At 47.2% G+C, this 71078-nt stretch overlaps 1 protein-coding gene across 5 annotated transcripts; it reads left to right on the top strand.

Moving 5' to 3' along the window:
- Positions 1-6253: 6253 nt before the first annotated feature.
- Positions 6254-38638, top strand: ANKRD10 (ankyrin repeat domain 10). Of its 5 annotated transcripts, none has more exons than XM_057706982.1 (7): positions 6478-6601; positions 7920-8015; positions 10071-10223; positions 13930-14021; positions 25454-25689; positions 33687-33776; positions 37001-38638. In XM_057706982.1, exons 3-7 carry the CDS (start codon positions 10083-10085, stop codon positions 37474-37476), a joined length of 1035 nt encoding a protein of 344 aa, XP_057562965.1. In that variant the 5' UTR covers positions 6478-6601; positions 7920-8015; positions 10071-10082; the 3' UTR covers positions 37477-38638. The 5 variants fall into 5 exon arrangements, with proteins under 5 accessions (XP_057562962.1, XP_057562965.1, XP_057562963.1 ...); XM_057706980.1 differs by having other exon boundaries at positions 6491-6601; positions 7916-8015; XM_057706981.1 differs by lacking the exon at positions 6478-6601 and adding an exon at positions 6982-6992.
- The last annotated feature ends 32440 nt before the right edge of the window (positions 38639-71078 follow it).

Genomic DNA, 71078 nt, shown 5'->3' on the forward strand with positions numbered 1-71078 from the left:
ACGCCTAGCAGAAATCTAAATGCAGATGGGAACTTAATTTATAAGTGGGGGCCGCAGGAGAGATCAGGGCTGGAGACGTGAATTCAGGGATCCTCAGCACATAAACAGTATAGGAAGGCTCGGGACGGGATGACGTTGCCCAGCAAGAAAGTACAGAGAGGAACAGAAAGTCCAGGACCCAGGCCTGGGGTCCTTGAACATCTGGAGGTGGAACAGGAGAGCTGGAGGGTCACTGAAGACAGGAGATCAAGGCAATCGGGAAAGGCGCCGAGGGCCAACCTGCTGAGCGCCCGTGTGGGTAGGATGAGGATGGAGGACTGATCAAAGGCTTGGCCAAGATGAAGGTCTGTGCTGAGCTTGACCGGAGCTATTCCAGGGGGTCCTGCGGGCTGACGCCCAGCTGGAATGGGCTGAGGAGGGAACAGGAGGCAATAGCTATGCAAATCCCTCGAAGTTAGGCCAGGAAAGGGACGGGTAGCAGCTGCAAAGGTACGTGTGGGAAAGAGAGGTGTTGTCCCAAGACAGGGCATCGCGCTGGTGATACTGAGCCAACCTACCTGTTGCTGGGGTTGGTCCACGCAGCAGGGCGGGAGAAATCCCCGAGTCCCTGCTCATCAGACATTCACACCTCCCTGCAGTGAACTGCCTGTTCACGTCCTTTGCCTCCTTTCTTTTGCTGTTCAGCTTTTCTTGTTAATTCGTAGAGTCTGTATATGCTGAATACGGATGCTTTATTTGTTGAATGACTTGCAAACTACTTCCTTCAGTCTGCCACTTATCTTTCACTTTGTTTCTGGTGCCTTTTGTCAAAATGAAGTTATCGATTATAATAGAGTCATAGCTGCCCCTTTTTTTATGGGCTACTTCATGAGTCTCGTTAAGAACTCCGCTACTCTAACGCCGTAAAGATGGTCTGCTGTTTCCTTCTGAACCATTTTCACTTTTGCTTTCACATTTCTGTCTAATCCACAGGGACTAGATTTTTGAGTGTGGTACGAGCTCTCTTCTTGCCCCACGTCCACAGAGGCAGGCAGGGAGCAGAGCGGGGTCAAACCCACGACAGTGACAACAGCCCTTGGTCTACAGCTATTCTCAGGAGGGCAGCAAGCCCTCGCCCGTGTTCCCGAGGCTTCGTCAAGGGCTGCTCACCGTGACAGCCTGCTCTCTGCTGTGCTTTGGGGAACTAAGAGAAAGGAGCCACCCTACATTTGGGATGAAGGGGCCAGGGAAGGGCAGTGTCTCCCGGCCACAGGTCAGCATGCTGTCACACCAGCAGCCCCGAGGACAGCAGGGCCCGGGAGGGGCCATCTCCCGAGGCCATCGGTCCCAGGAGCCAGGCCAGCTCCACGGGGACACTCAGGGCAGCTGGCACGCGTTCTGAATGGTGCCAGCTTCTGACAACAAGACCCCCGGGGACCTCAACACTGTAATTTAGTGTTCAAGAGAAACAAAACATCTAGTGGCAATACCTCATACCAGGAAGACTTCGTAACCGAAATGTTTATAAATAGCTGGTGGTGGGGAGAAAAATAAAGGTACTTTGGAGAACAGTTCTTAACCTAGACCTTCTCAATCTAAACACCCTTCACACCCACAACCTCGTCTGACCCTGCCCTTTTGCAGGGCCAGGGCAACAGCGCTTATCTTCTTTAATGAACATTTAAGCCAACAGGCTGAGAAACACTCCCCCAGCAAGGAGACCCGTTAACGTACTTTCTTTAAACGTCATCCCCTGCAGACACGGAGAAAAGGGGCAGGGCTGGAGTCCCGGCCCCAGCGCCCTGGGCCGCCGCTGCGGGGGCCTTCCTCCCCGTTTCTGGCTGCTCCCCCCACCCCCAGCCCCAGGCTCCCAGGAGGCGGGTGCAGGGCTCCAGCAGAGTGGGAAGAAAGAGGCGCCCACACGTCGGACTTCCAGGTAGAGACCACCTTGGCACCAAGTGACCGGAGGCAAGAGTACTTTTTTTTATTTAACAGTTCAAGACCAGCGTTTATCTGGGGGTGGGGTGGGGAGGAAGTCATATATGTCCTGATAGATTGTGCTTTTCTTTTTCTACAATAAAATTTTTATTAGTTACCTATTTTAGACCTATTAGCGTATATATGTCAACTCCGACCTCCCAGTTCATCCCATCACTGCTCCGCCAAAGAGTACTTTTAATTTGACAGCCTGACTCTTGCTATATCAGGTGGCTGGGACGATACTCTCCTCCGTAACAGAGATTCCTGTCTGGCGACAGCCCTTGTTTCTGGAACAGTCTTCAAGAATAAATTCAACGGTGGGAGTGTCAGGATGGGTGAGGAAGCCGTGACAAACAACCATCGCTCCAGACGCCTGGGTCTGGTCCAGGAGCAGCTGCCGGCAGCCTCCGCCCAAAGAGCGCGGCTCCGCCTGGAGGGCCGGCCTCAGGGTGGCCCAGCAGGGACTTCCCGGCCTGCTCCACGGAGGGCCACCCACCCCGCCCACGGGCACGGCCGGGCACATTTAATAACAGCCATGACTCGCTGGGGCTCTTCTCTCCAGTGACAGCACTGGGAAAGTAAGGAATCGTGGCTAAAACATTTTAACAGATTGTGCGGTTGCCAAGTTAAAGGTCAAGGGGTCAGGAGGCGAGCGCGGCCATCCTCAGCGGCCAGCAGGACTCTGCTCAGGAGCAGCCAGGCCCGGCTGCCCCCGCCTCTGGGCGCCAGCCGGCCAGCCCCCTGTTTCCTTTTCCTGCTGCAAACCTTCACCCTCCGTCCCCACGGTTCTGCTTTCACAGTCTGCTTCTAGGGGAGCACAGACCTTCTGTTTCTGTTTCATTTTAAGGGCATTCATGCTAATAACTTTTCTAACAAGATACAAGTAAGACAGGACAATCAGTACGGTTCCAGAACCTTCACGCTGTTTACAGCCAGCATCCCTGGCCCACGGTGTGTCTCGCTTTCTGAAAAGCAGTGGCCAAAGGATCTGAGTCTCAGCCTGCAACTCACGTCATCACTCAGCAAATTTGTACTGAGGGCTTAACACGGATGGGGCCTCCTGTCCCCCAGACAGCTGCACCCCCACCTGGTTCTCTCTCCACACCCTACTCCTCCCTTACCTGGCCCAGCAAAGCCCTCGCTGGCTGGCACTTCAGGAATTACAGAAGCTCGGGGCGGGGGCAGACAGCACAGGCCCGCCTTGCTCTCCACCCTCTTCTCCCAGTTCCTACAGTGACAGCGGCGCTCAGAAGAGGCCCACCGCTGCCTACCAAGTGTGTGGACCCCTCTGTGCATTTCTCACGGGCCTGAGCCCTGCCCGTGTGAGCAATTGCTCACACACACCATCCTTTTTTGGAAAACACAATGCCAATCCTAAAGGCAGGGTTGGGTTGGGTTTTGTTTCTAATACATATGAGTTTTGAGTCTTCCTCTTTTCCATCAAGTATTCCAATCATATCTTCAAATACCCAAGTCTGCTTCTGTTAAAGAAAAAAATTGTTTCAAACTGTTAAAGAAGACATTATTCAAAGACATGTGTTAAAGCATGGAAAGACAGATTTGATTCAAGGGGGGCCTTCAAATGGGTGTAGGGACCACTGCAATGGCACTGGGGAGACCCCGTTTCTTTTCTTGCCGTCAAGGAGACAGCTCAGACTGGACTCTGAATGCCACGTGGGCAACTGGGGACGCAAAGAGCAGGGTGGGTATCGTCGGATGGAGAATTCCTAAGGGGGTACTAGGGTCAACTAGACATCTGGGCTTCTGGCTACACCCAGCTAACAGGATTCTTGCTGAAGGCAGGACGGTGAGCAGACATCACCGGGGGTGGTGGAAGGATGAAGGGCCCGATGAGACACGGGGGTTATCAGAGATGGCGGACGGGGGGGTTCGAGCCAAACCAACCTGCAGGACTCTTGCTAAAACGGGCCAATGCAGAGATGCACCCTTGAATCCAAAAGTTGAGGCCTCACTGAAATTCAGGGGAGCCTAAGGAGAGTTCGGTCAAGGAGAGAATCTTTGTCATTTTTTTACGATTGTTTTGTCAAAGAAAAGACAAAGGATGTGAGTTGTGAATACACTCTTTTTCCCTAGAGCTTTTTATTTATTTTTTATTTTTTTACTTTTATTTTTGTAATTAATTTTTATTTATTGGCTGCGTTGGGTCTTCGTTGCTGTACACGGGCTTTCTGTAGTTGCGGAGAGCGAGGGCTACTCTTTGTTGCAGTGCGCAGGCTTCTTATTGTGGTGGCTTCTTTTGTTGCGGCGCACAGACTCTAGGTGCACGGGCTTCAGTAGTTGCGGAGCAAGGGCTCATTAGTTTTGGCTTGCAGGCTCTAGAGCGCAGGCTCAGTAGTTGTGCCACACAGGCTTAGTTGCTCAGTGGCTTGTGGGATCTTCCTGGACCAGGGTTTAAACCTGTGTCCCCTGCATTGGCAGACAGATTCCTAACCGCTGGGCTACCAGGGAAGCCCCCCTAGAGCCTTTTAAAAAGAACAGTCCTAAAGAAAATCTATAATTAGTAACAATTATAAGAGTTGGGCAAAACCTGGGACCAAGCAATTGGACTGCTAGATTTAGGGGTACTCCCTAGACCACCCCTTATCATTCTCAGACCCACAATTTCATGCAGCATATCTTTGGGGTCCATCATCATATGGGTCTATTTCTGAACAGCTACTTAAATATGTATATGGTCCAAGTAGCCCCAAGAAACCGGAAAGTCATCTTAGCTGAGGAAGGATGCACTCTAAGCACCCTATCACTGCAACCCACTTTGTTTTCCAAGGTCTTAAGACTATGCAAAATAAATACCAAGGTAAAAAAAAAAATCTAACCGTGGGTTGGAAACTAGGTCTGCATGTTATTCTAAGCTCCACCACAGGCACGCAGCTTGTCCCTGGGCAAGGTCCTTGGCCTGTCTCTGCCTCAGCTTCATCATTCACAGAAGGCAGAAGGAAGAGTACTCCCCTCTCACGATTACGGATAACAAGGCATGCTTATGTCCTTCTGCAAAATGGGATGCCTCTTTCCTAGGAAGGGTAGAAATCACCACCAGGATATATATCTTAAAGAGATCATTAGATTAAAAGCAGCATGGTGTATACAAAGAAAAATAACTGAACTCTGCAGTGGACCAAGCCTGAAATGGGTTTACGGCATATTTCTACCTTTTTGATCCAAAGAAAAAAGTATTGCTCGAATTACTGAAATTTTCTTTCTTGCCTCATCTAAGAGATGAGAGACAGATTCTCAGTCTCATTCACATTTCCCACCCATTAGTAATCGCTCACTACACTGAGATACTGGCTACGTTTCCTCCTTTAGGGTGCCTAGAGCACTTCCCAGTGTTTCGTTTACTGCTGTACTCAACACACCTGCTGTGAGTGGGGGACCGTGTTGCGTATTACACCGTAACCTAACGACCTCCCTTTGCAGGGTGTTAGGTTTCTAGTGTCTCGTGTTATTAACCAAGGCTGCAGTGGGCTTCCTTAGGCACCAGTCACTCACAGACACCCGGTTACCTACTAAAAGCCGAATTCCTGTGATTTAGGATTTCAGAGACGGAAAAAGGAAAGAACGTACACAAGGAGAAAGAATATCTACCAGTGAAACAGGCCACAGGGTCACAAAAGGACTAGAGCCACATAGAAACGTTAATGGTGGTTATTCCGTGAGAGTGAAATCACTGATGTTCACGTATCCCTCCTAATCAGAAAAAAAATCTATAAAAACCTGTTCTCCTCGATCCCTGAGCGAGCATCTAGTATTTCCCGGCGCGCTGCCACGCTTCTCCGGGTCTCCGACCCGGGTTCCCGGAAAACGCGCGCGCGTCTCGCCAGACCACAGGACAGAGCGCGCGGGGCCGGCCCGCGGGTCCCCGCAGACGCCCCGGCCGGACGGACCGAGCGAATCGGCGCGGCGCGTCCGGAGCCTCGGGGGCCGGGCCGCAGCCCCGAGCCGCGCCTCCGGGAGCTTCTCCTCCGGGGCGTCCGGACGCGGGGCGCGGCCCGGAGGCCAGGCCGGCAGCGGGGCCCGGCCCCGCCCCGCCCCGCCCCGCCCCGCCCCAGGCCCCGGCCACGCCCGCCCCCGGCCCCGGCCACGCCCGCCCCCGGCCCCGGCCACGCCCGCCCCCAGGCCCCGCCCTCCGCGCACGCCGCTCCAGGCGTAGGCCCCGCCCGTGTCTCCGCCCCCTACGCTCCGAGCCCCGCCTCTAGACCCAGCGACTCCGGCGCCCGCGCCAATCCTGGCGCCGCAGGCCCCGCCCCGCCCCGCCCCTGTGCGCGCTCGGCTCGGCTGCCGGCGGGACGCGGCGGCGGCGGCGGCGGCGGCGCTGCTGTGGTTCCTTTGTGCTTGGGCGGCGGCGGCGGCCTCTCGGGTCCTCCCGGCACGGCCTCTCTGTTCGCCCGCTCGCGGCCTCCGGTGACGGACCATGTTGGCGGCGGGAGCGGGCGCGGGCGTGGAGGCGGGCTTCTCCAGCGAGGAGCTGCTGTCGCTCCGCTTCCCGCTGCACCGCGCCTGCCGCGACGGGGACCTGGCCGCGCTCTGCTCGCTGCTGCAGCAGGCGCCGCGTGCCCACCTGGCCGCCGAGGACTCCTTCTACGGCTGGACGCCCGTGCACTGGGCCGCGCACTTCGGCAAGGTGGGCGCGGGCGCTTTAAGGCGCCATCTTCCGCGGCTCCGCTGTGGGGGTCGAGGAAGGCGGGGGCCGCGGCGCGGGGGGCGCGGGGCGCGTCGGGAACGCGGGGCGGAAGCGGGGTCGGCCGCGGCGGCGCCCGGACGCGTCGGGGCGCATGTGCGGCGGCTCGGGGGCTCGGGGCCCGGAGGGCGCGCGGGGCGTGCCGGGAGCGCGGGCGGAAGCGGGCCCGGCGGCGGCGGCGCCCGGAGGGCCAGCGGCGCATGTGCGGGGGCGCGTGTGTGGAACGCGGGCGGCGTCCCGGAGGCGCCGCCGGGGCGGGTGAGGGCCGGAGACGCGGGGCGGCGCGCGGGAGTCCGGAGGCTCTGTGAGGAGAGGTCCTGTGAGGGGAACCTCTGTGAGGAGAGGTCCTGTGAGGGGAGCTTCTGTGAGGAGAGGTCCTGTGAGGGGAGACTCTCCGAGGAAGGCCGGGGGCCTCCGGGCCTCCTGGCGCCGCTCGGACGGGGACGCCCGGGGGTGGGGGCGGGGGCGCGGCCGAAGGTCGTGTGAGGGCGTCTCCGCGGCCGCGCCGTGAGGACCCTCCGGCGTGCGGGGCGAAGGTGACGCCGGCGGGCGCCGCGGGGCTCGCGCGTGGACGGCGGCCCGGGCGCCTCTGAGCCTCGGCGCGCTCGGCGCGGCCCGGAGCGGGGAGAGCCCGCGCGGAGCCGCGGCCGAGAGGGGATCCACGCTGCGCGTCCCGAGGGGCGTCGATGGCTCGGGGCGGCGGACCCCCGCTCGGGGACCGTCAGGCATGCGTTTCCCCCGACGTGGCGGGGCGGCTGGAGATGGAGCGACGCTTGCGCGGAAGCACGTGCGGGGGGGAGGGGGGCGGCCCTGGAGACCGGGAGGCTCAGTGACGGTGACCGGCCGCCGGCGTGGCTGCGGTTTGCTCGAGGTGCTGCCTTCGCGGCGCGCTTGCGGCTTCCGGGAAGCCGTGTCCGGGCCGCCTGGGGAGGTGGACGCGGGGTCAGGGCAGGGAGGGAAGCGCAGCCGAGTGCGTTCGTCCGCCCGCGGCCGTGAGATCCCGGGACGCGGCCCGCAGTGGGGGCGCCCGCGGCGGGAAGGAGCGCCCTGGCGAGATCAGTCTCCGCGAACGGGAGCGAAGGAACCCTCTTTCCCGCCCTTCTCCCTCCAGCCTCGCGTGTAGATTTTTCCCAAGGCAGTTAGCTGTGGGAGGGTCTCCCTGCCGAGTGCTCGCTTTATGTTTACGTTAAGTTGTAGGTAACTCTCAAAGCTTTGGTTCTCAGCATCTTTTTTTGTGCCTTTGTGTTTTGGGGAAAGACAGCCTTGTAACAGGCGAGGACGGCTTTTTTGGAAAAGGCTCCCCAGTTGATTCTGATCCTCCCTACCCTGATTGAGAAGGACACACCATGACAATCCGGTACATTCTGCAAAATGCTTAAAGCCTCATTACCAGTGATTACTTAAAGTATTTACCAATCCAAGGGTACTTCCTGGTATCTCTAGGGATTGAAAATAGCCATTAAGGCTTCACAATGCTTAAAGTGGTCCATTTCATGCGTGTTATTGTATGATAAAAATAAAACCAACTGAATTCATTGTTTGAGTCTCTACTTTTATAGAACATGAGTAGTAAATAAACATTGGACATGAGTAGTTCATGAACATTGGAGACCAATGTGGTAGGTGAACCTCAGAGACCAAAAGTTGTCACTAGAGGCACTGACTGTAGTGTTTTCAGGTGTCCTTAATCACGACCGTAGTCTTAGATGCAGAAGGGGCCGTAGAAAGTATCACTCGGTCTGTGAGAAAAAGCTGTTAGGGCAGAAGTTAGGCCAGGACTCCTGACTAAAGGTTCCCAGTCCCGTCTGCCTGTACCCTGCGGGCGGCTTCCCTCTTGTCTACATGTAAAGCCTTCACTGTTCTCAACCTGTGCAGGAGCCAGTCAAGCATTTAGCATGTTGTGAACTAGTCCCAACTGTCAAGTTGTGTTCCTAGAAATGTGCCGACTGTGCACAAGTTACCTAACTTTTTTTATGAGGCTCGTTTGCTCCCAGAGGACTAAACATTATTTTAAAACTCTAATTACACCTTGCTTTTACAAGGTATCATATTGAACAATATCTTTACAAAATTCCAAACCTGGTTTCCGACATCAGACCCATAGATAATAAATTTAAGTCCTGGGAGCGCTCAGTTGAAGTTAAGATTAACTGCTTTTGGCATACTGAGTGATTTTCATCCTTGTCTCATTTTTGTTGGATTTGAGACCTGCTTATCTTATCACTAGGATTGGCCTTCATTTTTCACTCAGTACATTAACGAAGACAATGTATAAAAATATACCAAAGTAGCACCTCTTTATCAACTATTACTCTCAGAGTCAAGTTCTTTGAAGACAGATCGTTTTAAATCAGTATACCACCAACTGTGAGAGTTCATCTCACAAAAATGTTGATGGCAGTGATCTGTCCTTTGCAAGGAAAGGCTTAAATTGTTGGAAGAGGATAAGAGATGTGGGGTGAGACCCAAGTGTGGCTGTTTGTTCTTCACTTGAGGTCTGTTCTCTGGAGAATTGTTGGCAGTTAGAGTTAGAGCTTTTTCACTAACTGCATTGTGCTTCGGGAGGGGAAACGGGATCTGAGGACACCCTGGGTGGAACAGTGTAAATCTTTGAGGACAGCAGGCCTTGTGCTTGGCACACGGTAGGCACTGGCTAAATATTTGTTGAGTGTGATGGTTCTTTTTCCAGAAGCTAGTATCATACTGGTGCCTGGCTGCAGAGTCTCGTCCTGACGCCTTTTTGTTATAGTCAGCTGCTAGGGGCAGAGCTCAGCTGTGCTCTAGCCTTTTTGTCTTTGATGGGGGGCGTGGTTCTATACAAACTGTATGGAAAGCTGAAGTGCTGCCGTCTCACTGCTCTGCCCATGTTTTCCCTCGCAGATAGTCAGGGTCTCAGTCGCGTGTTCAGTGGGTGCAGTCATGCAGGCTGCGGAAAATTGTCTTTGACTGTAAACGTTTACTGACCAATCACTAACAGTTTTATTCTTTAGAACAGTGTGTGAAAGTCGCAAAGCTTAGTTCTGATAAAAGTCTGCGTATGCAATCTAGTTTTTTCTGATTTTGGCTTTTTAAAAACTTGATGTATAGTTGATTTACAATATTATACTGATTTTGGCTTTTTTAAAAGTTGTAGGAAAAACAGAATATTTAAATTTGTATAGTGTCAATTGTTTTGACTTTCTATTCTTGTGTACCAACTTTTTTACAAGGACAAGGAAAAATGTTCTTTTAGATAAGCCTTTTAAAATTTGTATGTTATTGGGAAGGAATGACTTACTTTGTTTTCCTGAACAGAAGAAAGTTTAACAGCAAATGCCACTCACCTCCATGATAGAGTTTAGATTGTTTGTGTAATGTTCAGTAGTGTACTGACGTTTCTACCTGTTTCATCCCCCTCCTGCTGTTCTCCAAGTTGGAGTGCTTAATGCAGCTGGTGAGAGCTGGAGCCACCCTGGATGTCTCCACCACCCGTTACGCGCAGACCCCGGCCCACATCGCTGCTTTTGGGGGACATCCTCAGTGTCTTGTCTGGCTGATCCAAGCAGGAGCCAGCATTAACAAACCGGTAAGGGACTGCCCAGTGATGTGGTTTGTTTTCTTCCAGTTATAATTGCGTGGTGTTGAGTTTTAAATTGAGGCATGAATTAGAGTTTGATATCTTTACCTGTGGGCTGACTGGAACTTGTGTTTATTAAGTTACTTGTGGATAATTGGCCCTTCGCGTAGCAGTGCTTTGTGTTCAGAGTGCTTTCACCTGTTATGTGACTTACTGTGATCCACAGTGAGTTGCCCAAGGTCACAGCTGGTGACTGAGGAGTCTGGCCTTGAGCCCAGGTTTCCTGGCTCCCCTGCTCACAGCTGCCTTAGCTTCATTTCCACAGATAATTGTGAGAACACAGCTGTTCCAGCAAGAGAATGGCTGTACAGTCATCTACAGTCATCTGTGTTTAAGTTAGCATTAGCAGGTTGACCAACACGAGTTGATGTCGCTTCAGGTGTGAGTTGGAGATGATGGCCAGAAGCAGAGAAGCAGCCAGGTGTCATGTAGGAAGGGACTCCTGGACACCAAATAGAGGGAGGGTGTTTTAACAGTGGTTTAAAACAAGAGTCAATGAAAAGGGGGTGTGAGGGATAAGAGGGCAGTTTGTTCTCTTTAAGAGACGTAGGAAGGGTGCATAGGAGAACCCTGGATTTTAGGCGTGTTTCGGCTACTAAGCTGGAAGCCGGAAGTGGTTTCGGCCCACCTGCTGCCCTCTACGCTTCATTCTGTCACACGTGTTCCTCTGCTGCGTTTGTTGCTTTGGTCCATGAGTTCAGGGGTTCTGTGTGGTGACCGTGGACCATTGTGGTGCTAAGTGTTGCCTGCCCCCACTGGTCTCCTTCCTGCTTGTGGGACCCCCCCCACACACACACACAGAAAGGGCATGCCATGCCTCCTCATCTCTGGACTTGGGCAGGTTGTTTACTGGGTTGTAACTCAGTCTCCTTATTAATAAATACAGATAGCCCATGAATAGCAGTAATTAGTGTTTAGCATTAATATGGAGTTTTAAGTATAAATATTCTATATCATGGTTTTCATTAAATTGTTATGTAACATTTAATTTAGAGATATCTAAAGAAATTGTGTAATGTTGCTCTTCAAATGTTTTTAAACGCAGAGCCCCCTTTTCATATAATGATTTATAGCAGCTCAGTATTTCCCACAGATAAAAGGTTTGAGACTCTAAGCTGCTCTAGATAGAGCTGTGTGCAAGTGCCTCCTCAACTCTGCTCCCAGGGCAGCAGTCCCCAGATCCATTTCTCCTTACAGCTCTCTCTCCTCTTGTGTTTAAACAGCCCACCTGGCTCAGCATCCCCAGGTCCTCTCATGTACGAGGGTATCGTTTGGGTTTCTTAAGTATCTCGGCATTGCTCCTGGAAGGGCCTTGGCTGGCTGTGGCCTCTTGAGCGGAGCTTCAGCCCGTCTGAGTCTCAGCCCTCAGTTTGGACTGCTGCGACAGGCACCCAGTGCCCCTGAAGCCCCAGGGGGCTTTCTGTTGGCTCATCTCGAGGTAGACAGTTTTCCTCATTTCCCACATAAACTTATACAGTTAGATCCAGGGTTTTTAAATTCTTTGTGTGCATGTAATTTTTTGAACCTAGCATACCTTTTCTTAATAAATTTTGTTGTAGCCCATCCTCTAGTCAATCTTTTGGCATGTTGGTTACTAACCATTTGAAGTTCATTTTCCTCAAGTTTAATAGAGACTTTCTCTGCCATCTCTAAGGTTGGCATGAGTGTTTACTGAAGCTCAGATATGCTGTCTGGAGTCTCAGTGTTCTGAGTTTCCCCAAAGAGGAAGTGGTTAGTTTTTAAGGAGTTTATAAGTCCATAGTGACTACCCATGGGTATCACTTTTTTGTAAGTCATCTCTTTAATACCCCTTCTAGAATGGTGCTGGTATTTGATATTGCCTTTAGTTTCTTGTAACTGGATTAGAAATACGATTTTTTTTTTAATTAAAATTCAAGGTGACTTGTCTGTCTTCAGATTTCTGGTGCCTCTCCCACTGTCCTTTATGACTCAGAGTTTGCCAGCAATAGTTCTAGGATCGTATTACAAACTATTTGGTATTTTTAAAATATGACTGGTCTAAACTTGAGATGTGAGTAACCTTAAAATGGCTCTTTACTCTCATTCCCTTGGTTGCAGTTTTCTTTAAATAGTGTTTGTTTTTGCCCTTCCCAGCTTCTTAGATGGTCTCCTCGTATAACACAAAACAGGAGCAGGGTAGTTTTGCTGTTTTCTCTGGCATCTGTTGCTATCCCACCATCTTGAAATAGTATAGAAAACCTTTTTTCTTCTTGTACCAAAGGTAGCTTTTAAAATACTTTTTTGTTTTCTTGAGTTTTTGTGGTGTTTGGCAAAATCTCATCTGAGTCTTAGTTCTGTCTGCCTGACAACACATGCATGCAATTTTTAGTCATCCTTATTACATGCCTCCTCTCTCCACTCCCTTCCCTTTTCAGAGAGTAGGGGTAGGGTGGGTTTTTGTTTTCGTTTTTAAGTCTGACTTGACTAGATAGTTCCCTGTACAGCCTCAGGATTTTCTTTTTCTTTCTTCAAAAATGGGACTATTCTGTTTGGAAGTTTACATCACTTTTGAGCCTGAATATTACATTTCTTTCCACTAAGTAGTTGAGTCTTTCACATTATCTTTTCCTGTGAAATACAATACCACTCTTTCTACTTTGGCCCTCACCTTGGTTCCCCCTGTGAGTTAACATTTCTGAGGGCTGTACCTTGTACACGGTTGCGCCACCCCTGCCCTATGTCTTTATCCCTTAACTATGTATAGTCTTCGACTGCCAAGTTCACATTCAGTGACGGAGAGATGTGAGTGATTCAGGAACTGTTGCTGCTGTGTCAGTTGGCATTTCTCAGGCAGAAAGTCCTAAATCAGTTTTTCTAATGGAAACAACTTCCTTCTCTTAATTGTATCTTTTTTTACCTTTTATTTACCTGAGAGCCTATGAATGAAATTGTATATCAGATTTTTTTGTCCATTCATACAGTGTAATTTTTTTTCTTTCTTTTTTTTTTTTTTTGATGACTGTATTAGTCTTCATTTCCCTGGGTGCTCACTTCCTCTGCCTCCTTCAGCATTGTTTCCTGAAGGGTCAGTCAGGTTCTAATGCAGCCTTTCTAAAAGTCCTTGAACAAAGTCTCCCATCACAAACAGCCCGAGTTGTATGTGAAGCCACCTGTGTTTGACCCTATGTTCTCCCTTCCCATTTTTCTCTTGACCCTTTAACCTCAGTTGTTTTGTCTAGAGTATAGTCCTAATTCAGGCTCAAGGTGAAAAATCCAAGGGGAGGCACTGGTGATGTCTCGACTCGGGCTCTCCACATGGGTAGATGAGACCAGGCATTAGGTATTGATCACTGTCTTTTTGTCTGAGGATAATAATTTTGGGTTTTATATGCATTTGTGCTGTGATCCATCATAAAAATTATTTTTAAATTGCCACCTAGAGTGTACGTGCTGTCATGGCTGGAGAGGCCCCATGATTTTTTTTTGTCCTTGACCTAAGAATTCAGAAGAACGTGCTCCTTCCTTGGTCTTTTCTCTTCACATCTACAGTTCTTTGTATTTTGCTTCAAATTTGGCTCACCTTATTCTACTTGAGAGGAATGAGATGCTTACATGGCCTTTAATTACTTTAGAATGTGGAAGTCTTGCTGGATCTGAACGTTGTCATTTTTGTGCATCATTTTTGTCGTTTCAGGACTGTGAGGGCGAGACTCCTATTCACAAGGCGGCTCGCTCTGGGAGCCTGGACTGCATTAGTGCCCTGGTGGCTAACGGGGCTCATGTCGAGTAAGCGTCTTCATTTATTCTTGCCAACGAGAGATGTAGTCAAGGGTGTTGTATTTAGAGACAGGATTTAGAACAAGGAGAAGTTCTGAGCTTTGTTTTTAATATTAGTAATATAGTTTTGCTTTTTAGATCAGTTGCATTAGTGAGCAAATTATGTGGGTTAAGTTGACCACTAGCAGAAGGGGTCTTAATCACAGCAGCCTCAGAATTCTTGCTGTGAGAGAGAGAGAGCGTATCAGGGTGGAAAGAACAGTTAACTCATTAAATTTGGAGCCTGGCATTGTTGACTTTACCACTAACTAGTTGTGTCACTGTGGGCAAGTCTTCAAACTCTGCCAAGTTTTAATTTCAAAATGAGTGCCTTGAATTGGATTAGAGTATCTTTTCAGGCCTCTCTGGCTCAAAAAATTCTTGCAGACAATTAGCTTTTCTTAATTTTGACTTCATCTTTTAGCAGATGTGAGAACATCTTATGTTTTAAAACCTATTATGATTTTCAGTGATTTTATAATTTCTTGTAAAACAGAACTATATACATTAAAGGCTAAAAACTCACTCTGAGTTTTTGATACTGATGGCATTATTTTAGAATATCCTTGTTTTAGCCCAGTTTATATCAGCTGGCTTATTCATAGCTTGAGAGAAGAGTGTTAACATTTAAGTGTATTAATTTTAAAATGTGATCTTATATGCAAATCATTAGCTAGCCATGGCATTATACGTATATTTTAGTATTAAATTCATTTGTATTAATTTTCTCTTAAAGATTTATTATAAAAATTTTTCTTCTGCAGTTCACAGCATTAACAAAATGGATGCGGTTTTCACCCTTAAATGTTGAGTGTAAGCTATAGAGCTGTAATAACCAAAATAACTATGATAATATCAGCTTTTTTGTTTTACCTTGAGTGTCTTGAATATTTCATAAAAATTAATTACAAACCACTTTATTCTAATTGAAAATGTGAAAATTTAGACTTTGGGAGAAATAAAACCCACAAAACTAACTTAGTTTAACCCTTTGGTTTCCACTTCATTGTTTTGACTCTGTATCATAATAAATATTGAAAACAGATCCTGGACAGCAGAACTATATAGGTTAATGCAAGGCCTGTCTGATACCAAGGGCTGTCATTAGGCTCTTAGTAGCTTACCTTCTCTTTCATTAAGTATTACTGTTAAGATTAGACTTTAGTTTAGGCTTGGATCATTTACTTTTGTAGCCATTTAGTGTTATAAATATGACCTGTATTAACTGTTACATTGCAGGGAACCTTGTGACTTCATATGTAGTTGTAACTTAAGGTAATGTAAAAACAATTGATAATATAAATAATATGTTACACAGTTTAAAAAACATTGAGATGATTCTCAATACATTGCTTTTAAAGCAAAGTTGTAGATGCCATTTTCTTAGCTGTTTTTAGATTTAAAACTCAAATCTTTAATTTTAATAACAGAAGCTTTGATTATAAAATACAGAGTCATAAAATAATTGATTAAATTCCTTAATTGTCATTTATTGAAATAATGAATAATTAGAAGTTGATCTTTTCAGTGACTTATTTTTCTAAACAATACTCTAATTGGTCCTGAGCATTTTATTACTGAGATGTTAGTTTTACTCACTTTAATGGATAGCTTAATACTTTGAACCAATAAATATCTTTCTTTCACTATGTCCTTTTTTTAATAGGTGTCTTTTTAAAATGAGATCATTTTATTTACAATTCTGTCCTTGTTACAGGACCCTCAAGTGTCTCTTTCCCACCAAGTGTGACTGAGTATGGCCTCGAGTGCCAGTTTGTTTTTCCTTCTCAGTATAAGAGCCACTCCCTCAAGACCGTGCATATGGTGATTTCCCTTGACTGAACTTTCAGATATTTTTTAGAAGAAATATTTAGCCTAAGCCACCTAGCCAAAAGCAATTTTTAAAATTATAAGTCTTTGGCCTGGAGATAGAGCACAAGTAATCATTATTTATTGCTATTGTATATATATGTGGTTATTTAGTTTTAACATCTAGATAAAATGTCATTTTTGCCATTAAGCTAAATTGTAAATTGCTTTTTAATATCTATTCTGCACATTTTTGTAGTTTAACACTTTTAGTCTACCTACAACTAATAGTTTGATTCCCCCAAATTATGGTACTTAGATCTCTTTTGTTTCCTGTTCTGCTGCTCATATGGTAAAGTGTAGTCCTAGCAAATAAAGTGCCTTTTTCTTTTAAGATCATCATGGGGCACAGAATTAATTTACTTGCTTAAAGTTACTTATTTTTTTTTTCCAATTCAGCATGAACTAGATTATTCATTTTAATATTACATGCTATATAGTATTAAGGAGATAGTGGAAATTTTTCCTTCTTCTGTGACTGGATTAAAAGCTTTCTTGTATCAGTATTTTATCACACTTGGTGGTAATTTATAATTTTGTTATTAATCCCTACTTTGCTTTTTGTATATTTGCTACATAAAGTGGCCAAAATCTGAAGCTGCTGCTTTTTTGGTCATGGGGTAGATAATGGTGAGGGCAAGCGTCCCAGGCGTCTGTGGCTAGAACGGTTTGTTACATAACCTACTTGTCAATGTAGGCTGCATCTGTAAGATAACGCATGTCAGCTGCTGTGCACCGTAGCACATTTTCTAGCACCACACGTGAGTATGTTGATGGAGTTTCTTTTTCTTCTCTTATTTTACATCTTGAGTTTTGGTGCCAAGTTTTCTTTTTCATGTGAGGCTTTGTTTCTGCTTATATGATTGTCATTGTTATTTGCCATTGTTTACATCTAAAAATAATAACACACGGGATTAAGTGTCAGTTCTGTAACCAGACTAAATGTTTGTATACCTTAAATGATCTAAACCTCTGCAGGTGCTTCTCACTCCCATTTTTTCTCAAGTAGAGAGTTAACATTAAGTAAGTTAAACTGTCATCATCCTTAACTTTGCTTACATGGCAGTTCAGTTTTTCGTTGCAGCCAGGATTTGAGCGCTACGTTCTACACACATAGGTGTGTTTTGATTGGAAGAAGGCCATAATAACATAGAGAAGGGTTTTGATTGGAAGAAGGCCATAATAACATAGAAAGGGAAAAGTTGTTGCCTTATTTTTCTTTTGGGTGATCAAATAAGAATATAGAATTGTCTTAATGTGATTTTGGAGAAAGGCTCTTGACAATTTGCTGTCTGCTAATAATTAAGACGACCTTTTACTCACTTGAAAAGTACAGATTTCTAGCCTTGAATTATCTATACTTTTAGTATTTTTGCACTGATTGATTTTGATTATTTTGTCTTTATTTTCTTGAGAGATACAATGGGGAATGTTTCCATATCATGCAGATATAAAAGTTGATTTTTTTTTAGCCTCAGAGTAGAAATAAAAGGATTTAGTGGGATTTAAAGATGCAGAATTTCTTGCATCTAAGGTCAATTTGCCAGTCCATTTTAGTACCACATTATACAGGTGCCAGTGTTTGATTATGTTGTGACAAAGTCCCGTAGCTTTCTATAGGAGGGCATTTCTACAGAAGCCATTGATTCTGTGGGAACCAGACCTTCCAATGGTCTGCATATATTTTAACATAATTATTTTGATCCCAAGAGAAACTTAACTGTGATCATCAGACAGCTGGAAAAACATCTATAACCTTATATAAGCAAGTTCAGTGATTCACTCTGGAAAAATCTTTCTTGCCTAATTTAGAAAATAGACACAGCTGGCTGTAGTAATAACAAAAATCTTAAAATGTGATCGTAATAGACTTATTTTAATGTTGCAGGAAAAGTATTTTGCTGAATTTTTAAAAATTTCTTAATTGCAGTGGTGTTGGTTTAGTTTGGTCCATGTTTATGACCCACCTTTGCTTACCCATTGAGCTCTGTCTAGAAGCAAAATTTTCATTGGGGTGAGTCATGTGATAAGCATATTTAATGTTAGTGTCGGAAATTGGTTTGCAGTATTTGCCCTTGGCAAAATGTAATCCAGATTTACTTTATTAGGCATTTGTTCATGTTTGAAGTTTGTGGTTTCTTTTCATTTGTTCACCTGTTCCCCTTCAGAATAATAGTCCACCCATGAAATTTATTAGGCATGTAGCTCTGAATTAGTAGTTTCTGATCTTGGATCCTGTGCTTTTCAGTCCTGACCTTCTCGTGTTGCCTCCCTGACCTGCTTGTCACTACAGTAGACTTGTTTGATCTTGCGATTTCCTGGCTCTTTTTTCTTTCTATTAAGCTTTTGCAGGCAAGGTGGAGTGAGATAGCTGTTGAAGTTCTGCCTGCTGGAAGGGAGCAGATAGATGGTAGGCTGACAATATTCTAGAGTTGTTGACTAATTCAGTTTAGAATTTTGATTGTTTTTCATAACAGCTTGTATAATATATAGGTTTTAATATTTGTTTAATAATTGCTTTCATAAATAGTGCTTTTAAATAAAACCAATGATTTCTGAATTCAAATGTCTTTTCCTTTGCTAAATTACAGTGGGAGCAGGTTAAGTATTTCATCAGACTCTTTGAATGATGCTGTTATATTTTAATGTATACAAACATAGTTGAGGTTCAATTACAGCATAAAACTGTCCTCAGTAATATTGAACTTGAAATGAAAACTTGGCACCAAATTTATTAAAGTAGAAACTTTTAAAAAATAGTTTCTTCCTATTGTTACCTGAAGAATATATTTAAGAAAGTTTTCATAATTATGTGTTTAAGAGCTTGGATACCAAAGGGTTAAAAATACACGTTTTCCATTTACTGAAGAAATTTTAGATGTTTGTAATGTTTTGTCTGTACAAATGGACCTTTAGTAATGTTTTTTATCTTTTTTTTAATGATTCCATGTATTTGCTTATTTCCATCTAGGAATAGTTACTAATGTATTTGAGATACAGCATACCAAATTTTAAAGTAACCAGAATCGTGAGTTAATGGTTTTTAGTCCATACTGTTAAACTTTTGTTGAAATACTGACATAATTAAATTGGCTTCATGCTAAAAATTACTAGAAATAATTGAAAAGGCAGTGTTTTAGAGCAATAGCTCTTGGTCAAGGTGGTCACATGACAATGGCTTACGCTCAGTAAATGTGCTTTTGCACCTCATGTATGTATATGTATTTTTAATCAAAATGTTGCCTGCAAATATGTGATCCCTTATTATTTAAGTTTCCTGTTTTATGAACCATTGCCCGTTTTAAATCACACAGAAGATTCTGAATCTGTAAATCTGTAAAAACTACACATGTCAATGTTTTACAGCTACGTAATTCGAATTGACTTGATTTTTTCAAGTAATCCTAGAAAGGGGGAGCATTCCATATAGAAACTGCTGAAACTGCCACAGGTGCTTCTCCGAAAACCTTACAGTTGTGGCATTGAATGTTCAGTATGGCTTCCTTTCTCCACTCGAGGCATACTGTTGAGGTATTTGTTGCGGTGATTGGTTTTAATGCTAATCTAGGAGTTCAGATATAGATTCTTTAGATTTGCATGCTTTGCTTACCCTAATTTATGATATCTACCTTTTTACTTGTAAACTAACAATAGTTAAGTTGAGATCAGAATTTTAACAGAAATATTATTTATATAAAAATTGTGGTTATCTTTCATTGTCACATGGCATTGACAAAAAAGAAAACATCCTGAAGGTGATGTGACAACTCACATTCTGAGAAGTATATTTCAGATACTTCCTGATCCGTGGTTTTTCAAATTAAAAGAAAAAAAAGAAAAACTTGTGAGAATGGCTTCTCGTGTTGTGATGTGACACTGTAAGTGGAAAACAGATGGGGGGCTTAGCTGGCAGCAGGGTGGAGTTTTGTTTTAAAGTTCTTTGGGGGACGTTCTTAGGTATGATAAGTTTTAATATTCTATTCAAAATTTTATTACAGAAAATATAGTATATGAGCATTTATGTTTTAGTTTTAGTAAAGTTTAAAAAAAAAGTTTGATTTTTTTTTTTTGCCAGTTATTCAGCAGAGTAAATAATTCACAGTAAATATTATTCTATGTCTTCCCATGTTTTCATATTCCAATTTTGAAAAAATACTAGGAACTATTGGGAGAAAATGGGTAGCCTGTCCAAAAATGACTTTCCATAGTCTCAGTGAAAGTTACAGGAACCGGAGTCTGTAGATACAAGACATTTGTTGTCATAGCTTCCATAACAAATTGTAGGAAACAGATTTAACTAGTCTAAGAATCTGATTGTGTCAACTTTTAAAGAAAGTCAGCTTTAAAACTTCAACAAACTAGACCCAGTTTAAACATCAGGTTGACTGATGTCTGATTTTTTTAAAATCTCTGCCCATTTTCGAAGACTTTTCAAATGGGGACCAGAGAGGTGAACTAGAGCTTTAGAACAGCTTCATAGCATGTCTCACGTAGGGCGTCTTGCTTTCAGAAATGGACAAAGGTAAATTTTAGGTCGGGCATAGTCTGTTTGCCCAAGTGCAGTAAACCAAAGGCACTAAATTCACGTTTGTTTTTTTTTTGAAGATTCAGTCTAAAGATACTGTGTACACTTTTATTACTACCCCAATTTTCATGCAAAATACAGTTTTTGAGAGTAATTTTGAACAGTGTCTTCCAGATACTGTAGATTTCCCTTTGGACTAGTGTATGAAGGCTGCAGTTCAGATTAACTTTGTCTTTAGCAGCCCCTCACTTGGGGTTGGTAGGAGTGGCCAGCAGTGAGTGCAATGCGGCCGTATCACACTCGTATCACACTCGCAGTGAATGCTCAGGATTGACGAGTGAAGGCTTGACTGTTTAAAAAACACTGTAACAGAACAAAAGACCACATTCGAATGTGAAATTATCATAGAACCTGTAAATCCTAAATCATGTTCAGGTGTCCAGCTCCCATTGGATTTTGGGGAAATCATGGAGGGTTGCTTAGGTTTAATATCTGCTTTAACTTGGAATACAAGTTTGAAGGCTTAGTGAATTGATGATACATTTTAACCAGGATAACTGTTTCAACTCTTAAAATGTCAAAAATGAAACATGCTTCACGAGTAGGAAAGCATATATTAAAAAATGGATTTAAAGACCTGAGTCTCGGGCTTCCTAGGTGGCGCAGTGGTTAAGAATCCGCCTGCCAATGCAGAGGTCACAGGTTCGATCCCAGCTCCAGGAAGATCCCACATGCCGCGGAACAACTAAGCCCGTGTGCCAAAAAAAAAAAAAAAAAAAAAAAAAAAAAAAGACCTGAGTCTCTTTTGTTACTGTGTTGAGAACTATCCATTTATTTATTCTACTCTTTACCCAGAAACCCACATGATTTTCAGCCTCTATATAATACATTTGAAAACCCTCTTTACTTGCTAAGTATTAGAAAGTGGTTTGGGGAGTTCGGACCTAGAAAAACAGTTCTCGCCTTATTCACATTAAGCACATTGCCTAATTCAGGTGTAGGACACGTAGAACTTTTGACAGAAGATAATCCTTCCAGTGGAATAGGAATGATTATTTTTCTGCGTGCTCTCTCAAGGTCTTTTATTTTACGTTCTTCTGAAGTGTGCCCTTAGATATTTCTCTTGGTATTTAACATTTTGTGATTTAACAGATTTGGCAACCTTTAAATATTTTTTTCTTTGAATTGAATAGTACATAAAATTACCAGAGAGATGGTTTTCAGGAACCCACAGTCACCTGTTATTTAGAGTAGAGGACTAGTCAGGAAGAGAAAGACAAATAGCATGTGGTATCACTTATATGTGGAATCTAAAATATGACACAAATGAACCTATCTACGAAACAGAAGCAGACTCACAGACATAGAGAAAGAACAGACTTGTGGTTGCCAAGGGGGAGGGGGAACAGGGGAGGGAAGGATTGGGAGTATGGAATTAACAGATGCAAACTATTATACATAGAATGGATAAACAGCAAGCTGTAGAGCACAGGGGACTATATTCAGTGTCCTGTGATAAAGCATAATGGAAGAGAATATGAGAAAGAATATGTATATATGTATAACTCACTTTGCTGTACAGCAGAAATTAATATCATAACTCAACTATATGTCAGTAGAATAAATTTTTTAAAAAAAGTAGAGGACTCGTCACCAGTATCATCTATTGGTTATATGTTACTCAGCTATTCCAGCCCATTGTTTTTGTATGGCCCATAAACTAAGAATGATTTTTATGGTTTTAAATGGTTGAACAAAAATCAAAAGGATAATATTCCATGATATGTAAAAATATATGAAATTCCAATTTCAGTGCCTATAACTAAAGATTTATTCACGCATAGCCGGTGCTTTGTTGTTCACACATCTTCTAAGGCTGCTTTCAGGCTGCCACGGGAGAGTGGAAACAGTGGCCTGTAGAGCTTAAAGTCCTTGCTATCTTAGCCCTCTACAGAAAAAGTGCCTGCCCTTGGATTGGAGATCCCAGTCGTTCCTTTGTGCACCATACGATTGCATAGCCACTTGCAAGTGTTTAAATGTGAGCAGAGCAGAATTAGCATGTTAAACCAGGGGTGGAGAAAGGAGGGATGAATGTGGGTACGTAGGAAAGGAGGTGACAAGGAGAACACTTGGAGATGGGAGAGGGGAATGGGAAGTTCTGCTGTCCTGCACCAGAGTCAGGTATCAACAGATCTTTTTGCGTTGGAGGAATATGGACACTATTAAACTGTATATTACATTCAGTCCTTAGTAACTGAGAAATAATACCTTTGAAATCTTCTGTAATTTCACCAGCAGTGGAGAAAAGATACTGTTTGTCCTGTTCCTAATAATTCTGTAGGGATAGTGCCAAAATGTATAGGCTCCCAGTTCTTCCACAGTTCCGTGTCCCAGATTCTGATGTGGGTCCATGTGTTTCCTGGAGGGTTTTGAACTCCCTTTTGGATCACTCTTTGGATCCCTTCAGGGTTGTCTGAGGAATGAGTTGAAGTTCAGTTCGGCTTGTGATTGTCCTTTCTGATGTAATTGGTCCACACATGTGGAGTACATAGCGTGAGTTGACTCTACCGACTGTTCTCTTGAGTTTTGAAGGTGATACCTCACACCACCTGGAAATTTGATTGGCTTCGTCCAAGCCAAGTGATGTGCAAGTGTTGGGACCACTGGTGGTAGCGGGAGGTGGTCAGGATACCCTGCCTGTGTTCTCTCAGGTATAGGCAGGGGCTCCCACCCACATTCATGTCTCTATGGTTTCTGGATGTTGGTATGCACTTGTTATTTTTCCTTAAGGTTATATTTCCTTGAAAGGGCAGTCCACTGTTCAGTTTCTGAATTAAGAGTAAAGGAGTTGAGTGTATTTTCGATGCTCTTGTTTTCAGCGACTTAAAAGGTTGGCATGCTCCCTGAGGATCTCAGCTGTCTTCAGTGAGCTGGCATTTATGGTGGTAAATGCCATTTAAAAACCTGTGTACTGTTCTCTATTTTATCATCCACTGAGGAATAATCCTTACTGTCAGCTTTATTTGTCCTCATTTTAAGCAGCAGCTTTACATTTTGGTATTCTTTGATTTTTGGAGAGCAAGTTCATATTTATCTATAGAAATGATCATTTTATAAACTTTGTGTTCTAGATCTTCATCTTTTCAAATCTTGTGGAGGTAAATTTTTTTTTTACTTTTCACATGGCAACTTATTCTGTTCACATTCTTGATAGAGTAGACCTTTTTGGACCATTCACTCATATCTTCTGAAAACGAAATATACCATTTTAAAAAATTATCTAGTATTACACTTACTTGAATGTTAAATTTCTGTAACATGTTGATATTAAAAATCAAGCATGTGATCATTTTGTATACACAGAGCTAATGTAATTCACTCTACCCAAACTTTGATATTTCCTTCCTGTTTAATTCATATATCAAAATTAAAATATGAAATTTTAGAATAATGTTTATCAGAAATCATAGCCATGAAATCACATTAAAAATGTCAGTTTTAGTTCGCAGTAGGCCTGCACACAGCTCCTTATATTTTTAAAAAAATATTGTTGGTTTAGGGGATTCTCACGTCTTGTCTCTTTTATATCAAAATGAACTTGGGCTTTTGCCTTTCTTCAAAATGTATAGTACATTTATCTCATGCTTTTAAAAGTGGAAACGTATTTAGTGATTGTCCAAAAGTACAGATTTTTTCATTTCTGAGTTTGGAGCCTTCTGAGTATGGCGGCTGGGAATAGGAATACAGGGCTTATTGTTATCTTTGAAGTGGAAAATCTTTATTTGTCCCTGATTCTGTCATTTTCTCTCTGAAATGGTTCTTTTGTTTTTGTTTTTTTTGGATTTTGTTTTTTGTTTTGTATTGTTTTTCCATTGGTATTACTCTAGGAAGAAAGCATCAAGGTTGTGCGTTGTTCTTTCAGGAACAAGACGAGGCCTGTGTTTGGTCACAGCTGTGCTGACTGTGGCAGAGCTCGCTGAGAGGTGTGAGCGCTGCCCGGGCCCTTTAGTGCTTCTCCAGTTTCAGTGTATCTGTGCAGCTAGCAACCTGTTTTGCTTTTTTACAGATTTATGTCACAGAGCAGTGTGTTTTCTTGTCTTCCAGGGGACTGTCAACATGGAATTGCTTTTGTTCCCTCAATTTTTAATGTTTCCTAATTAAGATTTACAGTTTCAACTGGTTCTTTCAAGTCCATCTTATTTAGAGCTCTCGTGTGTGTTCTGCCACCACTTCTGACTTGGGCTAGTTTGGAGCTGAGACAGAGCACAGGTGGCCTTTATTGTTAGTGTTGCCAGCCATGCAGGACGGTGTCGATTCTTTCTGGTGGTAGGACTCAGCCTAGGGGGATGAGTTCCTAGGACAGTATTAGAAGGAAACACCCACTCACATGCTCTAGAATGCCGACATCTAAACTCCTGCAAGTTTTCCTAAGGCCAAAAAACCAAAAAACTCAGATCTCCAGTCAGATGATAAATTAGTTTCAGGACATCCTTCTAAACTTCCACTTACAGTGTCACATGTTAGCACAAATTCTGGCTTGTCGTTAAGCCAGTTGCTTTTGTTTTTAGGAAGCCGATTGTTATGAATGCCATGGACAATTCAGTACATGTTTGTTTGTTATGATTTTACTTGAGCTAAAGAAATGGATTATTAAAATTACGTGCACATAATATGGAATTCAGTTTCAGGTTAAGTCTGAAGTTAGCATAAATTTACATTCTTCAGACTAACATAAAAAATGATTTTGAGAAGTTAAATAGGAAGATGTCTTTTTTAAAGTTTAGTAAATTGATTTTTAAATTATCTCCCAAATCTTGCTTAGTAATCAAATGTGCGTAAGAGAGAAGTTAGTTACAGAGCTAGGATGAGTAACTCCTTCTTTAATGCAGACTTGCTGTAAATCTGTATGCTCTTTCATAACACCTTCAGATAGTTAGTCAGTGCAGCAGGAGCAGAGACCAAATGAAATTGCTAATGGGATGTAATTCAGTGTTTTTGTGTCATACAGCCTGAGAAATGCCAGTGGCCTGACGGCAGCAGACATTGCTCAAACCCAGGGTTTCCAAGAGTGTACCCAGTTTCTCTTGAACCTCCAGAATTGTCATCTGAATCGTTTCTGTTACAATGGCCCCTTAAACGGGGGCCGTCCGAGTATATTTGCTAATCACACTAGTGTGGGCGCAAATCGCAAGAGGTGCTTGGAAGACTCGGAGCCCTTTGGAGTAAAGAAAGCTAGAACCACAGGTGAGGCCACTTTACAGGTGGAAAAGAGCAGACTTGTTCCTTTCTTTAACGTGTTTTCTTTTCTATGGCTGAAAGCACCTTCGAGATGACTCCTTCACGTAGGGGCACTGTGCCCGGAGGACTCTGGTGCAGTGATGGAGGAGTTTTTCCTGTGTTGCCACTTTGAAGATTGGCCATGTAACGAAAGGGGAGGATATGAGAGGGCAGTGTTGACAGCTCAAGTGTAAACGTGTGTCTGTAACTGTCTGCACACCCAGGTTTACCTGCCATGAAGTAGATTTTTCTCATGTGTTGTACCTGTTCGAAATATAACTATTAAAAAAATCTGCCCCTGTGCCTCATTTTTTTTCCTGTGAATTTTCCTGGGCTTATAACAACTGTTGATCTGACAGTAAAATATACTTTCGCATCTGGGAAGGTAGGTGCTTGCACTTGCACTGTTACGTGGCCTCAGCTGGCCCCCATACCTGCAGTGTGCTGTGTGTGTGTCACCGCATGGCCCGGTGTGCCACTTTGACAGGACTTGAGTCTCTAAGGTAAGTTATTTTAGTTGTAAGTATTCTTCCACCTTTTTATCTTTAGATAGTTGTGGGGTTTGTAAATAAGCTAGTCACTCTTTAAGGTGAGAAAAAAAAAATCTCCCTTTCATTTAGGGGGGGAAGATTAAGATATATAATCAGAAAACAAATTACTAGCTTGGCGGGAATATTTAGCAAACTTACATGGAAAGGGAAATTTACAGAGGCAGTGAAAAGTAATCACACTGAAATGATAAAATTTGCCAAGGATAAATACAAAGTAGTGCCCTTTGGCTTAAAAAAAAGACAACAACTACAAGTGCAGTCTGTACACTTGTAGTACAGTGGCTGGTTTCCGTTGACTTTAGCTCTGGTGTGTCAGCTTTTTCCTCCTCCCAGTGCTGTGGCCCTTCAGTGTAACTGCAGTCTCTCCAAACAGAAACGTTTGTCCTGCAGAGTCAATAAAATTGTATTGTCTCTTTCACAACTTTTAAAATGTTGGTCAGTATAAAAACTTGTAATTAAGTGGCTTTTCTGTAGAAATGAGTGTATGAACTTTCATAGTTTCTCAAATTCATAACTTTTGTAAGTTATGGGCCTAACAGTTTTTAGAAGATATAAAAATCATATGCACAGCATGAAGGTGTGTTTGAACTTCAAAAAATATTCCTTGTTTTGTTTAATACCTGGTTAGTAATTTTGGAATGGTACTGTTAGCTTCACTCTGCGACCTCATGCACGAACTGTTTCCATGTCATGTCAGTGTAAGACAGATCTTAAAATTCTGTTTAGTTTTTTTAAAAGGATGTCACTTAACATTCTAGGAAGACTCAAATGTACCTAAAGAGTTTTAACCTAGTCTCTTCAGGTTTTAAGTTTGCTTGAATTGGCCAGTATCTTATTGACGTATCTCTTCCGAGCCTTTCCAAGGATTCCTAAAACGTAAGGACTGGTTTCCTAGACCCGGTGCTGCACAGACTGGGTTTGAAGAATCATGCAGGTGTTTGGGAGAGTTTACTTTGCTCCTCCAGACAAGGATTCATCTTGTTGACTGGGTTAGAGATTCGTGTTTTGCACATGAAACTCACGGTGCAGCTTTCCCGAACTGCCCCTTCCTAGTGCTCAGGCCAAGGATGCCCGTTGAGAGGAAAATGGGGTTGGAGCCTGGCGTTTGACTTAGGCACACCTGAGCCTGGGCGCTGCGCCAGTGCGTGTGGAGGGAAGGTTCCTCACCCTCGACATGTGCGCCTGACTTCTCAGCTCCTGCTGCTGTGCCCTCGCTTGGCCACTAGCCCAAGATTCAGCCCACGTGTCACTCAGGAGTGTGTATGTGTGAACACACGTGCAGAACAGACAGGGGCCTTCGTCCCATCCCTGCCCCTGTGCTCTTCCTTTTCTCTGGGGAAGGATTTCTCTTTTTTCTTTTTACCGTAATATACTGTGAATGGGGTATTGGGCAGTAATTCTCAATTACTAAAACAAGGTTTTTCTTCCCAACTTCCTGACTTTTTTAAATGAAATAATAGTTGACTTCAATAGCTATATAGTTATGTACATTCTGTGACTGGAGTTTTTTGGTTTTTGTGGGGGGAGGCGTTGGGTTTTTTTTTCATTTTTTTGTATGTTGCTTTAGTTCATTTTCATTTAATTTCTGACATCTTGTTTTGATTTGCTGTATAAATGTATGAGCTTAAGGTTTTGCTCATTCTGAATTATTCATTTAGTAGATAAGTTTTCAGTTCTCATGCCAAAGTAAAATATATATAATATATTCCCCCTTGTGTAATGTATGCATATAAAATACTTCTTTGAATAAATTCACATGCATAAGAGAAATTTTAAATCTTTGGGGGGGGGAGGGCAATTTAAGTTTGCCTTTTAAGTTTGGAGTCACGAACGTGAAAGTTATCCACCCCTTTCCTTAGAGGGTAGGATCTCTCTTAATAAACTGTTTTCAAATATTTTAAGGTAATTGGAGTAATTTTTCCCTTGGAAACCATATTGATGTAGTAGAACTTAAGGCAGTGATAATTTGCACAGCTCAAATACAAACTATCCTTTGGAAGCAAGTTGTACTGCAGGTGTTTGTACTGTAAAATGCCTTTCACACGGTCATTCTCACCAGTATCAGAATACACTCTGGTCAGAGCACAGATATGATAGTTGTGGCCATGACCTCTTGAAGGTAAAATAAAATCCAAAGCTATTTGGGCGGTTGATATTAATGAAAAGTACTTTGGGGCAATATTTTCCCCAATACGGGATTTTGTTCATTTAGGATGGTGCTGCAAGGAAGTATCAGTATATAACTAGGTTTGGGTTGGTTGAGTTTTCTTTTCCTCCCCATTTACCAACCATTTGCTCAGGATGGAATGACAGGTGGACATCGGAGCTTCAGCTGCAGCTGCTCAGGAAAATGTCAGGTCTGTTAGCATTCTAGTTAATCTTCAGGAGTAACTGCAGTCACTCACAAATGAAATCCCTGAAAACTTGTCCAAATTATCAGTGATCCGGGGTAAAGAATGCCACTCCCGTCCATGAGAGAAACTTCATCTTGTTATTAATCCGTAATTGTTGGGGCAGCTCCAGAGTCTTGACTGGGGAGAGGCAGTGTGAGTTACAAAGTGACCCAGGAACCTACCGCTTTATTTTGGGGGAACAGTTGCCATCAGTAGGAGGCTGTGGTGGTACCAGATCTTAGATGTTGAGTTGACTTTGTGGTTTTGTTTCAATGGAATAGGTACATTCCTGAGTGTAGCGTCTCATATGTCGCATGTTAGGTATTTAGTATAAAACACCTTTTAGGAAAATTACACTATGACCTAGCTTAAAATCAGCAGTAGAAAGTTGCTCAGAACACAATTCCCAGGACAGATTTAATGGAAAGAATCTCCACTTTCTCTTAATTGTTGTTGACCAGGCTTAAAGGAGAAAGGAGGGTGGGATGTCGCTTAACGAGTTTGTGAAGTGATACAGGTGAGCTAATTACTTAAAACTTCAGATGAGAGAAATCCGTTTGTAATGTAGTTCCTTTTAGTTTAGTTACATATGTGTGGCATACACGGAAGACTGACTTGGTGTATCTTTAGTGTTCTCAAACTTGCAGTAAATGGATGTGTCAGCTTTTTAAAATCTGACCAGAGAGCATTCCTAATTGTGTCCCACTAACAAATGGTGATTTATCTTAATCCCAGAAGACAGCGTTTTATAAATATAATCGAATGAGTTACATTAAGAACGAAGTGGTTTCCAAGTGATATTCTGTTTTAGTCTTGAGCTCAGCAAATCTGTGGCTCGTCCTTGGTGCACCGTGGTGGCTGCGGCGGGAACCAGCCAGGGCCTGCTCCTGACACATCTGTTCCAGGTGGCCTGTGTCACGTGCACCTTCCCTTCTGTGTTCTTCTCACAAAACCCCACAACTATCACCGCTTCTCCGTGTCCGTGGCATCTTCAATGACCTGCCCTCTTGAACGCGCACCCCCACCACCCGCTGCAGTCTGCTGCAGTTGGGGCCGTGGCAGGAGTCCCATGGAAGGTCACTGGTAGAGCCGCCTTCCTACTGGCTTTATGTACTGTTTTGATTTTAACAGGACCTATCTTTTAAAAGGTAGTTATCTGGGTAAAATGTACTTCATAGTAGAAGAGAACAGTTCTAGTTAATGATGCAGAGAAGCCCCTAAGCAGACATTTCCTTCCTGGCTCCTTTCACGGGCAGTGGGCAGAGGGCTGTGAGGTAACCTTGGTTGTGGGTCAGCACTTAGGATTTCTCACGCTGGCCCGGTAAAGAGACACGGAGGGCGCTAAATACCTAGTCTGTCTCGTGACCAACCCCAGGCTTCACTTGGATCCACTGTGTGAAAGTGCTCCGCAGTGTTTGCACATCAGAGGGTGTCTGCTGTGTGGGCTGTGTCTAGGGAGTGATGCCGTATGAAGAGATTTCTCTGCCTTAAAACTTACGATGAGCCTGATGAGGCATTTTCCACAAGCCCTGATGCGCAATGTAAATGTGCTGGGCAGTCATTCTCGTGGTGCCCATGCTTGGTGTATCAGTGTGAGCGGGGCGCCGCTTGTACCCTAAGGGCACATCTTCCTAAGCTGACCTAGCCAGCACGAAAATAAGCTTCCTTTATGACACAGTTCCTGTAATTCTGCAGACTCCTGTTTTTAAAAGTTAAGGAAAGCCTTTCCTATGTTTTAAAACTCCCTGGTCAGAAGTAGTTTCTGTAGTTTTAGAATCTCACTGGTGTCTGGCCAGGAGTTTTATTCAACTCTCAAGCTTTAGATGAAAATTCAGATGGCGATTTCTTTGTTGCCCCAGGTACCTTCCCAAATGGAGCATCTTTCCTGGCCCCAAGGTCAAGGATGAGGGGCTGCTTAGGCAGTGGTCACACCTAGTCATGACTCCACCTCTGGGGAAAGAAAACTGGGAGGGTTTATTTTGAGCTAGTCCTAGATGATTTTGTCATGAATACGCATTGTCTAATGTATTGGAGTCATGTCTAGTCCACAAATACCTGCATGGGCAAGGTAAAAGATAGGGACACTTTTTACAAATGTTTGGTAGTTTTTCCTTTTAACTGGAATAGGAAGATGGGAAGGGAAGGTGCTTCTTTTCTAAAACAATCGAAAGTGATCATTTTGGAAGAAAAACTTTTTTCAGTAGTGTCTGCAAGCCACTTTCCTCAGATGCAATGCGGAATATTCAAATAGTTCCTTTGGCAACGGCAGTAGGAATGTGTGGGAGAAAATACCGCAGGTGACTTGCTCTGTGGTTGTGGGAGAAAGGAGGCGAGTCCAGATTCGATGTCCTTAAAAATTCTGAAAGGCTGATTTTAATTTCCTGGCTTGTAGTGCAGTTTTCAAAGGTAAGTGATTGCAACCTCAGTGCTCCTATCAAGCTGTTTGAGCCCTTCCTATTTCCAGGTGCTAGGAGTAAAGACGTGAAGGCATCCGTATAAAACCCATCCCCCAGGGTCCTAGGCAGCTAGGGTAGCAGCCAGGTGGTCGCATCCCTGGCAGAGAGCGCTTTTATGGGAAGAACGCCTTGCACAGACCGTATCTACGCAGAGAGTAATTAAATTCTAGGCTGTCTGTATTAGCATATGCCTCTCACATTAAAAGGGTTTTGGGTTTTTGTTTTTCTTTCTTTTTTTTTTTTTTACTAGAATCTGAAAGCCTTTTGTTTGTTTCATTTTTATCCTGCTCTGTCGGTGAGAAACTGTATTATGAGAGAGACAACTAAAAGGAAGATTCTCAAGAGTAGCATCCCTGGTGCACTGCATAGGTCTCTAGTTAAGAGATCAGTTTCTGCTTTGAAGTGGTATTGTGCCAGGTTACTTTCTATACGCGTTTTTATTTTGGATGTCCCCAAACTCCCTTTGCCACCAGCTCTTCTGGCCCTCTAGTGGCCAGTCTGCCCTCTCGTCCTTCATTTTACAGCCAGTTGACCTGAGATGATGACCTAGTTATTCTCAATAGTTGTGCTTGCTTTCTGTGTGTGCCTTTTCTGGCTGGAGCCCTGCCAGGCACTGGGCTCAAGGAGTGAAAAGACAGAGTCCCTGCTTTCATGAAGCCGGGGGGGGGGGGGGGGGGGGGGGAGGGCACGTGTCTTATCTGTCGGCTTTTCTTTTTAAAACCTGCTTTTCAGAGATATGGAATAGCAGCTGTGACCTAGATGTCACTTTCCCCAAGGAACACTGGCCCTGAATTCCAGAACAAAACCAGGCATCAAGAGAGTGGCTACATAAAGCTATCTGCGCTGTGCTCCCAATGAAATCTGACCTTTTGTACGAGATTGTTTGTGGCTTTGCCTGGATAGCCTGCACTGGTTCTCAGGAAGTTGCCTGATCTGGCCCATCAAACGTGGGTGGTGACTGGCTGAGAACTCCTGAGGGTTGTGAGGGTTTTGTCAACTGGTACCTGGAATGTCTCTTCCCCAGCTCTCCCCCCACCCCCCCTTTTTTTTTAAAGATATCCTGGTTGTCACTGACTTTTTGAAAGGACTCTGTTTCATGGCAAAGATGGAACCTAGCCTGTCACTGATGTGGGGCCTGTGGGGGATTAAGAAAAGCTTCATGAAAGACTGAAGTCCTCCATTTATTGCCTCTGGTTTTAAAGCACTTCTATTTATAGGGTGCTTTGGGCCTCATATCTGTGCAGATTTCTGTTTTTTCTCAACTGCACAAATCACGCTTCTGTTTCTATTGCTTCCACATACTAATCGCTGAGAATTTGTGTTTCTCTTTTAACTCTGGAACTGATATGCTCATTCCTATGTTAAAAATGACTTGTGAGCCTCTAAAATTAGAAGTAATTAAAGCTGCAAAATTTAGGTCTGTTTTTAACTGTTTATTTGAAAGAAATAGCGCTGAAGGTTGTGACTTATTTGTTGTATATATCCTCCGGCCCAGAAATCATTTTAGTTAATCTTGGTAAAGAACCAGAACTGTTTGCAAAGGTGCATTTATAGGAATATTGACTTTATGGTGTTCGCTAGAGGGAGAAAGGAGCCCCCCAGGCAGCCGTGGGGAGCTGGGTGTGGGTGAGCTGTCATGCAGCCATAGAGTGGGCTAGCCTTCACCTTTAAAGATCCTCTTGAATTTAGTGGATGGGATATGTTCATGCCATGGTGAATGAATCAAGGCGAGGCATGAAAGTGATTTTCTAGGATTCGATTTTGTAAAAACGCGTGCTTCTTCAGGCTGGAGAGCCACATGCTGCACGGGAGTGGCTGCTCCTGAGAAGTAGGTGCCCTGGGGTTTGCAGGAGGTGCCTCTGAGTCTGTGAGCCCTGGAGGAAGAGTGGCCCGTTGTGCACATGAGCTGTTTTCCATACGGGCAGTGGGTGTTTCCTAAGAAAGGTGCTTGCATGGTGTCCGCTTCAAATGTCTTGGAACCCGGACATTTAGTGGGTGTTTCCAGTTGCATCGCATCTTGGGGCACAGGGCCAGAGCTGCTCTTGGGCAGTGTTTGGCAAGCCTGTCTTGATCTTGGCTTTTACTTTATTTTCTGTTAGTGAAATAAGTTGATTTTTTTTTTTTAATTTGAGGATCATTTTAATAGTTTTTGTGTTATTCAGGAATTGTCATTAATTTATGAAAAACAACTGAAGGAACATTTAGGGGCGTGACAGAGTGTCCTGAATCTTTAAAAGTATTTAGAAATGTCTCTGTGTTGTATAACTGTTTTGCATTGTTCAGATAACAGCCTTGAATGAGGATTTATGACAGAGAGTACATCTCAAGTAGGTGTCTGAAATGCTATGACTTTTCATCGACACTGCTCGTTTCAGGAATTGTTTCCTATTGTGGGAAAGTAAGTTTCTTGGTAGTGTGCCAAGTTTATTAGTCATCCGTAGATCATTAAGTTATTGGACAGTTTTGGAGCGTCCAGTGCTCTGACAACAAGGAATAAGAAGCATTTGTAAAATCCTCTGCTTAGGTGTGCAGGGAGCCTAAAATTGCCTTTGTTTTCTGTGCAGCTCAAAGTGCAGATGACTCCCTGCCGCTCGTGAACGGCGAGGCGGAAGACGAGGCGGACAAGATGCATGTGGACAGAGAGTTTGTACCAGGTGGGAGTGGACAGTTTCCCGTTAGCCGCAGCCACGGTCCAATGGGCGAAGACACCAAACAGCAGGAGGGTGGTTCCGTTGGACCAAAAGAAATAGAAATCTATACTGTTTCGGCAATGCAGACCCCCTGTCGTTGCAAGAACCAGTATGCGTGTTATTTCTAACATGAGTTCGTTCAAACAGTTTTTGCACTTTGTCCAGCGTTTTAAAGAATGTTATGCACTCATTTGCATATCTTGGGCAAGTTTGTAGATACAAGGATAAGTGTTTTGGTGCATTTTATGGAGATGAAAAACATAAGTGCAATCTTCCTGTTTTGATTTGAGGCTTTTGCTTAATGTGCCTTGTTTAATTTTAAGGAGGTTTCACATTTTTGATTTTCTGACATGGGACCTTGGGGTGAATACACCAAACAAACATCTATTGCTAGTAATTTCAAGGCGATAAACAGCAAAAGGAATGGCTGGCCATAAACACAGGGAACTAGAAGATGTTGTGGTTTGGGCTATAACAAGTCAGGCCAACGTGGTCTCTAACTCGACACTGCTGGTCACTTTGGTTTCTGTGGCTTTCACTCGGAGTCCACTAAGATACCTAGCACGGTGTCTCACAGAACACAGCTTTCCACTAAAATTTTTAGTATATTAAAACAGTCAGTAGTCATTTTTGATTTTTAAAAGGTAAGGGCTCATTTCTTTTAGTATTTAGAGTAAAGATTTAGCCATTTAGTTAATGCTTTTTTCTACCATTCTTTTATGTAGGTGACCATGAAAACACTTTAGCCATTCTCTTCATGTGTTAATATATTTGCAAATAGATGCTGGTTTTTTAAAAGTTTTATTATTATGTCTGTATGCTAAGTTCTTTACTGGGGATAAAAGATTATATATTTTGTTTCCCAGAGGTACATGAAAAATCATTATTTGTTCACTAAAATGAAAAGAAAATGTATACATCTTTCTAGAAGCTACAGAATTGTTACAGATGGAGTCACCATTTTGCCAAGTGATTAAATGAAATGGGTAGATTTTCCAAGGGAAATTCTGATTGGATAATATGTTTAAAGATCTTGGCTAAAGATAAATAACAAAACTCAAAGCCAGCTTTTTAAAAAATGGCATTGCTACATGCTTTTAAAAAGGCAGAAGTAATCACTCTTTAATCTTCAAACATTAATTCCCTGGGTTTTCAGGTTAAATTTAATGCCACACTTGAACCTAACATTGAAAAGACCGTTGTTTAAACTCAACTCCCCCCACATAACAGGTGCCAGTAAGCAGTCCCTGTATTTTTCATCATTTAATTTATAACACTCTGACTGAATAAAGAAGCGGTATTAAATCACTAGAGATTACTTGCAGCAGATGGGCTAGGGGGAGGGGCAAGTCCTGGAAGGAGATTGGAGCAGAGCGTCCGGGCGGTCCCGGGCGGTCCTGGAGACCGTGGCAGCGCGGGTCTGGCCAAGCAGCATGAGGTCTTAGCCAGTCTCTGGGATGTTTGCTAGTTTCATGCTCAGTTTTTCTAGATGTTCCGTAGTGATACAGGGTTACAGCTAACCTTGATTTTGAGGTTGCATAATGGAACTACTTTACTTTACCCGGGCACCAGAAAAGCAGTGCACATGCAGTGAACATTAAACAAAAAGGCATCATCAGTCTAGTTGACTCGGATTTCTGAGGCCCAGTCACTTACAAATATAATTTCTATCTTTGTTAATAGTATTATAGTTGTCTTAATAACTACTGAGGTCCCCAGCCTACTCATGAGTTTTATTACCCAGGAAAAGCTGTTTATTTTGGGAAAAAAATATAAATACTTCCATGGGAATAACTTGTTTTATTTTTAATTTTACCGCATGTTTAGTTCTTGAAACACTTGTTCTCCAGCCTCAAGTTTAACTGAATAGAAAAGCTGTTGTTTAATTTGCAAAGAAATAATCCATAACCTCTGAAGGCTTCACAGCAGCAGTTAAGCTACATCACTTAACCCACCGGAAAACTGATGGTTAATAGAATGTTTAGGAGATGATTTTGTTCATTGAACAAGCCATGATTTTTTTGTTATCAGAAAGATTTGCAGGACACACAGAAACCTACGTCCAAGCGCAAATCAGAGGGGTCACGGTGTGCGGGGTGTTAGGGTCATGGGACACACGCCAGTGTGTCCTCACTCCAGAGGTTACAGAGTCAGTGCTTCTGTATTTAATGTCACAGCTTACTTGAATAGTGCAGAACATTGGGATAAAATTTAACATCATCAAGCAAGTCGTAATTTTAGATCATTCTCTGTACTGTTCTGTGAACTCCTGTGAACGTGAAGTATTAATCCTCGAGTTTCATTACACAGAAAAATGCCTTGTAATTGCCTCCTCCCGTGTGTCCAGGCGTTTTGTGATGGACGCTTTTTTCCTGTGAGACGTGCCCCTCTTAACAGAAGTCTGTATGTGCAGATTATGGTTTTTGAAAGTGAAAACGTTGGATATATCATAGTCACTGTAACTGCTGAACTCAGAAGAAACTCGTCAGAGCTGTGCTCTTGGCCCAAGACTGTGTGCACGAAGGCAGTAGGGTTCACGGTGCTCCCTGCAGCCTACCAGTCTGCTGTGTGGCATTCTGCAGCAGGGCTGTGTGGTTCGAGTGCTGCGAGGAAAAACAGTCCCTGTTCCTATGCCCGCGTGTGCTTCCTGCCGTGGAGGAGGCGCGCTGAGGAGCCTCCTGTGGCGCTGCCCAGCCTCGTCCGGGAGCTTCCTTAATTCTCATGCTTCATCAGCGGCTTTTTTTTTTTTTTTTTTTTTTTTTTATTTCTTAAAAGCTGGAGAAGTTTTCTGTTTTGTTTTAACCCTTTGTGGGAACATATCCAGTTCTGATGGACTTTTACACGGGTGATGATTTTAGAAACTGGTCTCCAGAAGTAGTCTTACACTGAGGACAGTTCAGTGCGGTTGGTGTTTTTCACGCAGTGTGGTTGTCAGCTGAAGCTTTTTCATTTGGTTCCCCAACACTGATGCAATTTATAAATGTCTCCTATCTTACCAGGCAAATGCTACCGTTGTGGTTTGTTTATAAATCACTTATGCACCATTTTTTTGCCTTGCGAAAGGAGCCGGTTTGTTTAAAGAAAAGAAACTAAATAAATCCTTAAAACGGTAGCAGCCATGAAGCGTTTTATAGTCTCTCCTCCCCTCTGGTTCTGAATTTTGGTGACAGGTGTATTTCTTAATGCAGATGTGAAAAACAGTAGCTCCGTATCGAATACACTGACAAATGGATGTGTCATCAATGGACATGTGGACTTCCCCTCCACGACACAGCTCGGTGGGATGGAGAGCAGGAGTGACCTGTGCTCAGCAGGGCCCAATGGGACTGGCGGTGGGCTGGCTCCAGCGCCGCCGTTTCCGAGCAGCCAGGGTTCTCCCTGTGTTAACGGGACTGCGGAGCCAGAAAAGAGCGCGAGCGTCAACCCGGAGATGTGCGGCTCTCTGCACCTGAACGGGAGCCCGAGCAGCTGCATAGCCAGCAGGCCGTCCTGGGTGGAGGATATTGCGGAGAACCTGCACTATGGACACTACCACGGGTTCGGGGACACTGCCGAGAGCATTCCCGAGCTGAACAGCGTGGTGGAGCACTCCAGCTCCGTGAAGGCGGAGGAGGGGTACCACAGCGCAGTCCTGGGCACCATGCACCTCTTCCACGGCTCTTAGGGCCGAGGCCGCCTCGCGGACGCGCTGGGCCTCCTGCTGACCCACTCCAGATCCTCGTGTGGCACCAGCGGGAGGAATGCCACGACTTGTACTGTTTTTTTTTTTATATATATACTTTCGCTTTCTGAAAACGTGCTCTCTGGTTTGGCGGGTTCTCATCGAGTCCTAGCGTGAGTATAGGTAGGGCTTATTGAGTGCACAGGTGTCTCTCCGTGGGATAGCGGGCCTCGTTCAGGATGCACTTTTGGAATTTAATTTTTCTGCTGCCACTCTCAATATTTTCTTTTGAGTACCGTCACCATAAATTGCCATGTTTCCTTTCATCAAATTGAATTGTGTCCGATCAGGATACCCGGGAGACAGTAAACGAGGCGCCTGGTGATTGACCCCTCTGCACGTGGGCATCATTTTGAAGCGCCTGCTTTTACTCTTCCCTGTAGAATTTTTGACAGAAGACAACTAGTTCCCTATGCAAGGTACAGCCTTACAAAGATTTCTTGCAGTGATTTGTATGAAGAAAAGAACATTTGTCTTTTTCAAAGCCTTTTCATTGAAGCTTCGCTACCTGCCGTGTGGTGAAGGTCTAACTCGTAGACACACACAGTGGTTTGGGGACGTCAGTGGTCCCTTCTTTACCAGTGTAGCTCACTGCCCTGGATTTCGCTGAAAGCAGATGCAGCTTGGGACTGACCTCTGATGTGATGTGTTTTTATTCCACGTTTCCTACTTGGCTCTAGGATTTTTACCACAGACAACGGTTTCCTTTATATGTAGTGGAAGTTACTCTTTGTAGGGACTGTCAGGTCAAAATATTTAACTGACTCTTTTGACTTACGTTTTCTTTTCTCCTTGTTTTTGTTTTTTGGGGTTTTCTGCTTTAAAATATACACCACTATGTATATCCAGTTAACTGAGAGAATTTTGAATCTCTCTTAATAAAGCTGCATTAAGTTTATGGTTTTATAGAAATTAGCTTTTGTTTAGGCAACTAGTGGTTACACTGTGCAAATATTGTCATGAATTTTTACTTTTCTGATTTTTGTAATAAAAATTGGTGAAGATAGAGGATGTGTCAGATGAACAAAACCAGTGTTCTCAGAGTGTTACTAACATTTTGTTTTTAAACTGTCCTTTACAAATTGAATAAAAAACTCTCACACTCCACACGTGTGGTGTGCTTTCCAGTGTGAAGGGGCGGCCTGTGGGAGGAATTGAAAGGGGTAGACATTTACTGTTGCCTTTCCTTTTGCTTGTAAGACCTCATTTACTCTTCTGATGCTCCCAGGTAGTACTTCTACCACTTCTGGTTTGTTCACATGCTCTGGTTTTATGGACACATTGTCTCACTGGATCTCTGTTGGGGGGTGGGGGTGGTGTATAAATTGCTGTCAGCTAACAGTATTGTCCCTGCGTGCTTATTTCCATAAAAGACCACAACCATAGTTTCCTAAACTTCTTTGGGCCAGCAGATATTAATAAATGTTAGTCATTTAAATATATAAATTATATATTATAGTTAATAAATGGCAACAGAATAGCCATTCTGGCACGCCTAGAATGTTATTTAAAACATTCATTACTTTTTGTACATTATGGAAAAAGCTTCTAGACCAAGTGAAGGAGCCTGAGCCTTTGGAAGTGTCACAGAAATTACTGTGTGCTGAGAACAGAAGTCATAACATCTGCCATGTCCCCTCTGCTTTCTCTGTGCCCGTACAGGGTCAGTCATCAGGCCCAAACCCAGGTGACCTCAGAAACCTTTAAGGGACTGATCATGAAATCCCCCAAGTGGCTGAGTTTCAGGAGAGAGGAAACCTAAAGCCATCCCTTCATTCGCTGCATGGACTATTTTTGAAAGTATCTCAGAGACTTAATGGTGAGCTAATATTTGCTGGAAAACATTAAATTAACCTCTTAAAATACACTAAAGTTCAGAACATGTGGTTAGTCATGGAGTTGGAGAGAATGTGACTGCTTCTTGGGGGTGAGAATATTGCGTAGGAACTGTACCGGGGCAACCTCTGCACTTGGGTGGGTGGTTGTTAGGTTGTGGTTCACGGGCACGGACATTAAGTGCTCAGAGATATGTAAGAAGAGAGGCTAGAGTTCTGTCTTGCCTGGAAAGTGCTTCACAGGAGTGGAGGAGGAGAGAGTGAATGCAACAAAAACAGGATCAGGGCTGAGCTGATGTGGACACCAGCTACGTGAAGGTTCATTTTTCTGTCTACTCCATGTATAATTGGGGAAGAATTTTTTCAATTAGGACTTTAAGGAGAAAAAGAATGTTCTAATACTTTAAAAAAAAAAAAAAAACTTGGACACCGTTTTCACATTGACCAAAGAATAAGCTCAAATTCTGCTCTGCTCAGCTCATAAAAATTAAGTTTATGCTGAACTATCCCAGTGGTTCACTGGCTCTTAACGTTTGGTCTGAAGAGCCTTTGGGTGCTTGTATGAAATAGTGGCAAGCAGTTGGAAAATGAAGTAAAAAGTCCATTTACAGTCACATCAAAACCATAAAATACCTGGGAATACATCTCAGAAGGTGCTAGAGACCTCTGCACTGAAAACTGTAAAACTCCTGTGAGAGACAGATCTCTGTAACTGTTCGTGTGGGCATATGTAGTAAGGAAGACCTTACATGTTTCGCACGGCTGTGTAATTGAGAAGGGAGAGGTATTTTAATGGCTTCTGCAGTTGATCTTGGGTACTGGTTACAGAAGTTTCTCTAGCAGTCATTTCATAGACTCAAATAGTCATTTCATTTCATTTGTCACAGTGTTGAATCAAATTTCTTGTACTCAATTGCATTAAATCTGTTTATCTTGTACTTAGAATGGACGACTAATCCACGCGTGATTTTGTAACATCGTGCCTCATCTATTCGGAAAATATTCTTTAACTGAGATCGGCAGATCTTCCAAATGTTGAAACATTTCATTTAATATTAAAAAAACATTAATATCACTAACTCCTAAAAGTCAGAAGCTGTCAAGCACATGGTGGTGGATACAAGTTTCGCAAATTCTGATTTTTGTTTGAAAGCTCAAATTTTGTCACTTGCCACACATGCTGTCAGTTGTTTTCCTTGAAGCGGCAGGCTCACTTGGTTAATTTTTCTTATATCATGTCTGCCAAACATAAAAAAGTCATATAAAGTCTTAGTAACTATTGTTTGTCAGTCACTTTTTCAAGTAAAAACAATGTTTCTAGAAAAAAGCAACCGGTTACATTGTAACACACCAGCCAATAAATGTTTCCCAGAGGCAGCCTGCTGCTCTCCCTTTCCTCACCCAGGACAGGCTCTCAGGGTGGAGATGTCATGTGTATTTCTGCTGCATGCAGGACATTTTTAGTGAAATTACCCCTTTTAAGCCGCACAGCAGTGAAGAACTAGATGGTGATCAGGGCGGTCGTCGCGAAGGCTTTGCTGCTTTTGAGCCGCTATGCACGAGTCAGCACAGGAGAAAGCAGATCACTTCTCAGTAACATAGCTGCAATCTTTTGGGCCCCCCGGGGTCTCTCGTCCCAGTCTGTGAACTGCTGGGTCAGCTGTGCTGTTAGTGTTTGGGCGAATGAGACCTCAGCAACTAAGGGAGGAATGCTGGGATCAAGACAGGTGTTCACTGAATCGCCCTTTGGACTTTTCTATAGATGGAAGTTTTTAAACTGAGGACAGCAGAGGATAGAGGAAGAGAATTGGAGACAGAAATGTAGAAACCTTTCTGAGGAGCTTTCCTGAAAAGAGGAGCCAGGAAATAGGCTGTAGGGAGAAGGGGACGTGTTATCAAGAGCAGATCTGAAGATGGAAGGCGCAGGAGGGGAGGCTGGAGGCGCAGGTGGGGACGTGAGAAGGGGCGGGTCCCCTGGTTGCTCCCGTTGTGAGTCCTGGCTCAGGCAGGTGGTTTCCAGGAGGCACGGGCATCACAGCCTGTGGCTGCAGCTGCAGGTGATCCTGGGCAGAAGGGCTGGGTGGACTGTGAGCTGAACCGCCTTACGGTGCACTCAGCAGGTCCAAAGAAGCAGCGGTTGTGGCGGCTGGGGTTCAGGCTGAGGAGGGGAGGGAAGGGCACAGAGCGGGGAGCAGTTCTGATGGAGGTGATGGTGTCGGCTAGTCAGGCACCTAGTCAGGCACCTAGTCAGGCACCGCGAGGCCGAGGGAGGGAGGAGAGGAGACAAGATGATAGCATCACGGTGAGCCTGAAACAGCAGAGCAGAGTGAAGGCCAGGTGATCCAGGCAGCAAACCCTTGAGGGAGGAGGGACAGGCTCTGGGCAGGGGCGACACTGCAGCCAGGGGAGCAGCCGGTGGTCAGAGGGACAGGACAGGTGGTGCCAGCTGATGACGGGGTGACACTGGGCTGGGCCTCCCCCAGGCCAGGTGGGGCCAGGCGGCGTGAGAGCGCCTGGCACCAAGGGCCTGGGAGAGACCCCAGCCTGGAGAGCGCACCCAGGGCACCGTTCTCTAGTGACCTAGACGAGAGTCACTGGTGACTGGAGTCACTGGACTTGAGTTGCAGAGGCCGAGCGGAGGTGAGGGCAGACGCACGTCAGAGGTGAATGGCGTTGGCGTCTAAGGGGAGGGCGGCCACCGGGAAGAACTGGAAGACGTGCAAGGCTTAAAGGTGAGTGTTGGTCTCGCTTCTGTTAACGATGCAGCGCCCTGACCAGACCGGTGAGAGGCCAGGCCCTCCGAGCAGGCGTCTCCGCAGGAGCTCACGTCAGGGCAGTGGGCTTCCCGCCAGAAGGAAGGGAGAGGTGACAGGGCGGCCACCTTGCAAGTCTTGTCACCCCCGCTGCCTTCTGCTCGCTGGAAGCGGGCCTTCGAGTCGGGCGTGAACGTGGGCGTCGGTCCCCGGGCCTTCTCAGACACTGTGCACCACCGACACATCCGAGGGCATTCAACGTAACGGCAGAGAGTCGGGGACTACACACCCGTCCAGCTGGTGGTGGCTGCACTCATGAACCCTCTGGCCATGGAACGTAGTCCTTCACGGCTGTCAGGGGACCCCGTCTAGGTCTTCACACGGGTCGGGGGCTGCTGAGGAACGTGAGGTGGATGGGGAAGAGCAAGCTGCAGGGTGGCGTGTACAGCACAGGTCCGTGTGTGCACGTGTAAAAGGTGTAAACGGCGCACCATGTATTGCTGGCAGATGTAGGAAAGCGATGAAGCCACATGGACCGGAGGGGGGTCCGCCACCTCCAGGAGAGTCACCTGTGGGAGGGAGGGAGGGAGGGAGGGCGGCGGGGACGGGCGAGCGTACAAAGGAGACAGCTGCCTTTTCGTTTTATTGCTGTTGTGGCCTTTTTTGTTTTTGTTTTTAAAGGAAGATCTGAAACAAATACATGTAAAATGTTTTAAGGATGAAGAGAGATCAGATTAGAATAACTGCTGGGTTCATCGAAGCCCCCACCCTGAGCTTTCTACCACCCCACTGCCTGCACCTCCTGAACGCCGAGATTGTGGTGCAGTTGGAAAACAATTTAGGTTCTGTTCTACTGCTTACAACCTTCACGGTGCTGTCGCCAGTGAATTTACCTAAAGTGTCTTTAGAAATAGCTACAAAAATTGGAACTGAGATGCCTCAGCATCGCTCCCATTCCCGTTCTGCTAAAAGACGTCATGTCATTCCCGTCGGTTGCTGGTACGGCTTTTCTGACAGTTCCTATAACTCAAAACAGCCTGAGCTGATCTTGCCAGCAACACAACACAGGCCAGGACGTCCAGCACATGTTGTCTCCAACACATACAAATGACACGATTCCGTATTTCAGTCGCTGTGAAGTTCTCTCTGGAAGAGAAGGGGGAGTGAAAGGCACCCACAGCACAGGGCAGCCTTCATTCCCAAAGACGGACCCTCTCCCGGAGCCAGGGACGCCCCGGGTAGAGCTGCAGCTGTTGAAGGACGCTGGGGGGTGGGGTTGGGGGTCCTACATTAGAAGAAGAAAAGGTCCATCTCTGTGCCAGCGATGACACCGCGGGCACCGCTGCTTCCCACGGACGGCCGGGGTCCCACGACGGCAGATCCTACAGCAGAGGGGGCGGGTGTGGAGGGAGAGGCCAGCTCAGGCTGACGGGTGGCTTCTGCGTGCACACCCTCGGGTGAGGCTCCGGCCTGGGTTACGAGGCAAAGAAACAGCAGCCTTGCAGGAGGCAGCGGCCTCTCGAGCAACGGTCCACAGAAAGGAAAACGCCAGGATAGAGACCTGAGGGGGGCCTGCCCAGAGCCTCCCCGATGCGCTGCCTGCACAGCCAGCTGTCGGCTCACACCTCGCCGCCCTCCCCTGCCTTCCTTTTCCGTTCTTCTCCTCAAGGCACGGGTGCTGTGTGGCCGGCCGCCCGGCCCTGACTGAGACGGCCAGTCTCCCCCGCGTTCCACGCAGACCTTCCAGCAGCGTGACCTCCCCTGCGCGCCTCGCAGCCCGCCGGCCAGAACGAGCCGTGTTCCGTTCCAGGTGGCATTTCAGCCTCGAACCAGGATGCAGGTGCGTGGCGCGCCGTCTGCCCAGCGCGCTGTTGGTGTGAAAGCAGCCTGTGGATTTGACGGCGGCCCGGGAGGCCCCGGACCGAGGGCCGCCTCTGTGCCCCCGAGGTGAGGACCCCTCCCGGCGTTGCCCAGGGGCACCCCGGGTTCCAGCCGAGAGCTCCCGCAGGCAGAGGGAGGGAGACGGAGGAGCAGCCGTTCAGAGCGGGAGGGAGGGGTGGCTCCCGGGGTGCCGGGCGGCCGAAGGGGCACGCGCAGGCCACAGCGAACAAGCCGGAAACCCCTGACCCCATCCCCGCCCAGCAGACAAGCAGGGGAGCGGCTCCAACCAGAGTGGCTCAGAACTTTATCCAGATGATTTCTATAGAGGGCGACCTGAGAAGCGTTCATTTTGATGACAGTACCGTATCCTCTATCACTGCATGGAGGACTCCACATTAGATAAAAAAAAAAAAAAAAAGCCCAGCCGACTGCTCCCTCCTGGGACACGTGAACATGACGAGGTCCACACTCTTCAGACCAGAATAGAAACTGGGCTGGACCCTGTGGTGTCGACAGACTTAGAGGCATCCGTGTGAGCTCAGCAGATACCAGGACATGTCCAAAGGTAAGGGCGTGCTCACCCACGCACGCACACACGTGCATACTCACACACACATGCACGCATGGGACACAGACGGGGTGCGTCCCCTGATGGGACGCAAATGTCTCTTGTTTCAAAAGACCCCGTTTTACTAGACTTTTTTGGTATGAGCTGATCCCTCGTAGAGGAGCAGGTGTGGGCCTCGGAAAGGGGAGGAGGGCAGGCCACCCCATCTTCCTGCATAAATGACAAAGCCGTGTACACCTCCGGGCGTGTGGGTCTTTCCATATCCAGTGTCATGTCCTTAAGATGGAGTCCCAGAATGAAAATAATTGGATCACAGTTTAGAATATCTCCAAGGCTCTTGGTATACACGACCAACTTAACTTCAAAAAGGAAGACAGCATTTAAATTCTGGCATACTCATTTTTTAAAAATATGTGTGGAGGGGAGGGATTGGGAATGGCGGTGTTGGTGGGGGGGTGATTTTGGTGAAAATTGTAGAAGGCTGTGAAGATAAGCAGGGCAGAGTATTGACAGGTAGCTGGTTGGTGTTTGTTGTTGAAAATTGTGACACAGGTGATGTGCATGTCACAAATATTGCAGTCTTAAAAAGAGGCTGAGTCCCTCCTTCCTCCCCAAACACAGTAAGAGCTCACCTGTCTGATGAAAAAATACCTGGCCAAGTCCCAGAAGAAATCTCTCTTAAAAAGAAGCTGAAAACTGGCACAGAGAAAGGGGAAAGGAGATGACAGAAAAATTAGCATTTCATAGGACGTGTGGGACCAGGTGGAGCCAAGCGTAATTTCGCTTCCAGGATTGCAGAGTCAAGTGGGGCTGCCGCGCTCATGATTAATCAGCGATGCTCCCGCCTTGGGGGACAGCGGTTTCTCGGGTTTACCCCAAATGCCCACCACCGTCGAGTCTGCCTTTAATTTCATCATTTTATTCAGATTACTTCGGACATCAATCCTAGAAACCAACGTTCGTTAAGTTGGCTCCTGGACTGGGTGTGGATTTTTGACGTTGGAATGGTGATGTTTAAAGTATCAGTGGCTGTTTTTGAAACTGGAAAGGGAGTAATTCATTCGCCTTGAGAGAGGCAGCTCATGGAAAAGAAGTTAGAAACACACTAAAAAGGAATTTAAAACGCAGTTAAGTTGAACGGTCAGCTTTGCCCAAGTTACACATGCTGTCACGTGGAAGTCGGCACCGAGGCCCCTCCTGCCCTGCTTTTAATTTCTGAATGTAAAGCACAAAAGCTTTCCGCTGAAGCACATTTGTGGACTGTGACAGAGTATATCTCCACCAAAGTCACGAGCACACCCTCAGAGGATCACACAACTCAGGGAATCAGTCTGCATAACAAATAAAGCACAAAACGCAAAACAAGAACACCTCTAGCGCCTGTCAGTCTCGATCAGAGTGAGAAGATCAGATGATCATGGAGCCGGCTGGGTGGGTGGCTGGAACAGCCCAACACGGCACCGGTCAACCGCCTCCACACGCAGTTTCCAGAATCCGTTTCTTAAAGCATCAGGATTTTTTCCCGGGACAAAACATTTTCAACCAAATTTAAACAACGGCTTGACCATAATTTTAAGCCAGTTTCAGTGCAAGGAGATCTCAGTTACAATCTTTTTATAAGCGTATCGGTCACCTAAATTATCCTTTCTGTGGCATGTGTGCTCTGCCCAGTTTTCTACTGAATTGCCTTTTTTATTGATTTATTTGAGCTTTTGGATCGTATCAGTCTTCTGTGTATGGCACATATTTTGACCTGTCTGTCACTTGTTTTTTAACTTTGCACTCTTATCTTTATAGAAGACTTTTGTCAGATTTATTCTCTTTGATGGTTTCTGAATTTAACTTCTTATATAAAATTGCTTTCCCAACCACAGAATTTCAAAACTATCCTGCTACACGTCCTTTGAATTCTTTTTTGATCTTGTTTATATATGTAGTTCTTAATCCAACTAGAATTTATTTTTGCATAGGGGGTGAGGCCAGCATTAACTTTTATTTTCTTCTAAATATATTAGCACTGCCGCTCCCCATATATATTGAATGGCTTCCTTTTCACACAGTTTTGAAATGTGGCCTTTCTCACATAGTAAGTTCCTGTACTTGGAAAGGCACCCGAGTTCTGTTCTGTTCCTCTGATCATTTGACTATGTTTATGCAACTTTCCCACTATTTCCTTTCTATGATGTTCTTAGTCTTATGCATTTATTTTTCCTGCTCTGTACATTAAAATTAAGTGATCAACTGCCTTGTATCTCTCTGTTAACTGGAAATTGCATGTTACTGTCATCCCATTCAGGGTGGTCAGCTTCAGTTTGGATTTGCAGGGTGCTAAGTATTCATATATGTGAGCTACATCACATAGACAGGTGCTATACTTATTCTTGCTACCATTATGAATGGAATTTTTTTCTATTTCATTTTCTAACAATAATGTCATATGAAAGAATTTTTTGCATAAATGTATCTCCTATCCAGTCATCTTGCTGAATTCTCCTAGTCTAATACTTTTTTGGTTAAGGTTTTTAAATTTCATAATCATATACCATACGTAAAACTTCAATCAAAATGGATTAAAGATTTAAATGTAAGATCTGAAACCATAAAACTAGAAGAAGATGGGGGAAAACTTCTTGACATTGGTGTCAGCAGTGATTTCTCAGATATGACACTAAAGGTGGAGGTAACAAAAGCAAAAACAGACAAGTGTCTCTACATCTAAGTAAAAATCTACACATCTGCTGAAACAACCAACCAAGTGGAAAGACAGCCTACAGAATGGGAGAAAATACTGGCAAACTGCTTACCTGATAAGGGGGTTAATTTCTGAACTATGTAAGGAACTCCTATAACTCAATAGCAAAAAACAAACAACCTGATTTTAAAATGGGCAAAGGATCCGAATAGACTTTTCTCCAAGGAAGACATACTAATGGCCAACCGATATGTGAAAAGGTGCTTGATTTTTTTTTTTTTTTTTTTTTTGCTAATCATCAGGGAAATGCAAATCAAAACTACAATAAGCTACCACCTGACGTTATCAGGATGAGTGTTTTTGTTAGTATTTTTTTTAAGTGTTGGCAAGGTTGTCGAGAACGTGGACCCCCTGTACTCTGTTGGTGGGGATGTAAAATGGTGCAGCCACTGCGGAAAACAGTGTAGAGATTCCTCAAACACTTAAAAATAGAGCTACCGTATGGCCCAGCAGTCTCACTTCTGGGTACATGTTCAAAAAAATTGAAGTGAGGATCTCAAAGAGCTGTCTGCGCTTCCGTGTTCACTGCAGCACTACGTGCAATAGCCAGAGCGTGGAAACAACCCACATGTCCACCGACAAATGAACAGAAAAGAAAATGCAGTGTACACGTGTGCTGGAATATTATTCAGCCTTGCAAAGGAAGGAAACGCTACCACTGGCGACACCGTGGGTGGACCTGGAGGATGCGATGCTAAGTGACATGAGCCCGTCGCAGGCCAAGCTGCACGTTCCCTACGGGGAGGCACGTGAAATAGTCAGACAAGGACGAGCAGGCAGCACGAAGGTGGTTACGGGGAAGGGGGAGGGACATCACGGGGGTAAAGTTACCGTTACACCAAAGAGCCGCTGTGTGACATGTGCCGAAAGGTGGCAGTAGGGTACTGCGCTCTTAAAATTTTGCTAGGAGGGCAGGTCCCGTGTTCCATGTCAGCACCACAAAAGACACGAAACAGAGACACGGAAACTTCCTGAGACGGTGGGTGTGTTCACTGCCTGGGTTGTGGTCATGGTGACAGGGGTCTATAGGTATGTCCAAGCTCGCCAAATTATATACGTTAATAGGTTCAGCTTTTTACATACACCAATTACACCTCTTCAAATCTGGTAAAAATAAAGTTAATTTTTAGAAGTTTTTAAAAAATGAGACTAATGATAGTTTGTCTTTGGCAATATTCGTATACTCAGTTCTCTTGCTTTGATGCTTTGATTGAACTGTCTGAAGCAATATTACATAAATGAGCATTTCTAAGTGGTTTCTGCCTTTAGTGCCTTCAGAATTCCCTCATTTAAGGTCTTATGTGTTGTTGGTTTCTGGAAGACACTCTTGCTGTATTCTTTTAAGTTCTCTTCTATTTCTGTTTACACCGAGCTTGTGATTAGGAAATCTGATTTTATCAGGTGCGTCTTGGTTGGACTTTTCTCTTCTCTAGCACGTGGGACGTGCACGTTGTGCTGGTGGGTCTGGGATGAACCCCTCTTGACCGCAGGGTCCGTGCTTAGTAGATCATTGCTGGGTTCATGGGCTCATGATTTACTTGGTGTGTTTGCGTGTCATGAGGAAGGAATGTCTCTGCTGTGTATGGGGGGTGGTCTTCATTCAGTTGTTTGTGAAGGTTTTATGAAATAATTGGTATTCTATTCTTCTCTGTTCTAGAACGGTTTGTGTAAATAGGGATTACATGTTCCCTGGATATCTGGTAAAATCACTTGAAAAATTGTCTGGCTTTGGCAGCTTTTCACCTTTTTTGGTGGTCAGTCTTTGCTGTGCCCTTCATAGGGTTGTGTGGTTACCAGGCTCTCTACTCGGGCTCACTCCAACCCCGTGGGCGAATTTTTCCACAAAATCATTAATTTCACCCATATTACCAGCCTAAACCCATTCCTGAGCTTCAGCTCCAAATGCACATCTGAAGCCAGTCGTCCTCTCATCACGATCCAGGCACCAGCCTCCGGAGCTGGAGGACGTGCCTGCCCTTGCCCCCTCCCTCCTCCTCGCCTCCAGGAGCCGCTCACGACGTCAGGGTGAGGCAACCCCCCTGCGTGGCCCGGAGGCCCCCCTCCCCCCCACCCATGAGGCTGCCTTCGGCCAAGCTTTTATGGCCTCTTCTCTGACTGTGACTGTCTCTGTCACCTGAACCACCGACCTACCGTCCACGGCTGACAGATTCTAACACCCGAGTCTGGCTGTGACAGTGGCGGGTTCAGATTTCCTTCCTGTGAGACCTGAGGGGTACGTGGCACAATTCCTCTCCCAGGGACAGTGGGAGGGGGCGTGGGGGGTGGCTCAGAGCCGCCCGGACAGGGCAGTCCGGTGGGTCAGCGGCAGAGCAGAAAGGCTACGGCCCAGGCTCTGGGGGCCCACACGGCCAGGGCTCCCACCTCAGTCTTCCCAGCTGAGAAATGGGAGACACGGTATCTGCTTCACAGATTGATGTAAGAATTAAATGAGTTAATGCTTAGAACATCCACAAAAGGCACTTGGCTCCTGGAAAGCACCACCTGAGAATTAATTACTACCTGTTTCCCGAGGTCGACAGAACAAAGTACCGCAAACCTGGCGGCTTGCAAAACAGAAGGATTGTCTCGCAGATCTGGAGGCCGGACATCTGAAAGGAAGGTGCCGGAGGGTTGGTACCTCGTGGAGACTGAGGGGAGGGCCTGTTCCAGGCCTCTCTCCTCAGATGGAACTCTCTGCCTTCGTCTGCACTTGGTGTTCTCCCTGGGTGTGTCTACCTGTCCCCGTGCCCAAATTTTCCCTTTTTATAAGAACACGGAAATATGGGACCACCCTAGTGATCTCGTCCTAACTGGGTCATCTTCAAAGACTCTACTTCCAAATGAGGTCAGATTCACAACCAGCAGGGGTTAGGGCTGCAGCCTGTTTCAGGGGGACACCGTGTAACCGGCGACCCAGCCACGTGAAAACATCTGCTTGGACTCTACTGCACAGAACGTAGGGAACTAATAAGGACCTACCGTTAGCACGGGAAACTCCACCCAACACTCTGTAATGACCTATGTGGGAGAAGAATCTACAAGAGAGTGGATATATGTATAGGTATGACTGATTCACTTTGCTGTGCACCCGAAACTCACACAACATTGTAAATAAATTATACCCCAATAAAAAAATTTCTTAAAATCTAGTTGACAGTGAATAACTGAGCATTTCAGTCTGGGACTCAAGATCTAAGAAGGTGTAGGTTGACGTGGTCAGATTCTAGGTGAGGATGGGAATGGGCGAGCTCACCTTGCGAGACTGTGTAGGAAGGAGAAAGAATGTAAAGGCGGCCAGAGGAAGAGGGGCCTGAGGCAGACCTGCTGGAGCATCGCCGAGAGCAGGCCGAGCGGACATGGGAGCGAGATTTAGGGAAGGAAGGCGCGCTCAGCAGGGCGCAGAGCTGCTGAGAGGTCAAGTAGGGTCAGGACAGGAGACGTGCCCCATCAACGTGAGGGGCACGGGGACCGCACCTGAGAAAGGGTTTGGGGGAGGAAGGGACCAAAGTCAGACAGCATGCGGTGGCGGGGGCAGCTGGCACTAAGGTAACTCCTCATGGAGGTGGGGACCTCACACAGAAAGGACCACGTGGTGGGAGGGGCTGTGGGGGGCCAGGGGAGGAGGAGGAGCTGGCGTTTGGGACGCGAGGGGCTGGGCCGGGCTTCTGCCTGAGGGGAAGGAGGCGGTAGGAGGGAGGGACTCCAAGCGCAGGAGACAGAGTGCACAACGGATAGATCCAGGGCTTATAAACTAGGGAAAGCTGACATAAATGGAGGTCCAACAATCACCGTGTTTTAGTGAGGGACGCAGTGCCCTGATGTAAAGAAACAGAGCTAAGGGACTTCCCTGGCGGTCCAGCGGCTGAGACTCTGTGCTTTCACTGCAGGGGCCCGGGTTTAATCCTGGGTCGGGGGAGTAAGATCCCACAGGCCTGCTGCAGCCAAAGGGAAAAAAAAAAAAAAGAAGGAATAGCGCTAAGAGAGATGTAGGACCCACACAGTTATGGAGATACTCTGGGGAAGACACCCTCAAACTCCTCACCTCAGGCTGCAGCCCATCCGTTGCTTTTACATTTTAGACATTTAGACGTTTGGTCAGAGTCACGTCAAATCAGGTCACTAGTTTACCAAATGTGTGAGTTGAGACTGTTTGGGTCATGGTCCCTCAGGAGGGTCCCTAGAGGTGATGGGAGGAGAAGGTCAGGTCACATCCCTCAGGAGGGTGCCCGGGTGTGATTGAGGAGTGAGGACTGAGGACCGTCTGCAGGTAGACTGTCGTGTTGAATTCCGTTTCTTGCCGCCGGGCCTGCTCACCGCCCCGTCCGTGGCCTCCTGGCCTGTGAGCGCCTCTGGGTTCCTGTCCTGGACGCTCCCTCGCCTCCAGCTGCTGATGCCCTGCGCGCGGGGCCGGGAGGAGGCACCCCCGCCTGTGATCCTGCCGGGACGCCCCCCCACAGCTCCTGGCCACCCTCGCCTCAGGCCCAGCTCTCAGTCGCCCCAGGAGGAGGGACGGCTTCTCCCCGAGGGGCACAGGAGCCCAGGGACAGGACGTGCGGGCTCTGGGAATCCGCCTCCCTGCTCCGGGCCTCGCTGTCCCTTTCCGGGTCCCGCGGGGTGTGTGGCTGGCAGGTGGCGAGGGCAGCCGGGTGAGGTGGCCCGTCCCCGTTCCTCTCCTGCCTCACTGAAGCCACAACATAGGGGGCCCCCAGGGCCACAGGGCATTTCACTGCGCCCGAACCGAAGAAAAAGTATCCCCATCCTAGCTTTTGACATTTTTACTGAAGCCACACAGAGGACACTGATTTCAGGCACAAGAGGGGAACCCTGGAAGCTTCCTCGCCCTGGACCCAGAGCCGGAGGGTGGGAGTGGGGGGCTGTGGAGGGTCACGGGGGCCCAGACCCGGCCCAGGGGAGCCTCCCGGGGTCACGGGAAGGGAGGACGCGGGGAGGAGCCCCACCCCGGCAAGGGGACAGGGACAGGGACAGGGGCCAGGGACAGGACGCAGCGGAGGTGGCACCGACCGGTGGGGCGGGTCAGAGGCTGGCCGCGCAGGACCCTGGACAGGGCCGCCCCCAGGGAGAGAGGTAACAGCGTGCTCCCCGGCGGGGCCGCGTCTCCCGGTGGCCGCCGAGCGGCCTGGAAGGGTTTCCATCCTGCCTCCCGCCCCCCCGCCCCCCCACTCCCGGCAGGGCCGCCCACCACGGGCCCCCCGGGTTGAAGCGCTTTGCCTGCGGGGAGAGGAACTCTCTGTCTGCCGTCTGCGCCCCTCAGGAGGTCGGCCGCGGGCCGAACATGGACGTGCTGCACCTTTCTTTGAGAGACATAAAACTGTCTGGCATCGCAGGGTTTGCCAAGTGACAGGGCGGCCGTGGCGCTGCCACGGGGTCACGCGGGAGGGGGAACCGGCCTCCAGCCCCTCAGGGGCCCGCGTGCGGCGGAATCAGACGGCGATTCTGAGCAGCAGAGCCCGGCCCGTCCTGGCGGTCCCCCCCCGGAGGGGCCCGCGCGGGGACACGGCGAGGGGAGGACGGTGACCAGGCAAGTCTGGGCCAGGGCTGGGGCTTGGAAACACGCGGAAGGGGCCCCGCCGGGGACACCTGGGGAGGAGAGGCCCCGACGGGAAGGCCGGCTTCTCGCACTTGGTCTCGTCGGACTCCTTCTCCCTGTTTTCTCATCAGAACCTGGGCAGGAGGTGGCTTCCGGACCCCACCCCACCCCCGCTCACGCGCGGGTCCGGGCCTCCTGCAGCTGATGTGACAAAGCGCCACACAGCGTGGCTTGAACCACAGAAACGTGTTCCCGCACAGTCTGGAGGCCGGACGGCTCCCTCTGAAGGCGCACGGGGGTCCTTCCCTCCTCTTCCCACCCCCGGGGGCGCCCGGGGGTCCTGGGTCCCTTGGCTTGCAGGTGCTTCTCTCCAATCTCTGCTTCAGGATCTAGAGAATTCAATGGAAATTCAGGCGTCCCGCAAATTGGCCCGAAACACAAACACTGGACCCTGGCCCGTCCATTCAGGCCTCCGCGAGGGCGCAGAGGAGCAGCGCCCTCTGTGTCTGAGCAGCGCCGAGCTCAGAGGCTGCAGCGAGCGGGGTGAAGCCTGGCTGGGCGGCCCAGCTGGCATGACTCGTGTCCCTGGCTGCGGCAGGAAGAAATGACAGCATGCGAGCGGCCCCTGTCCAAGGCCTTCATCTCCACCCAGAGGGTGCTTTCTTCTGGTTTCAATTTTTAATGAGGTGTTGAGTGAGACGTGTTTGATCAGTGAATTGGCTTGAAGGATAAATATATTTACCAAGTCATAAGCTGTCAAACCTGACCCTTCTGTCTCTCAGCCTGAAAAATTCCCTTCAGGAAATTAAGCACAAGGAAGTGCCAAGGTCTGGGGGCGCTGATCCCCGGGGCGGGGTGCAGTCCCTAGGGAGCCTTCGAGGTGCTGAGCAGAGGGGAGCGTCGCAGGACCGCCCTCGCTGGGGCAGGTGAGGAGGAGCGCGGGGCCTGCGCGTGACTCCCCCCTTCCCCCCACCTGGCTCCATCTCCACACGGGTATCCAGCACCTGCTGTGTGTCCACTGTCCCGAGTCTGGGGGCCCCAGGATGCAGGAGGCGGAGTGGCCCTGCCCCGTGGGCGCATCCCTGCAAAGATGCCCCTCTGTGTGCGGGGAGCAGCTCCTAACCAGGCCCCGAGCACCTGTGAGAAGGGGAGGCAGTGAATTCTCCCCAAGGCTGGCTTCCCTTTGCAGAGTGGGGGTCCTTGGGGTCTGTGACGTCCTCAAGTAGCACGGTGATGCAGGAACGTGTCCGGAGCAGTCAGTGGGGCTCTGGGCCCAAGTGTCCTCCCTGGAGACTCAACATCCTCTTGCCGGCCGGGGACGTTCCAGGGAGAGGATGGGGTGGAGCTGGACCCGGGTCCCTCAGGTGCCAGCTGAGCGGCTTCTGTGTGGTGAGGGGACCCCCGCCCTCAGGCCCGTCTGCCCGGAGGAGGAAAGCCCGCAGCCCTTCGCTGGGCTGCTTCCAGGGGGCATCTGCGTTTCTCCACATTTGCTGGTGTCTGATTCACGCGCACCGCTTCAACCACCTACAGAGATCAACTGGCAGAGGGGGAAGCCTGTTCCAGTTCCTACAGGGTCCACCTGTGCCGTCCCCTGTGGGTGGGACGTGGCCAGGGCAGCGCGGTCCTGCGGTGGCGGGAACGCTGAGCCGCTCCCATGGGTCTGCACGCCTCACACTTCAGAGAAACCGGAGCACGTCCCTGGGGTCTGGAGGCACTTTGCTGGCCTGTGTTCCCAGTCCAGTGTACCTTTATCTCAGAACTAAACATTAAACTCTTGGAGAGAGTAATTCCTTATTTCTGAAGATTTTCCTAGGGAAAGTGGCAGGAAGCGGCTGTCTTAGAGTCAACGGTTAACTGCGGTGTCACCTGCTACAGAGAGAGCCCGCCTCCCAAAGTCTTTGATGCACAAAGGTCCCTTACAGCCCCACCCCCGGGCGAGATGTCACCTGCCATCAGAACCACCACAGGGGCAGCAGGCGGGTGACCCAGGCCCACCCACCGGTATCCAGAACATGGACTCCTGATCCAACAAGGACGTTTTGTGAAACACAAAATCCTAAGCATTTTTTTTAATCATTTATGTATTGAAAGCTATTCTCAATGTTATTATAGGAGTGCATATGCATAGATAAAATTATACGATACGTTAGACTCCAGCTGGAATGACACGTTTTAAATCATGGTAATTTAAACCTGAAAAAGAAAAATGGAAAGCCACATAGCCAAAAAGAAGTATATTGTATTTGAAATATTGTGATATAGGGCGCAAGCAAACGCAACAAATTTACTAGTAAATTTACAAATGCTTCGTGTACCATTAAAAGCCAACATGGGGGGACATCTCTGGTGGCGCAGTGGTTAAGAATCTGCCTGCCAATGCAGGGGACACGGGTTCAAGCCCTGGTCCGGGAGGATCCCACATGCCACAGAGCAACAAGCCCATGCGCCACAACGACTGAGCCTGTGTTCCAGAGCCTGCGAGCCACAACTCCTGAAGCCCACGCGCCTAGAGCCCATGTTCCGCAACAAGAGAAGCCACTGCAATAAGAAGCCCATGCACGGCAACAAAGAGTAGCCCCAGCTCTCCGCAACTAGAGAAAGCCCGTGCACAGCCACAAAAAGACCCGATGCAGCCCAAAATATAAATAAACAAATAAATTTATTTATTTTTAGAAAAAGGCAACATGGGATAGTATTTCAGGAAATACCAGTAAACAAAAAGCAAGCCACAACATAAAGAAAATTAGAATAAATGTATACAAAATTCATATTGACAGGGCAAATGTACTACTAAAAACTAACACAAAATACAAGGCAGACTAAAAAAAAGCTTAAAGGAGTCTTTAAAAAGGCATTCATAGTAGATGTTAAAGAAAAATGCTCTAATAAAGGTGAATGCACAGTGTATGACAAAAAAAACATTTGAAATAACTACAATGTCTCGTGTCCAAGAAAAGCAAAATTTCTCCATACATATTTCATCCCTGGTGAGCCACAGGAAAAAAGTAAATTCTGCTTGAAACCAGCTTAACTCTAGCAGCCGTGCCACCATTGCTTTGGAGTTGTGTATCCAGGTGGCATTCACGTCTGTGTTATAGGAAAATCCCAGAGCGCGCATCAAATAAGCTGTGTGGCTTGTGGGAAAAAGATACCCCTGGGATGTGACCCCGTCTTCGCGTTGATGGTTGACAATGCCCACCTCCACCAGGAGGGGGCAGCAGCACCATCCGTATCACCTTCCCGGCCACCTGGCGACGTCCCTCAACTCCCCTCCCCAGGGAGGGAAGGAGAGGGAAGGGAGTTCAGGGTGTATTTTTGATAACACACGTGGTACTTCAAACCCAACATCAAACCGCAGTTACTCTGGGCGTGACCATGAGGGGGGCCACTGTTAGCTCGCGTCAGTCAACACGACACCCCACCCGATTTCCAGTTACGGGGGGAGGAAGGGGTGTCCAGGCCCTCCACCTGCAGGGAACCAGGCAACTCGGGGGGTCCCACCCCCGTCCCCACCCCCCCAGGAGCTGACCCTAGAGCTGACCGGTGCTACATTGTGCCCGTGGGTCGCAGCACCCCATCCGCAGACAGTCTGCGTGGTGCATCCCATCGTCCACACCCAGTTAAGAAGAAGACAGGGTTCACGAGTACATGAAAAAGCATGCTCTTCTCGGCGTTCAGAATTTCCGTTTTCTACTTGTCAAAAAAGCTATTTTTGTCTTATTTAGACACGGGTTTTTATCAGATATCACTTCTTTTGATAGATAAGTAGGGAAATAAGACAAAAACCGTTGGATAAGATTCGTCTGCCCTTTGTCAAGTTCAGAGTCTGTCTTCCCAATCCCACCCCACCCCGGGATGCACACATCAGGTTCCTCAGGGCTCTTTCACACGGGCGGGTACACGGGGGCGCAGGGGGACAGCGTCTGTGAAATGAAGGCGGTTGCAGCCCTGCCTCTGCAGAGCTCTGCCTGCAAGGTCCTGTGCAGAAGAGGACAACGCAGTGTCCAGACGTCCCCTGGCCCAAGGCGACTAGACGGAGCATCCTCAGTCCAGAGAAGAGGAGAAACGGGCATCTCAGGGTTGAAACCATGGGGCCTGCAGCGTGATACGTGTGTACATGTATGTATATTAGAGTGTAAGCATGCCCATGGATTAGATTTAGATAGGCTCTGTATGTTTATACATTTATTCAATAGGTATTTGTATATAATAGAATATATATAAAATATGATAAAATAACATTTTAAATGCTAGCAGTGCTTATCTCAAGCGGTGAGACTTGATTTAGGGATCTTTCTTTCTTTTTTGTTTTTTTGTTTTTTTGGCTATGCTGTGGGGCTTGTGGGATCTTAGTTTCCCGACCAGGGATTGAACCAGGCCCTCGGCTGCGACAGCCTGGAGTCCTAACCACTGGGTGGCCAGGGAATTCACTAGTGATTTTTGTTTTTTTCCGTTTTCATTTTACTGGATTTTCTGGTTTTCTACATGAAACTGGAATACCATTTTTGAGTAAAAAAAAGTTGCTTTAGAAAAGAACACTAAAAAAGTAAAAACACAGTATTGCCGATTCAATAGAATTTCATTTAAATCGCAATGAGCTTTTTTTCCTTATGGAGCTTGAAAAGCTGATTCTCAAATTTATACAGAAAAAAGGAAGGACCCAGGGTAGCTGAGACCACGTGGAAGAAAAGCAAGGTGGGGGCGGTGCCCTCCCAGGAGGACGACGACTCTGAGAGCTGAGTGGTTAGCCCAGCGTGGGGTGGGCCAGAGGACACACAGACAGGCAGCAGGACAGCACCAAGCCCATCACACCTGAGACAGTCTTATGCTGGAGCAGGTGTGCCCTATTTGATAAATAGTAAGTACCATTTAATGAGAGCACTGAGGCAATACACCAAACGCAGAGGAAAGTGATGTTACATCCCTATTGCACCCCATATTAAAAAATCAGTTCCACGTGGATCAAAGACTTAAATGTGAAAAAAACTGTAAAACTTTAACAACGTAATATAAAGACTCTCTCTGTAACCACAGGGTGTGCTTGGATCTGAACACACAAGCACACGTACACACACGTGCACACACACACACACAATCATGAACAAAACTAAGTTGAACTGTGTGAAAATTAAAAACTTCTACTCACCAAAAGATACCATCAAGAGATTAAAAAACAAGATGATTCAGCACTAGACATCTCCTATACAAAATTGTGCCCGTAATTAACAATACTGTATTGTACACTCTAAATTTGTTGAGGCTAGATGTCATATTGTGGTCTTACTGTAGTAAAAAAAAAAAATTGGTTTAAAGAAAAAAAACGTTAAAAAGACAAACCAGGAAGTAGGAAAAGATGCTGACAGCACATGTAACAGACAGGTGGTTAACATACAGACTATGTGGAGAATTCACAGACATCACCAAGAAAAGCACCAGTAACCTAAGAGAAAAGTAGTCACAAAACACTACCAGACCGCTTGCAGAGGAGGAGATGCAATGGCCCATGAACGTGTGTGAAGGTCTCCACCTCCTCAGCAATCAAGGGCATTTAAAACCAGATAATGGGACATCCCTGGTGGTGCAGTGGTTAGGAATCCGCCTGCAAATGCAGGGGACACGGGTTTGACCCCTGGGCTGGGAAGATCCCACATACCGCGGAGCAACTAAGCCCGTGCGCTACAACTACTGAGCCCATGTGCCACTGAAGTCTGAACACCTAGAGCCCGTGCTCCGCAACAAGAGAAGCCACGGCAGTGAGAAGCCCGTGCACAACAACGAAGAGTAGCCCCCGCTCACCGCAACTAGAGAAAGCCCGTGTGCAGCAACAAAGACCCAACACAGCCAATAAATAAATAAATAAATAAACTGATTTAAAACAAAACAAAACAAAAGTGGATGAGCCACCACTTTGCTGTGAGAAGCCGGCAGTGCCAGCTGCTGGCGGGAGGGAGGAGCTGGCATCGATCCTTCGGGAGCACGTGGGTCCTATTATCCCATTCTTATATAATAGAACACCAGGCAGTTGTCGCAAAGAATGAGGTGAAGCTGTGCAAATTAACACGCTGAGTCCTGAGCAAGAGAAGTCATGGAAGAATACGCCACGTGTGATCTCTTTGCATCAGGTTCCAAAACAGCACCACAAACGGGGCATCTACCATGGCACATGCGTAGGTGGTGCGGCGCTAAGGGGACGTAATGGGGCGTGTCCACGTGGAGGACAAACACACACACATGTGTGGAGCTAGGAGTCAGCTGGACGCGTCCTGCCCTGCGGGAGAGTCACAGGCCAGCAGCCAGGGCCCACGGGGGCGAACACACCATGCCAAGTGTGCGGCAGTGTCTCCCTGCGAGGCCAGGGGAGGCTTGGTGCCTACAGCGCGGCCGCAGCCACTGTCACCCATCCCACCCCCCCGCCCCACCTGGCCCAGGTCCAAGGCCCCAAGCAGCCCTCAGGGGGTGCCTGGTCTCTGCATGTAGATTAGCCTTTAAGGAGCTGCCATGGACTGAATGTCCGTGGCCCCAAGTGCATACACGGACACCAAATCCCCGATGCGATGTGTTAGGAGGTGGGGCCCTTGGGAGGTGATGAGGTCATGTGGGTGGGGCCCCTGTGGATGGGATTAGTGCCCTTATAAAAGGGACCCCAGAGAGTCCCCTACCTCTTCTTCCACCTGAGGTCACAGGGAGAAGATGCCATGTACGGGACCAGGAAATGGGTTCTCAACAGACATGGACTCTGCGGTACCTTCATCTTGGACTTCCAGCCTCCAGAACTTTGAGGAAGGAATTTCTGTTGTCTGTGGTGTTTTGCTACCCCCACCTGAATGGAGACAGCAGGGAAAGGGATCCCCAGACACGTGTATTTTGTCCACTGGGTTATAGTTTTGCTGTAAACTAACACAGTGACCTCAGATTTGGGGCAGTTCCTTTCACATCAGCTCCTGTCTCCTGTACGAACTACTGACATTCTGAGCCTACAAGACTGGGGAGACCCTGAGACGTGGAGGCCCCCTCAGAGCAAGGTCACATACACACAGTGTGTCCCAGGTGACACCAACCTGCCCTCCACCTTTCCGGTGGGTCCTCGTTCCCTGCGTGCCACCGGGAGCAAACTGCCGAGGGATTAGGTAAACTGGTGAAGGTTGTCCGGGAGCCACCTCGAGAGAATGGGAGCTCAATGGGCCCTGCTATCTGTACGTCTGCTGTCCGTGCGTCCAAGCTTTGTCACTTGGGGAGTGAGCCTGCCACACATCTTTGGTGTCGTTTGATGACAGAAATGCTCCGGGGTGCATGGATTTTCTCATCTCTGTGTTACCTCCTCCCTGCCGTGAGAACCTCAAGCGTAGGTTAGACGGATTGAAGGACGTCGTTTGCCCGAAGGACCCGTGACCGGTTGTTTCTGGGATTCTACTGTGTGGTTTCTTAGAGCAACACTGTTCCTTAGGTAAATCACAACAGAGACATTGCAGTCTGTGGACACAGGGAGAGGACCGGATACTGCCCCTTCCGCCCTTTTACCAGCGAGGGCACAGAAGGGCTCCAACGCCATACAGTCACGCGTCCTTCTGTCCTTCGGTCTTTTGCCATGTTTTTGAAAAGGCGACTTATCTGTAAGGCACCCGAAAGGCTTGCTGACAAGAACCGACTGAAAGTCCTGTGCAGGGAGGGGGCTACTGAACAACGTTGTAAAAGCACGCCCGCTTGAGGAAGCATCACTCGAAGGACCCAGCAGCGCTACAGGAGCAGCCTGGGGGGGTGGGCATTAGAGAAGAAGGATCAGGATGAGGCTGGGAAAGGAGAGGGAAACTGAGAAAACACGGAGGCCCGCGTGGTCAGGCCCTGCAAAGCCGTGCCCAGCCTCCTGACCCACAGAACTGGGGAGACACACGTGCGCTCTTTCAGCTGCTGAGCGGCGGTCCCTCGTACACGACGGCAAGCACGTCCCCCCGTTCCCGCAGGGGTCCCGTCTGGGCGAGGGACCGCAGGGTGGGTCTCAGGAGCTGGGGCGCCCGCATCCCAGTCTCTGATGAGCTGCCTGTGTGACCTCGGGCAAATCACTTGATGTCTCTGAGCCTCAGTTTCCTCACCTGTCAGACAGTTGATCCTTCAGGTCCTTGAAGGTCCTGTGAACATTTTACTCCATGTTTAAAATTAAAGGAAAGCCAAAGCCAGGAAGAGCCACTGGAGAGAGCTGTGGGGGTGATCCTGCCTGAGGAGCACCTTGTGGGGGCACCCCTTCCTCTGAGCTCCCTGTTTCACAGCCCCGCTGTGCTGTCCTCTCTGCCCCTCCGGCCCCCGCTGCCTGCGTGCGGGCAGGTGGGCCCATCCCCCACCCAAGCCCTACCCCTGCCCCCTCAACAGCCATCTGGGCCCGAGCCTCCCCTCTGCCGGCCGCGCTGTCCTTGGATCCGCCCCTTACGCTGCCCTCGCCCCTGCAGGATGGACAGACAGCCAATCGTGCTGCTGGGGGGGCCCCATCTGCCCCCGCAGCGGCCAAGCGGAGTCCAGGAGGTGAGGGGGGCGCGGTGAGAACGCAGCGCAGAGCAAGGGCTGAGGCTCCACCTGGAAGAAATCGGGGTGCCCCGTGGGCCAATGAGAACAGCAGGGCACAGAGTGGGCCGGGGCGGGACGGGGAGGAATAGGGGAGAACAGGCAAACGTGAGTGTGGAGGGGACCAGGGGCAGCAGGAGGGCCTCGGTGACCCGTGGGTTAAGCCTCAGTCCCAGGCACTTCCAGGAAGGCCTCCAACCAGAGGCTGGTGGCTGGTGCTTCGTCCCCTCGGGCGGGCGTGGGTGGCCCTGAGCTGACCCTCAGCCGAGGCAGCGAGGATGCCCGGCAGCCTGGCCTCTGGTCCGTCCCAGGCCAGGGCAGGGGAGCCGGCTTGGCTGGGTTTGCCGGACACCCAGCACTTACCTCCGTGCCGTGGGCCGTGGGGAGGGGCCGTGACACGGTCTCCTGGATGGTGAAGGTGCGTTTTTCGAGCATCTTCAAGGGCAGCGGCCTTTAACGTCTAAGTGAGGCAGGGAGGCTGGAGGAGCCCCAGGCGACTGGGGCCTCCGATGACAGCTCCATCTTCCTGAATTATTCTTCTCACATCCACTTCAAAGGGCTGTTGAGGGGATTAAGTGAATGTTCTTGTGAAGCACTGAGTAAACACTCATTTGCTGACTCTCGGGGAGGCAGGACTCAGCTACTCTCCGCGCTGGCAGCGAGTCCGTGGTCATCTCTCACGAAGTAACTAAATCTGTGAGGCTGGCCTGACACTTCTCCGTACGGTAGACTCAGAACACGGGGTCAAAGGCGTTTTGAGCTTCCCAGGAAGCAGAGAGCCCCCCGATGTGGCCGGCGGGGCGCACGCTTGCTGGGCTCCCGTGACATCTGTGACTCACCCACGCACCCCGCGGTCAGGGCTGCCGGGGACCTGCTTCCTGTCCTTTCAGGGCAGACTTGGAAACCATGCCGACCGTGGAGGTCCAGTTCAGGAATCCACGATGCTGTGCCTTTGAAGTTAAGGTGCCGGTGCTCGCTTATGCAGGGGTGTTCATCGCTCTGGCAGTCGGTGCTCGAAATTTGAGACAAGGAATCTGCCTGTCAAAGCCCAGAGAGGCCCACGAAGGGCCACCCCGAGGTGCACAGGATGCTGAGGCCGGGGACCCCATTTCCCGGCAAATGTGTTGTTAGTCAGTCTCCTGTCCTCCCGTGAAACCGCGACTGGTTTCTAGGGTGACCCTGAGTGTGAGGCGCCTGTGAGCCAGCCGAGCAAGGTGGAGCCGCTGGCAGCTAAGGCGCTCTCTAAGATTCTTTGCAAACCGGCCAAGGCACGCAGCGAAAGCCTTTCTCTCGACCAGAACACCCTGTTAGTCGGCGTGAGCCAGTGCCCGGCCGCCTGCGCGCTCCATCCTGCAGCGTCCCGGCGGAGCACGGACACGGCCAGCAGGGCTGCCTCCTGCCCCCACACCCCCCGGCTCTGAGAAATGCTTCGTTTAACTGGATGCCACCCTCTAAGCTCCCTGGAGGCAGGGGGGTGGTGACCATGCTTCCCTGGGCACCTGCGGACAGCAGTGTGGGCCCGACGGACACCAGGGTCCCGCAGTGGGGACCGCACGGACGCAGACCCCTGGCCAACCCAGGGCTTCCCAACGGCCCCCGGGAGCGGGGACCTGTGTGGCCTCTCCTGGAGCCGCGTCCCAGGGCCGCGATGCCGCACCGCGTGGGGCTGCAGGCGGTGCAGTGACACTTCCATCCAGGCCTCAGCCTCGCCTCCTGGCCCAATTCTCCCGGTAAACCTGGTGTGTCCTGCTCTCTCTCTCATCCCATCACCTGAGGCCGCGTAAGCTGTGGGGGTGGTTAGTGACGTGGGCAAAAGGCAAAATGAACATTCTAAATCATTTTATTTTACTCTCATATTTTTGTGACATTCTTTGCCTATGTGCTAAGAGCACCGGCACCACCTCTGTTCCTCAGGCTCCTGTTCTTCTACCCAGAGACAAGTGCTGTTACAGTTTTTGACATCGCGAGTATTACGTAATGCGTTATCTGTGTAAAAGTATGTTTATCCACACACCCAATATCTGTACACATGTGTGCAATCTATTTTATGCAAATGAGAGCATACTAATCATACTTCCTCGTAGCACTTTAAAAAAATTTTATATTTATCTATCAATACCAGACAAAGCCTTTATTTATTTTTCTTTTTGGGCCGTGCCACGCAGCATGTGGGACCCGAGTTCCCTGACCAGGGATTGAACCCACACCCCCTGCATTGGAAGTGCAGAATCTTAACCGCTGGACCGCCAGGGAAGCCCCCGTACTTCCTCACAGTACTTTTGTTTTGCTACTTGATGTGTTGGAAGTTGTTTCATTTCAGTACACATAGGGAATCCTCATTCTGTGAAATGGTTTTATGTATTTTATTGTTCTGTTGCACCGACATGTATTGAAGCGGCCCACTGACAGGTGTTAGATTACTGCCGTTATTTTGCTTTTACAGACAACGCTGTGCTGCAAAGGAAACTATAAACAAGATGAAAAGACAACCCTCAGAATGGGAGAAAATATTTGCAAATGAATCAACAGACAAAGCATTAATATCCAAAATATATAAACAGTTCATCCAGCTCAATATCAAAAAAGCAAACAACCCAATCAAAAAATGGGCAGAAGACCTAAACAGGCATTTCTCCAAAGAAGACATACGGATGGCCAAGAGGCACATGAAAAGCTGCTCAACATCACTCATTATTAGAGAAGTGCAAATCAAAACTACAGTGAGGGATCACCTCACACCGGTCAGAAGGGGCATCATCAGAAAATCCACAAACAGTAAATGCTGGAGAGGGTGTGGAGACAAGGGAATGCTCTTGTACTGTTGGTGGGAATGTAAATTGACACAGCCACTATGGAGAACAGTATGGAAGTAAAACTAAAAATAGAATTACCATATGACCCAGCAATCCCACTACTGGGCATATACCCAGAGAACACCGTAATTCAGAAAGACACATGCACCCCAATGTTCACTGCAGCACTATTTACAATAGCCAGGACATGGAAGCACCTAAATGTCCATCAACAGATGAATGGATAAAAAAGATGTGGTACATATATACAATGGAATATTACTCAGCTGTAAAAAGCAAGGAAACTGGGACATCTGTAGAGACATGGATGGACCTAGAGACTGTCATACAGAGTGAAGTGAGTCAGAAAGAGGAAAACAAATACCGTATATTAACACATATATGCGGACTATAGAAAAATGGTACAAATCAACCGGTTTGCAAGGCAGAAACAGAGACACAGATGTAGAGAACAAACCTATGGACACCAAGGTGGGAAAGTGGGCGGGAGGTGGGGTGGGGACTGGGGTGTGTGAGGAATTGGGAGACTGGGATTGCCATATATACATTACTAACAAGAAAAAAGATTATCAAATTGTACACTTTAAATATATGTAGTTCATTATATTTCAATTATATCTCAATAAAAGTCCTTCAAACAACAACCACAACAAAAACCAATGCTGTGTTCCATGCCTTTGGGCGGGAGGAACCCAGGTTCCTTCCAAGTCATTGCTCAGCCATCCCTCTGGCCACGGTCATCACGGAGTGGCCAGCGCTGGGCCGTGTCACTGGCTACAACTCTGCAACGTGGGAAAAGGCAGAGCAGGTTTCGGTTTGACTACCCCCAGTTCCCAGCACTGTGACCAAAATCAGGAGTTTCCATCCCAGCCCTGCAGGTGACGTCTGTTCACCCAGGACCCCTGGCAGCCTCTCCGGGGCTTGCACTGCACCCCCTCCTCTCCTGGCTGTTTTCTCAGACCCGCCCTGTGCGTGCGTGTGACCAGGGCAGGACAGCCGCCGTCCGCCTGTGGGTCCCGCCCGCAGATCCCGTCAGCTCTGCGTCCCCCCCGGGGGCCAGGCAGTCTGGGCTGTAAACCACCCGAGAAAAGCCTGCAGGGATCACAGACCTGGGACAAAAGAGGGAAAAAGCTCACCTCCCTCCTCCATTCCTTTCCCTGGAAAGACTTTGAAAAATCAACACAGATTCATAACCATGCTTTTGGGTGACCTCCAGTTAGAAAATCGGGTTCTCTTTCTGGGCTGTATTTTTAGGGCACATTTTCTTTTGTTTCCCTGTCTGAGGGATCCCAGCTCACCAGGCACCACTGGTTTCAAGTGTTCACTTGGAAAATTCCTGCAGTTTGCACAGTATCATATAACAATTCCTGGGAAAGAGGATCATGGCTTCTGCCTAAAAGTAACTTTTTAAGAGGGAAAACTCAAGCCCTTGGCTTGCCACTGGTGTGAATGTCTCTGGTCACGGTCTAATGCAGACCAAAGCGGAGCGGAAATCCCCAAAGGTAATAATTCCATTTGGTCACTCTCAAATGCTTGACTTGGCGAGGTCTTTTAGTGGTGAAACTGCCAATGAAGGTGCTAGCTACTCGCACACCATGACCACAACAGCTTCCTCTTTGCCCCAGAAGAGACTTCAGTGACAGGGGAGGAGAGGACGAGGGGGTCAGCCCTGTCAATCATGGTGGCAGTGGCGGTGGCGGTGCCTGCAGGTGCTCCCCGTCCTGCCTGCACCGTGGGCCCGGGTCCACTCCAGGTCCCGGCACAGCCACAGCTCAGCAGCACTTGGGGCAGCCTTCCCGGGGCTGGATGGGGCCTCGGGCATCCTCTGGAGCTACGTCCACCTTGTCTTTGTGAATGGATCCAGGCTCACCTGTAAAAGTGCTTGGGCAGGGGTGCACCTGAGTGGAGGTGTGTGTGCAGCAGCCCAGAGCCCCTGCGACGCTCAGAATAGTAGCCTTGCATTTACTTATTTTTGTTTGCTTTGACTAAGAACAGCTGCAGAAAGAAAGACCTTCTGGGTGATGAAAACACGTCCCCTGCTTAAATGAGGGCTGCGTTACAGGAAGCGACCTGGACTCCTCCTGCAGCAGAGAAAGGGGAGCGGGAAGGAGGAAGGGAGTCGACGGGCACGCGTGGTCGTGTGCTTTAGGTACAGGCTCGGCCTCGTTTGGGTTCCTGCACAACCAGGCGAGGCTGGGATTTTACTCACTGTTACAAAGAAGCCGAGGCCCAGAGAGGTTTAGGAACTTGCCCCATAGAGGGAGGACCAGGATTAGAACCAGAGACGTCTGATTACAAAGCATCCTGAGACACCATGATGGCTTCTTAAAAGTGCTTCTGCATGTGGGCAGAGAGGTAATGAACAAATACTGTCAAAGCAATAGCACCGGGAACTCTGCTCGATGTTCTGTTAACAACTTAATTGGGAAAAGAATTTGAAAAAGAATAGATACATGTACACGTACGGCCGAATCACTGTGCTGTTTACCGGTAACTAGCGCAACATTGTTAATCAACTCTATTCCAATATACAATAAAAAGTTAGAAAAAAAAAACACTTCTGAAGCAGAAGTGGCCCAAAGGGAATGTGGAAGCAGACATGTACACAGAGCTCTCGGCCCACTTCACTGGCAATTTGGGCCCCGGCACCACTTCCCCGGGAGGTCCTGGGACCCGGCTGTGAACCACGGAGCAGACGGGCACCCCGCGTGGCTGTTCAGCTCTGCACCTTAACGTGGTGCTATATTCTAGGTTCAGATGATAAAAAACACGTCATAAAACCAAAGCTGGGCAGCCACGACGGAACCTGCCGCATCCCTGACCCTTGCCCACTAAATCCCAGTAATCACCGTGACAACCCCAAATGTCCCCACAGAGCCCCAAGACAGCCCCTCGGAGGCAGAACCTCCGCCGGTAAGAACCACTGAGTGAAGTGCTGGTAACAGGGGCGGGAAGATGCAGGAGCTTGGAGGCACCACCTACACGTTGTGCGACTCCGAGAAAGTCATTTAATTTCCTCTTCGGAGCCTCAGTCGATTGTCTGCAAAATGGGGTCAGAGTCACCTGTTTTCCTCCCTCACTTGACCGGTGTAAACACCCAATGCGATCCTGCTCCTGGAATGACCGCGGTGCCCCAGCGCCCTGCCCGCTCCCACCCGCCCACGTGGAAATGTGTCCCGTTTCCCTGGCACAGATTTCCTCCGTTTGACCACTGGGAAGCAATCTCAGGGGTTAAACAATACTCTGGCATAAAAGGGTGACCATAGGAGCCCCCTCCCAAAGAACACCTGCAAGTTGTTTCCTGCCCCCAGGGGAGGTTCTCCAGTGCAGCCAGGCAGGCAGAGGAGAAGCTGCTGGGTTTCTGCCGCATCACGGATTCGAGGACAGAGCTGGGGTCCAGAGGCCGGGGTCAGGGGATGCTGGTCCACGGCTCCCACCCCTGCGACTCTCAGCAAAGCAGCCTCTCCACGCCTGGGTTTCCTCTTCTTTAAAGCGGGCTAAATAATACCCTGTCTAAAGGGGTCTTGTTATAATGGGGCAAGCCAGTGTATTGAAGGGGCTCCCCAGACAACAGCAGAAATTGTGAGTAATAACAATGGTGTCCACAGAGCCACTGGAGGGGCTCGTACATGGGTTAGAACACATCTGCTTCTCGCAGGGAGGCAGACGGTAAAGGGTTCCCACTGCCCTTGGTGAACATTCAAAGTCCTGATACTCAGATCCCAAGTTCCACGTCTACTGGACACAGCCCATGGGGGCATCAACAAATGTGCCCGCGAGGATGAAGGATGAGGCTACCGTTTCAGCCTCCGCACTGCGGGGAGGCCCATTTCAGAAACTCCGTGGAGCTTGCGGACAGACTCAGCCGGAGTCTGAGGGTGTGGGGAAGACACACGAGCCCGGTTCTCAGTTCCAGCAGATCCCTTCCTGCCTTTAAACCACACGTATGTTTCCTACCTCCTCTCAGCCTCCCCTTTCCTGAACTAAAAACTAGGGACAACTCTCACTTTACAAAGAGAATTCACCTCTTGTCCTTGTGAGAAGTGAATAAAGTCTCACATAGAAAACATTCGCTCTGAGGCTCAAGCCATCTTGGATTCAGAGCAGTGGTCCACAAACACTTTTTTTTTAAATTAATTTATTTATTTAATTTATTGGCTGTGTTGGGTCTTCGTTGCTGCGCACGGGCTTTCTCTAGTTGCAGCGAGCGGGGGCTACTCTTCTTTGCGGTGCACAGACTCCTCATTGCCGTGGCTTCTCTTATCGCAGAACACAGGCTCTAGGCGCATGGGCTTCAGTAGTTGCAGCACATGGGCTCAATAGTTGTGGCACACGGGCTTAGGATCGAACCCATGTTCCCTGTATTGGCAGGCGGATTCTTAACCACTGCGCCACCTAGGAAGTCCCACAAACACTTTTGATCTCACGTCTCCAAAAGTGAAAATAGCTAAGTAAACCCTCCTTCCAGAACTATGTATTTTTAAATTATATATATAAGTCTGGCAGTGCTAACATATTACCTATATTTTAAAACCTACACAACAATAAAAATGTTTAAGGATGAGTTAAAGATGAAATGAATAATGCCCTAAAATAATTGTGGGTTATTTCATTTATTTATGGTACAGAAAACCTTTTTATCCTCCCTAAAATAATATACAATACATATATAATGTATAATACGATGTTTTGTTGTATTGTGCTGTTATACATAATACAATAATACGTAATAATACTTTTAGTGGAGAGTAACGTGACAGCACACTTCACTCTTTTGGAGAATTTTAGTTTAACATTTTCCAATACAGCATTTGAAGGTCTGATTCTAAGTTGTTTATTTTGATACTTGATTTTAATGGCTCTCAAACTTGTAAAAAACACTCCTGGACAAAGCACAAACCTAAATGGTAATGAATAACTGACTTATTAAATCATGTCACTCATTTTTCAATCTTATTCACCAATTATGTAAACATATTTGGTTAAAATTCAGCTAGTAAATTTCCATCTTCCATGATGTCAATTAGTTGTTCTCACAAATTAATCATAAGTCACTACGTATTAACATTTCTTAGCAAATGGGATTACGACCCAGCATTTTGGGGAAGATTGTCAAATAAGATAGAAAATAAAATCTCTGTTTTTTTAAGCATGCAGACAGGAGCATGTTAATAGATGACACACAACATTTGGGGCAACAATAAAAATTTTAGCCCATCTGTTTTCAAAAGCTCCTCTCAAGTTTCTTTCAAAAAGCTGTAATTTTCTCAGTCATTAAAAAAAAAATCACCTTTATCTTTAAGGTACAAATTAACAGTCTTATTATTTTTAAAATACCTGCTAGGAATCATCCTTCTGAGAGCCATTTGTTTTCCCAAGGACAGGTCACAAAGTTTTGAACAGCCTCGCTGTTGTTTTGTAAAGGAAAACTGTATAATTCATCTTCAAGTTCAACGCTTTACCCTGTTACAATTTAGCCAGAATAATTCTGGTACGAAAAACTATTCACTCCCCACCTCATTACGAGTAATATAAACATTCTTTCCTGTTTTCATTTCTAAATCGACAGAAGTCTATTGGTGACATCTGCGCCCCCGGAAGACTCCTGGCTGCAGGAATCTGATTGTTGTACCTGATTTAAGCAGAGACAGTGAGTGAGCCTCACACATGTTGTAACGACTGTCACCCAGATCCTTTTCTCTTCTACTTCAGTCGGTGAGATTGCTTACAGTTGTTTGATTAAATTTTTTACTTTACTAAAATAACCACTCACTATTAAGAATACATGTTCTGTGACACATCTTTCTTTAGATACACGGAGGAAAACAGATCCCTTTTCAGTTTAATTTTTGAAGCAGAATACAGCAAATATCATGAATATCAGACACACACTTTGATTAGAAAGAAGGCATTTGCAGAGTCTCCACGGGTCTCCCACGGACGCCTGTTAGTTACAAAAGGCGCAGCAGCACTTTTCCGGGGAGACAGAGCTTAGCAGGAGGGGGACGTTATCTCCAGCCGCGACACCTATGGACCTCGAGGTCCCTGGTCCATGACGCGTGACCTCGATCCGCACCTGAGAATGTGTCAGACAAACCCAAAGGGAGAGACATCATAAAAAATACCCGCCCGGGACTCTTCCAAAGCGTCCAGGTCACGAAAGCCTGAGGAACAGTCCCAGATGGGGATGTGCAGGGAGACCTCACACTCACGCAATGTGGGGTCCGGCTGGGGTCCTGCTAGGAAAGCAGGAGAAGCACGGAGAAGGTCTGGCCATCAGTGAACAGCAGGTGTCAGGGCTGCTGTCCTGGCGTCCCTCACCGTGCTGCGACTGACACGTGCTCGTGTCAGCGGAACCGGGTGAAGGGTACAGGGGAACTCTCTGCACTAGTTTTACAATTTTTCTGTAACCTGAAATCATTTTAAAATAAGAAGCTAAAAAAGGAGGCTCCCTGCTTTTATCCATGGGGTAGCGGATCCCCCACTAGCGGATCCCCCACGCGCTGCACTCTCGCCCGCTACCCTTGGTCGCGGATGCCGCCCACGGGCTCCCACGGCGCACGGGACAAAGGCCTGCTTTTCAGGGCGCAGCCCGTTCCTCTCGCCTCTCTTTGTGTTTCAGCTCTTTGAACCACAGCTGGAAGTGCTTCCTTCATGGTGTTTGACTAAAGTCGCTGCTAAATTTGAAAACTCCAAAGAGGCTTTTGGAAATTTATCAAACATTGAGTGAAATTTCATAATGTATTATATTTAGGATCTTTAAAATGGTTAAAGAAAAACAAGTCTCCATTTTCATGTGTTTGATCCCTAAGTGTCTCTCATCGTGGTGGTTTTATACTGTTATT

The sequence above is a fragment of the Hippopotamus amphibius genome, chromosome 14, assembly GCF_030028045.1.
Source record: "Hippopotamus amphibius kiboko isolate mHipAmp2 chromosome 14, mHipAmp2.hap2, whole genome shotgun sequence".
Lineage (NCBI taxonomy): Eukaryota > Metazoa > Chordata > Mammalia > Artiodactyla > Hippopotamidae > Hippopotamus > Hippopotamus amphibius.

Excerpts from the sequence above, each read along its gene's own strand:
- ANKRD10 (XM_057706979.1), top strand. The coding sequence starts at position 6,392 with ATGTTGGCGGCGGGAGCGGGCGCGGGCGTGGAGGCGGGCTTCTCCAGC. Across the intron at positions 14,022-25,453 it reads GCTAACGGGGCTCATGTCGA|CCTGAGAAATGCCAGTGGCC; the intron begins GTAAGCGTCTTC and ends TGTGTCATACAG. Across the intron at positions 33,777-37,000 it reads GGACAGAGAGTTTGTACCAG|ATGTGAAAAACAGTAGCTCC; the intron begins GTGGGAGTGGAC and ends TTCTTAATGCAG.